At 43.1% G+C, this 58,395-nt stretch overlaps 2 protein-coding genes across 5 annotated transcripts; one reads left to right on the forward strand and one right to left on the reverse strand.

The window, feature by feature from the left end:
- Positions 1–2,246: 2,246 nt before the first annotated feature.
- On the forward strand, positions 2,247–36,396 carry ncoa3 (nuclear receptor coactivator 3). Of its 4 annotated transcripts, none has more exons than XM_053315690.1 (23): positions 2,247–2,315; positions 22,131–22,198; positions 24,395–24,499; positions 24,803–24,963; positions 26,209–26,309; positions 26,526–26,700; positions 26,833–27,024; positions 27,158–27,244; positions 27,623–27,766; positions 28,360–28,507; positions 28,610–29,175; positions 29,298–30,283; positions 30,400–30,523; positions 30,659–30,898; positions 31,141–31,353; positions 31,918–32,035; positions 32,209–32,380; positions 32,817–33,185; positions 33,349–33,471; positions 33,600–33,846; positions 33,942–34,134; positions 34,275–34,497; positions 34,594–36,396. In XM_053315690.1, exons 3-23 carry the CDS (start codon positions 24,414–24,416, stop codon positions 34,603–34,605), a joined length of 4,680 nt encoding a protein of 1,559 aa, XP_053171665.1. In that variant the 5' UTR covers positions 2,247–2,315; positions 22,131–22,198; positions 24,395–24,413; the 3' UTR covers positions 34,606–36,396. The 4 variants fall into 4 exon arrangements, with proteins under 4 accessions (XP_053171665.1, XP_053171668.1, XP_053171667.1 ...); XM_053315693.1 differs by having other exon boundaries at positions 33,600–33,837; XM_053315692.1 differs by lacking the exons at positions 2,247–2,315; positions 22,131–22,198 and adding an exon at positions 23,652–24,088.
- A 3,640-nt stretch (positions 36,397–40,036) lies between these two features.
- On the reverse strand, positions 40,037–41,302 carry id1 (inhibitor of DNA binding 1, HLH protein). Its single transcript, XM_053316307.1, has 2 exons — positions 40,818–41,302; positions 40,037–40,604 (listed from the first exon to the last, which is right to left on the reverse strand). Exons 1-2 carry the CDS (start codon positions 41,298–41,300, stop codon positions 40,569–40,571), a joined length of 519 nt encoding a protein of 172 aa, XP_053172282.1. The 5' UTR covers positions 41,301–41,302; the 3' UTR covers positions 40,037–40,568.
- Positions 41,303–58,395: the final 17,093 nt, after the last annotated feature.

Here is a 58,395-nt window from a genome sequence, read left to right on the forward strand (position 1 = left end):
TTTGAATTCATTTAGGCTACTTTGTCTACTTTTCACCAATTGTTGCCATGAGAAGTATCTGAACTTTCATCAAAAGGGTCTTATAAAGTGTTAACTTTAAGAAAACTTGTTACCAGCCAGTAAAAGTAATGTAAAACAAATTGCTGCTTGACATTTATACTCTTTGTATCTCTTTTGAATTGTTAATCATTGAGCATTGTGGTTAACAGGGACACAATGTTGAAAACTATTTCAGACACATTATCTTTATGTTGTAATTTAGATTTTTAAAGAAAATGGTCAGCTTTTCAGAACAGTTTATTAGTTAGGTTACACTCAAACTATGTGTTTGCATTGTGTTTTCTTACTGCAAATTATTCTAACATTTATTCTATACTGCTTTCCTGAACTTTACCAGAAATAACAAAGTTACACTAAGAACTGATGAGGCATCAGTTCTTTATTGAACTTTATTGAACTTATTAACTTATTTAATTTCAGTAAATCTGTCCACAGTTTTAGACACATAATATCATGGAATCATGCAGTTTGTTTAGCTGCATGTTATTAAATGTGAGTGAGAATTTATGATGCCTGGAAATGAGATCTAAAAACATAGCTTTTTTCACTCTTTATTGTTCAACATGTTCAGTTATAATAGTGTTATAGCTGGTAATAGATTGGTGAGATCTTGGTCTTGAGGTTTCATTGGATCTGCATAGTGTTGAGAAGTTGGGGGAAGGGAATGGGTCTGGAGCAAAGAAAGGCATGCTGTTAGCTGTTTGCAGGTAAACCAATCTGAATACATTAATGATTATGGGGCTATCTCCTGTCCTTTCAAACTGTTATCTCCTGTCCTTTCAAAGTAGAGAGGCCGAATGGGGAGGGGGGATGGAATAAAGTATCTCACACTCACTGAGGGGGGAGGTCAGTTTTCCATGTTTTGTGGGGGATGGGGCACAAACAGAGGGCCACGGGGCCCCTCTTTGGGTCTCCGTGGAATGTAATTGAGGTTCCCTCACCCAGGCAGATATACAAACAGACCAAAAAGCACACACAACAAAAAAGCACAAAGCTTTATACTTGAGGGGATTTTTTTGTTTTACTTATGGTGATTTGATCATGTAATGAATCATTAACATTGGCAAACAAATCTGCATACACATGGATTAATCTATATGCAATCATGTATGCTTCAAGTCACACATAAGATGTTATTGTGAATAATTATGTAAACAACTTAATTCATATTTACTACTAACATGTCAGGAAATCATGTATGTCTTGCCAACAATACTTAAGTCTCAGTACATATTGTGACTGGATAATGGTAATGAACTTCATTGCCAAAATCAAAATCAGCATCATTGCTTTGAAACAACCTTTTCAAACGGTTTAGTTAAATAAACTGTATGTAGATTTCCACCATACCACTGCCTTTTTCCACCTTCAAGCTTCAGACAGAATTATGTCCAGACAGAGTAAGTGCAGGGCTAATTACCCAGTACTTACAACTGCCTCTTCTTCACTCCCCTCACCCCCCATCCTGCTGCTCTCCCTCCATCTTTGGCCTTCATTCCCTTCTTAGTAGTAAAATTTGAAGAGTAGTGTGCCTAAGAGATCACCACTGAGACTACTCATTGCACATAACATATTGGCATATTTATATGTGCCTTTATAAGGTTCAAAAGGGCCAAGTGTTGTCTAATGGAGAATATAGAGCACATAAATCATCATTGGGAATTAATATTTGGAAGCTATATTTAAATCTACTTCATTCAAATTAGGTTACACATCAGACTGTATCCAGTCAAATTGTCTGATGGTTCGTAATGTCACAGAGAAACAATATTAACCCTGCACTGCATCAGAAGTTGAAAAAAAACACCTTATTTGAATGCCCTATTGTGTTTCCTTGAATATTTAAAAACAATCTTTGGTTATTGTGAAAAAAATATTTATTGTAATTATGAATATACTGGATAACATAATAATGTGATACTCTACGGGGATAAGTCATTTGCATAAAGCTGCTTCTCTGCCAGCCTATAAATAAATGTTTAAATCTCTCCCCTAATAATATCAGTGACTCCTGTTCATATCACCTATGGGTATTGTGTACGTGTAGTTCATTCTCAGTACGTGTCGTTCACTCTAAATGCGGCTGGTGAGGGAAAACAACTACATTACCCAGAGCGCCTTTCGGTCATCTACAAGCTGGCTCCCTCCGCTCTGGGAGTGTTTCCCATTTAAACAAACACGGTCGTGCCGAAGATGGCGGAGAGTTTGTAGAGGCGTTAAAGAAACTGCTCTAGTCAATGAAAGCGTCGAAGCCGGTGAGTTTTCTGCAATTGGTTTATGATTCTGTTATAAGCAAGTTTTGAACAACGATGCTAGCGTGTGTTTGAAGGCGCAAATTTGTCACAGAGGCAGTTGGTGTTGCTCCGCTTCCGAGCAGGCTGTGGTTTTTAAGCTGCCGTGATACAACGAGCCACCTTACCACTATCTATTTGTTAGGGAATGTTTGTTATGATATTGTTTAGCTTTAACCGTGAATACGATGGTGATTCGCGATACACACGGCTCGATATCCTGCCATTACTATCGACCGTGGTGTTTGTTGGTGTTTTCATTATCCGCTAGCTGCAAACTTTACGAGATACAGCCTTTCTGATTCGCTGCTGTGCGATAGCCTCGCTGTTAATACTCAGCACTGCTTATGTGTGAAGTCGTGTTTCGGTAAAATAAATGTTAACTTTGTCGCGCCACTAGGCTGTGTTCATTGTCCACAACACAGCCGAAGAGCTTTGGGCACTATATTTTTGACCAGACAGTCCGACTTGCCTCACAGTGTCGGCTCAAACAGGACTGCAGGAACTGTCTGTGTCCACAGCCAGCTACAGCACAGTAGTTCAAACACAAAATGAAAATAAAAATGCTTTATTGCTGGTTTGTTACGGTTGCCTAGCCTACGACATGAAGATAAAGGAGGGTTAACTTAAATTCAGCGTATTCGTGGTTTGTTTGTGGAATTTTGTTATACTGTTTAACATACTGAACTAAATACAGCAGCACTTATTTTAAAAAAAGTGTGACTCTTAAATCAAAATAACACAAATTACCCTTTTAAAAGGGGAAAAACGTGTGTGTTTTTTTTAGTTAAGCTACAGATCATAATCAACCATCCCTGTGTTCACCAGCACATCACTGATCCTCATTGCTGACAACCAAACTTGAACTGACTAGCTGAGCGTGGCTACTATTGAGAATCCATCTGTTATTTATTCGCATGGCTATAGTGAGATTACATATCCCTGATTGTAATGGCGAATATAATGGCCCATCACACTATGATAAATGTTGGTTTTCAGTGCCAATAAATCATATTCAGCTGCATGTGTATGTGAGCTGGGGACGGACAGACTGGCAGAGGGAGATGGATGGGTTTCGGTGGAGGAGGAGGAGGGGGATAAACGCTCACTGGGTTCAGGTAGAGTCCAGGTATGCTATCTCTGCGCAGGAAGAGCTTTATGCTGAGCACACAGTCTTTGAGCTGGTAAGAGGACATTCTTGGAGAGCGTGTTCATGTGTAGTCAGACAGCGAGGAGGCAGGTTAGTCATTCCACTGAAACCGTTGAGGTCTAGGTGTACTGTCACTGTCTTTGCTTGGGGCCATCCCTGCCAATACTTGCAGGCATTTGCACACGTGCTTATTTGCACACGAGAGTCTCTGAAACATGTAGGTGTTATCTATACATTGTGACAAAATTAAAGGAAAAGCCATCATAAAGTATCTCAAGCTGGGCTCAGACCTAATGTGTTTTAAAATCCTAATCAATTTTGAAATCATGGTTGCCTCATGCACATGAGGAGAAACTTCACAGATGTTCTTCTCTCTAATCTCAAACATGCACACAAAAAATAATGGCGCATCAGACACTACAGGATATTATTAAGATTATCGTGCCAGAGGGAGCAATGCACCACCTCATGTGATCTCACGTGATCTTGTGGGGAAGCAGATGTAAGCAAAATGCTTTGCAATGTGAAAAAAACAAAAGCACAAGGCTAATTGAGTCTGGGTGAAAAAATGGTCGGGGGGATGCGGTCAACACACGCCACTCCTCAGCGAGAGCTGGAGGTGAGATTTTAACTGTCAGTTTTAATATCTGTCAACAGTAAGATGCTAGCTAATGTGAGCCTCAAAAGCTAGAATGTTTAATGTTACTTGGTAACACCGTCACCTCTCTCTCACTGGCTATTGTGGTCCGGCTCTGAAATTAGTGATTAGATTTAACTCCTGTTTGAATGACATGTTTGATCAAAGTGTAAGGGTAAGTCTGTTAGGAATTCTAGAGGGTTAAGATTGGATCAAGTGAAACAGGGATACATTGGCCCATAGTCACGGCCCATTTTTAGCGAGTTGTTGAACCACCAGAACAGCTTAAGTGCACCATATTATTGATTCTACAGTCTTTGAACTCTACTGGAGGATGAACACCATTCTTCCTAAGGATGTTTTGATGATGGTGGTGGCGAGTGATATTTAACACGTCAGTCCAAAATCTCCCATAGGTCTTCAATCAGGTGGAGATGTGGTGACTGTGAAGGCCACAGCAAATGATTCACATCATTTTCATACTAAACAAACCATTCATTGACCCCTTGATGGGGGCATAGACATCCTGGAAGAGACCACTCCTGGATAGAAATGCTTCATCATAGGATAAAGGTGATCACTCATAACAACTTTGTATTGATTTGCAGTGACTATTCACTCTAAGGGGACACGTGGACCTAAAACATACAAGCAAAATCCTCCCACAGCATTATAGAGCCCATGGAGGCCCTCACTGAAGGGGTCAACTATTTAGACCTGTAGGGAAGAACGGGGTTGGTAGTCACACTTTTTACTTTCCTTTGAATTCCTCATAAACTGAATAGATTCCCTTTTAATTTGTAATGAAAGCCTAAAGTGTCAGGTAGGAACAGAGTGGTCTTACTCTCCTTCAGCTGATTCTGTTCAAAAGATAAACATGAAAAATCATTCCTTTAAGTGCCTTTTTTGTCCTTACATGACAATATTGTTAATTTTCACCTCTCTGACTGCTCTGAGCATCATATCTGGAGGAGTCTGACCCTTGTTTGTCTTCCTGACAAAGTTCCTGATCATTTTGCGATCTTAAAAGAAAGACAGAACTAGATATATAACACCATATATGTATATACCAACATGTGACAACCAACCCTGAAGTGAATGTGACAAGCATCCCCAACTGGGAGTTTTTGCTACCAGCAAAGCTAACAACCACATGTTTTGGCGTAGCTCAAAGGAAAACCTACCTAACTATCGCTCTCTCTTCATATTTTTTAATGGTAACTATTGTTTTATTATAAACTCATTGTGTAAAAGCCCAGACGAGAAACACTGAAGAGTTGGATATCCCTACTGTTCTGTATGCCACACATCCACTTGCCCACTTGATGAGAAAAAGGTGAAAGATCATATCACCATATTTCACACATCTCTGCAGACAGGTATTTGTGGTTTTTGCACCACTGAACTATCAAATGAGCATTCAATGTGTAATGAGGGGTTTATAGGGCTGGGCGATAAAACAATAGCAATATATATTGCGATAGACACGTAATCAATATCAATAAAAAATATGTTCGGTAGAAAGTTTGATAATTTCACTGAAGTACAAAAAAAAAGGCAAAGCAATGTTGGTTGCATGAACAAACTCACTCACTCCCTGGTAACCTAGCAACGTATAACTGTAAAGATAATGATGCGAGCGTCCACAGTATTTCAGTATTTACATACCAAACTGAGAAGTGCGACTCGGGTGCAGTAGTCTATTTGTGCACAGCGACCGCTCTGATGAAGAGTTTTTGGGACTCAGTGAGCACACAGCTACAGACTATATTAAATATGTAAAGTTACTGTGTACTGCTTTAATTGAAACTCAGCCTAACGCGAACACAGTCTGAGTTAATATACTGGTCCAGTTCAGTTAAATAATTACCGGACCATTAACCCCACACACTGTTTCAGGTGTAATCTGTGTGTTTTAATTGTCTTTCTAATAAAAGTAAATTGAGAAAGTTTTGGAGTATAAACACATGTGTTTATAAATGAATAACTACTGGTGCATTCAAATGAACCAGTCTTTAATAGAAAAGCATTTTTCCAGCATGACACCCCCCAAAATGAACTATGACAGTGGTTTTTACAGTATGTGTACATTTATTTATGTTTTCAGCCATATCGCCCAGCCCTAGTTTATGCACAGCCACCCTGCTATAATACCACTTTCTATGTAATTGTTGATAGATTGGTGTTGCTGACAGTCTGATCACGTCCTGTGTTGACATTCTGAATCACCTGATGCTCTTCTGTTTTTCCTGACATATCGCACTAAAGCACAAACATCACAGTCATCAAGCGTGTGTTGTTGACCACAGTTACTCACCTTATTAACTGATGTCTTTCCCATAGATCTAAATGCAGATGTCACTTTGGTCACTTCCTGTTTGAAACAGCAGCCAGTTGACTAGTATTTGTGACCGAAGCTCCTGCCTCTTTTAAACTCACTTAGATCTTTTTTCCATCTTGATACATCAAGATCAGCTGGGTCTGCTCAACATTTTTATGTCACAGAACATGATTGGATGATAATTGCTTAATTGTTCCAGGCAGTGCACCTGTTTGAAAGCATCTGCATTCGTTATCTTTTCTGCACTCATTAAATTTGTCACCTGTCTGTACCTGCATGATATTGCAAGATTGTCGCCCACTGATAAACATTTTTGCTTAATATAAACCGGTGCAGGCCGATCATTAAGAAGGCTGCAATATCTCAGTAATGTGGCCATTTGAATGACTGAGAAATGAACAAGTGAGAATGGTGCCACTGGCAGTCGTCCACCGTCAGATGAGCCAACATGTCTTTATTTTGAGTCTGATGGAATGCCATTACTCAAGCCCACGTATGTGGTATTTTTGTAAGTGGTAGAATGACCATTGTGGGAACCTGTCCAACGAACCGCTTCTGCTCATATTCTTGGCAAATGGAGCCGCCTGTCCCCCCCATTCTCCGTCCCTTTATCTACCACTCTCTTTCTCCCCTCACACAGGGTGTCAGGCTGCGTTAACAATGAATCAATCTTTGGGGGGGATTCTTTGACTGCAGATGGGGTGAAGAAGTGACTGGGATGCATGGCTTTCGCTCTTTGTCTGTCGGCCCCTGCGCTCTCAATAATTCATTAACTTATCACTTTTTCTCATGGGACTGGGAGAAGTCCCTCTGCGGTGGCACATTCTGTGGTTACATGAGGTCACCAGATTGATGCTTAAATTTTAGTTGCTGAAAAGGAGCTAATACTGATATATGTCTCCTTTTTTTTATTTGTGTTTCATTATTTAAGAGTCTTGTCATCACCACATTAAAATGTTAACTATTTTTTGGGAAATAGTTACTAATTAGACTTTTTGAACGGATAATAAATCTATGTGAAAATAAACTGGGTTGTTTTGAAGGCAATTTAACTATAGGGTTGGTTAATGTTGAGACTTTGTTGATTATGATTAGGCGTATTGATTCCTGTTCTCCCACTGAGCTCTTACTCTTGCCCCACTGTATATAGTTAAAAGATACATATGTGTAACCAAAGTATAGATGGAAGGACAACAGGTTTACTGTACTATCTGGTGTCAGTCTGAATTGAAATGAATGTTTCTTTGTTAATAAATTGTATTTGTGTTAATGTTTTAAATGCTTTAGGATGAACATTTTTCCTCAGGATGATCTCGGGTAAACATTTCTACTATGGCAGCTTTAGCTTCTAAATACTGGCTGGAAAAATGAGTGGACAGCTTGCCACTTTGTATGGCAGAGGCACTTTTTGATAACAGTCTCTAATCTGTCTTTGTCAAGCTGCATTTTTTGCATCACTGATGTCTGAATAGATGGCATTCTTTTGGACTTTCGTCACTCTGTGCGCCTTTCAGAGAGGCAGAGATAATAAGTTTCGTTTCGACTAGCTGCCAATCAGTCATGTGGTACGTGTTACATTTAAGATTAATAGCTGTATAGATGAGCAGAGCTTCTGAGAGGACTCTCGATGTCAACACAGAGCCGAAAGGAAAGCCTGGTTGTTTCCCCCTAATTGAAACATGACTCCTTGGTCCTAGTAGCTTTTTGTCAGATAGCAGCACAGGGAGTGCTGGGTTAGTCAAGGAAAACAACAGAGTGGCTGTCTGTGACTCATACCTCGCACCAAGTACCTGTCATTCAGAAAACATGCATCTTTAAACTTTCTGTAATCACTGTGATAAGTCAGGTTCCAGTAATTCTCAAATCATTTAGAACTTGTGCAGGATTGTCTGAAACATCACTCTATAGCAGGTAGACTTTGACTTGTAATCGGAGGCTGTTTTATAACCAAGGTTTAAGAATACAAACATTTCCTGTGGTCACTTGAAGCTGTGTAAAACATCCTGTATAACCCCCCCCACACACACACACACACACATCTCAAGGTCTACAGTGACAGTGATCTGTATTTGTGTTTGTTAAAGCGCAGTGTGTGTGTGTGTGTGTGTGTGTGTGTGTGTGTGTGTGGTAGGACTCAACAGGTAGGTTTGCTTTTTCTCTGCCTACCTCTGTCGATCTAAATATAGAAGACTCTGCTCAACAAGACAGGCGTGTTTCCACTGCTGAAATATTTACAGCTACTTCGCCCAAACAAGTGAGAGTATGAGACGAGAGCCACTGAAACCCGATTGTTGTTCACTATTCAGTTTTTTTCTTTTTTTTAAAGAAGCCAAACAGCCGGTTCTAAGTCAAGCGGCACAGTTTGCACTCTGCCTCTATTTGAAGTCACATCTCATTCATCCCCTCGGTCCCCTCTTCTTCAACTCTGAGGTAATACCCAAGTGTTACGCTAGCCGAGCCATATGTGAGCCATGCACACTTCTAAAAAGCCTAACAGGCAGCCTGAAGCAATCATTGCACCCAATTCCAGTTTATAACCAGCAAGGATTTGGAACAGTTCACCCTCTGTAGTCTTCGTTGATTGGACGAAGGCAAGAGTTTATTAGGGAAGGGGGTGCCAAGAGCTTTGTCCCCCCCTCCTCCTCCTCCTCCTCTCCTTGCCCTTCCTCTTTAACTTCAACTCCCCCTTTAACTTTCTCTCCCCCAGCTGAAGAATGCTCGTAAAACGGGTTCACCTGAACAAGCCAGTGGGAGGGTAGCTCCCCGGCCTAGTTTTGTTACCATTGTAAAATGTTAGCAAGACCTTGTTTGTGTTTTGTTTAGGGCCCCCTTTTATAAAAAAAAAAAAAAAAAACTGCTATGGGGGGAGAGACAGCAAGGGTGAAAAAAAGTTTGGTTTGTGAGATAACTGCTACCAGATGCTCTCTTTCTGTCTGTTAGGCAGTGTAAAGAGAGGGAGAGAGAAAGAGGCTCGAGAAGAGAGACTGTCATTTCTGGATGAACTTCTCAACTGCTGCATGGACACACTCCATCTACTTCCTGCCTGAAATGTTCCTGTCCTCATTAGTGTGGCCGGCATACTGATAAAAAAAAAAGGTATTGCAATATGATATAATGCCATTGAAAAACAGTGATCTGCCCCTCTTTTATTACCCTTTATTAGTACCGCTTCTTTAAGAATGACAGTGTTTTAATAAGAGCCGTGTTTCCTATGAGTTGTGTTGATTTGCGACAGCGGGGCAGTGTGTGTGTGTGTGCGTGTGTGTGTGTGTGTATGTGTATAAGTGTGTACACTCTGCTTTCACTCCCTGCAGGCATAGTGGGCGTGCCAACCTTCTTTTTTTCCCTCTCACATGCACGCCGCAGCTTTCATGGTGACTGAACGAGAGGCACGGCTCATGAGCGCTCTCGCCGACCGTCCGCAGCTTGTTGACAAAGCAGGCGCTCAGAGCGAATATTGCATTGTTTCGCTTACGTAGCTGAGAGTCAGGTCCAAGCCCACGCACACCACGAAGCCCATCTGTTAAAGATGTTTTAAACCCACCCCAGATCAAGAGAGCTAGCATGTCCAACTCAGCGAAGCATCTCGCCAACCTGTTCTGCAATTTAGCAAATATAAGTCTGTTACTTTTCCTTATGTTTTAGATTTTCTTTTCTGATGTATCATTTCAGTTTGTACAGCGAGATATTTAGGCAGGTATCAAACTCATGATTTTGGTATTGTAACACTAGTCCTCATTTATACTTTCATGCCCCGCACAGACAAAATAGTTTGCAGCCCAAACACCAAGTGACTTCACCAGTAGAAGTTGGTTGCACTTATGTCCTTTCATTAACATAGTGTATCTCCTTCTCTCTGTACACATCCAGGATCAAACAGTTTGATGATTATGTGGCACACTGGTTCAGTTTCTGGGCATTTCTGGATTGAGAGGAAGCCCGGGCTGCCGTGGTGCTCCATGCTCCAGTTGTAAGAAGATATGCGCACGTATGTGACCACGCAAGCAGGGACACTGAGCGTCTCCCATCTCTTAGTTCACCTGCAATTAAAAAAAAAAAGCCCCTTTCATTTAAGGAAATTACCACAAGTTGCAGTCAGCACGTAGACATTTGCTCACAGCACTGTGCGAGACAGCATTTTGATTTTCCACAAGTGCGATTTCTCCTTTTTATTGCAGCTTAAAGTTCAAAGGGGAGTCGAGCCATGAATGACAGAGTTCCACGCCATCGTTAAGGGCTCCAGACTTACTACAGCATGTCAACACTGGCAAGGCATGTGTCAGATGATTTATTATTATCCTTCTTTGTACAACACTCGTGCTTCTTAATTGGGCTGATTTTTAAATTTTTTTTTTTATTTCTTTCCCCTCCTCTCCTTTGGAAAATGTTCCTTTCACCATTACAGCTCTTCACTCTGCCTGGTGACGTCACTCCTGTTTATGTGGCTTGTCGTTAAGGCAACACTCCAATCAAAAGGTTGCTGCTCTGGAGCTTACCGTTGTCCCCAGAATAGCCGAGCCAACACTTTGCCTCCTGACATTGCCACATCACTTTGCACAAGTTTATATATCAAACAACACATACACAGGAAATACTGAGAATTGCCCATTTGTCCAATCTAGTGTGTTGTACGGACGCGTTTCTGCTTTTGGCCACCGATCACCATGTTTCGACTAAAATAGTAGTAAAGATCCCCGTTCAATTAGCAGCGACCTACCACTCTGATATTATCCTGTTCCATGCGGCCACCCTTGACATTGAACGAAGGCAAAACATCATTTAAGGCCTTTTATGAGTGTGGTTTACAGTAGAAATGGAGTTTTGACTGTTGTGGGCCAGAGACAAAGTCAGTGGGTCAGGGCACCACGTATGTGTGTGTTGGCACAATGTGGGTGAAGTCAGGTCGTAAAAGCTAGCAAGCCACAATAAATTTCTTTTTGACAGACGAGCAAGGATAGTAATCACAAATAGCGTAATGATACACAGGGTTCAGTTCGCTGCCCACTGTTTTTTAACAATGTTTGGATAAAAACAGACTTGCTCAAAGATTCCTTATTAGCAAAAACGTGCAATAGGGTTGTCTTGTAAAAAAAAATAGGATCAGTGCCTGTTGTAGTGCATGTTTCAGGATATAGCTCTCATGTAAAGTTGTTTTTCAATCCTATATAATCATCAGTAAGAAGTCTATCATCATGGTCAAATTTCACACATTAGTTTGCATGTAGATAAGACACAATCTGATGGGGCCGCTGTAATCATTTTACCTTGGTAGATGCAGGTTTGGTGTAAATATGAAGTTTTCTTCCTCCTGCAGTAAAGATTTTGTTTTCATGGATTCAGTTTAAATGAACCATAAGAAGTGAGGTAATTCTACTACAGATACTCGATGGAAAATGCGTTCATAGTTCCAAGGCAATGCTACAGACGTGTGCTGACATGTTGCTGTGAAGCTTTTCTACTCAGACATGGACACGTCTAACAGGGACCAGGTCTGACTTCTTCTGACTGGGAGATGAGAGAGCTGCAGTCAAAAGTTCTACAAATGCTGCACAGTTAGTTGTGTTGTAATTGAACTTGATCCACAGAGTTCATTTCCCACACACACACATACACACATACACATACAGAGCGAGGACTTCCTGTGATTTCTGGTCATCTGGTTATTCTGGTGAAAAGCTTAAAAACACAAAATTATATATGAGAGTTCATATGAGAAAAGGGCTTAGGCTTGATGACATGCAGCGTGGATGCATGTTCAGGTTCAAACACATTTTCACCCCAAATTTGAAGAATAATGATGATAGTGAAAATCTTAATCCTGCACAAAATAACTGTGATAAATGATCTCATTAGAAACAGCTGTACACATGCTGAGCTGCCAAAAAGTTGACAGTAATGCAGCGTTATCAAGATACTCAAAGCGTTTCAGGCAAAATCCAATAGAACTTGTCCTTCAAAGCCCAAGAACGACTCAGCAGGACTTCTTCATTCTGTTGCTGGTCCGGATGTTCAAGATTATGGTGCCGCTTATCGATATTGATACTTATTGGTAGTCTCTCTGCTGGGTTTTGGCAGAGACAGTACACGTCTGTAAGGGTTTGTTGCCGCTTTACTGTAAATAAATGAAATCTTAATGAGAATATAGAAGAGCTATAGTCACTAGGATTCAAACAACAGCAGATACAAAACATTGACCTGGCTCCGGACCGCCACCATTTAGGTGTGTTTTTTGACTATGTGGGGGTCTCAACACCAACTGTGACACAGATTAACCTTGACCACACAGAGAACCTCTGATTTGAAGTTCAACACACACAGCTCACAGACTCCATTATAAAGACTTAATTTTATGAATGAAAAAGGAGTGCACTGGCTTTTTTCTGTTCGGTTGAGGGCTGAACATTTAACAACATTTTTATTGAAATTGCAATATGCCCTATTGCAAAATTTCAAAAGGCAGAATGCACAATATTTGTTGAAGGTAAAATGTGTCTCAAAGTACCATTCTCGATGAAATATTGTTGTACTGCAGATGTTCTGGCTTGCACACCATATTCTATAGACTTTTAAAACATCTGTGTTTAGTAGGGATCCCTGCAAAAACACATTTTAATGTTTGTCAATGAAAATAAGATCATTGATGTAAAAATTCAATCATTCCTTGTAATATTGCAGAAATGCCATAGCAAATTTAATATCAACCAAAATATTCCCAGTTAGCCTAGATATTTAATGAAAATCTGTCTTATTAGTTCTGTTGTGTTTGACAGTTAGTTTCATTTCATGTCTGACTGTGCGTCTGTGTGAATGCTAGAGCGTTGACCCTGAAATTTTTTCTTGGTGTGTGTGTGAAAAAAACCCCCCAAAAAACAATATGAAGCGGAGATCGTGTCACGTGTCAGCTACATCAGCATGTGTGTCGTCCTTCGCCTGCTCCCTTACAGTGTCAGGGACTTGATTAGCAGTGCAGGCTTAATCACTCAGCAGATGGGAACAGAGTGCAGTGTCACCAAGACAAAAACAAACCCACAGTTGGATTATGCCTCAGCCTGTGTGTACGTGTGTGTGTGTGTCCTGTCAGACTGAGCAACTATGAATTGGATTTAAATCCTGAACAGATTCTTGATTGTTGTGATACAAAATCCAGCAAAGCGCTTCCTTTCTTTTTTTTTCCCATTTTCCCCCCATTTGCTTTATTTCAACACTTGGTCCTTGTGACCTCTGTATGCAGCTTTTTACACACACGCCTCAGTGTTTCCTCTCTAATTGTTTTGTAGCAGCGGTGGCACGGAGTAATATTTGGTATTTGTTCCCTGTCTAGTCTATAGGTGGTTACAGCACTAATATTGTTCATATTTAGCTTCTTAATGACGATTTAAAGGGCTATTCTGTATCATATTGCTCTGAGTGTAAAAGGATCCTCATGTGACTCTCCAATTTTTAGGTAAATTGTGTTACTGTATTTTATTTTATTTTTAAAACTTTGCCAAACTTAGAAGTTCATTACCCAGGGAGATAAAAAAAAAAAAAAAAAAAGAGTATTGATAGTCTTGCATCCCTGTGAGGATTTAAAAAAACAAAAAAAGACTTCTTCTTCAGCTCTCTCTGTTACCCCTCGTACCTCATTTCTGGAATCTTTTTCACCTAGGCTCTGTCAACACATGAAACTGGCCAGTTGAAAGAAAGGAAAGGGAGATGGGAGGGGGGGGGCAGTTGTGAAACTGGCGTCAGACCATCTTTTGAGAGGAATTCTTTGCAGGGGTCAGAGTTCAGGCGCTGCAGTGTGGTGCTGTGATTGGCTGAGGAAAGGTGAAATGAAAACCACAGTAAACTTTTGACCCCAGCGCAGGAGCTCTGCAGGAACGCCCAGCCCCAGCTCTGGCGTGGTGGAACAGAGCCCGCTCTCTTCCTGTGTTTACTCCACCAATCCAACAGGGACGGTGGGGAGAGGAGGAGGAGGGAGAGAGAGAGAGGGAAGAAGGGAGGGAGGGAGGGGGAGGGAGCACAGAGAGGGAGGAGAGAAAGACACAAGAGCGAACGAACGAGCGAGCGAGAGGAGGGAGGAAGGGAAGAGGGAATCGTCAGTACTGCGCTGCGGTCTGAAAATGAATATCTGCTTTTTTCCGGAGTGGCACAGTTGAAACGTGTACACAAACACACACACACACACACACACACATACACACACACACACACACACACACACACACACACACGCACAGCTTCTGTAAAGCACAGCTGAACGTAAGCACAGTCTTTCTGTATCGACATCAGGTCATTTAAAAATACTGCCAAAAGTAATTATAATGGTTGACATGCCTTCACACTGAATTATCTACGGCTTCACGAGATTCACATCCTCTCACTGCATCTGCATCAGTTGCCTGTGTGTGTGTGTGTGTGTGTGTGTTATCGGAGCGGACAGCATGGAGGCTGATCAGGCCCCAGTGTTCTGGCTCTCCAGATAAAAGGCTGTTTAGCTATTGATTAATGAACTAATTTCCATAATATTAGCCGTGTGCGATCACAGCAGCCCACATTTTGTTTGGTCACTGTGGTTCCCTTTTGAACGCCGCCACGTCCTTGTCCTTATCACGTCTCCTATATAAACCAACATGTCAAGCTTGTAGAAATTGAAGGGACTTGGTAGAGCGTTACAGTGGTGCTATGCGATGGGTTAGCCGGTCGAATCGGCGGCTGCGTGGGTCCTTTTCCGTTCCTTTCTGCTCTTTGTCCTTATTAATGATGGATAGTTGTAGGAGATGCATGGGTGATACACACACACACACACACACACACACACACACACACACACACACACACATAGTGGAAACTGCCATCTCTTTGTTTCCACCTTCATTTATTTTCCCTGGTTTTTCTACACGTTGCAGTTTGTGTGAGAAAAATGGGGAGATGCACACACACACACACACACACATACACACACACACATAGCCCGCCTGAGCTCTGTGTGTGTTGTGAGCGCCGGGCGAGGGTGGGGGATGTTTTTTCTAGGGGAAAAAACACTCCTATGAAGGCAGTTTTCTTCTGCTTTGAAATACCTTCTCTCCCTCACCACCTTCATCTGTGGACTTCATGTACACTGCGAGTGTGAGGGAAGAGCAACCGGGACAAAAGCAGTTTTTTTTTTTTGTGTTTTTCTATCATTGAATGTTGTTAATGTGCACTTGTGAATTTCTTTTTATGGGGACATTTCTAATATAATGTACGCAGTGTGTTTTGTTTTCTTGCAGTCAGCGTAAATGAGTTGCAGATGGGTTAAGAAGGGTTTAATTTATTGATAATTCAGCCCACATTTATTTTCAATTGCAAAATTTGTGTCTGACTTAGATTATTGGGTTTGGGAACTGTTCAAATATATAGTGTAGCTGACTTTTCTTACACATCTGTGTTTTTTTTCTACCCCCTTTAAGACTTCATTTGGTAAATCAAATTCAAGAAAAAGTCTGAGGCTTCATTTTTTTACTGAAGCTTTCTGGAACACATCTCAAACTCCAATAAGCTTGTGTAAAGGTGCATTTCTGTCTGCTTTCCACACATTTGCGTCACCGCCGCAGTTTTGAAAGGTGCACTTTATTCCTCTGTGAACAGGTCTTTGTGCAACTTTAATATTAACTCCAAATTGGCGCGTTTTGTCACGCTTGTTGCAGCTTGTCTGTGTGAGTGACTTTGATAAACAGCAACCAAACAGATTTAGCTTTGTATTTGTTTTTATTTTTGGCAGTGTCTGCTCACAACCCAGATCATGAGCACGCTTTGAATGGACCTACACATCAAAAAGTACGCAGCAGGGACATCTCGATCCACCAGCAGCCACACTACAGACAAAAGAAAATGACTTTGCTTCCAGTCTGGTTTTTTTTTTTTTTTTTTTTTTTTTAGACTTGCTGGAATTTCACAGCTGCCTCTGCACTTAAATGGAGGCTTTCTCTGAACAATTTACAGCTTCACTTTTTTTTTCTAAAATCCGCACTTGTACACACATGCTTGACATATGTCCTCCTCATCCTGGTCCGTGAATCTCATTGTGTGGCAGCATTCTCCATCTTGCCATTAAACCCTCTGGCTCCAGTTTAGTCCCACTATGTTTCATTAAAATCATGTGTAATGTCAGCTCCAAAACAGCTAATAAGCAATATCCACCAACACACAGGGGTGCATTGGACTTAGTGAAAAAATTTTGCCTCTGGAAGACATCTTCCCTCGAAATTAGGTGGGGAATCCCCGAAACGTCGGGATGATAGATTGCCGCTTAACAAAGTGACATTCAGTTCTAAATTATATGAAGCAAGAGCGGTAATGTTTTCCCTCGCTCCCTTGGTTTTGCTGCTCTGTAGCAAGGGTCACTTTTGTGCCACTCCATGCTTTGATTCACTCCAAGTAAAGTTTATAACGGCAACTTTTTTCTTTTAATATGATGGCCGTTTGATTTCAGCATAATTCGATTCCTTGTCCTCGATCGCTTGCTGAGGAACAGAAGGGCGTCCTTTTGGTTCGTCAGTAGAGGGCTCACAGAGTTGATGACATCAAGCAGGAACATTGCAGGAACATTTCTGTGTCATTAAATCAATTTGCTTAACTTTTTTCTGTGAAGCTTTCTGTGAGTTGTCAAGTCAAACCCAAACTCTCTTAGCTGCACAAGCTTGTCGTAAATCACGCGTTTTCATGAAGTCAATGCTAGCATGCCTGGCTAACTACCTTACTGTTTACCCTACTTAACCTACTGTACTACCAAGGACAAAGACTAGCATAATATTACCATGTCACAGAATCTCATTTCCAAAATAGTCCAACGTGCATTTGGTAAAATAGCATCAAGTGTCCCATGAGTGCAGACTTTCCTCTACAGACTTTGATGCAGTGTGCGAAGGCCCAAAGTTGTACATTGCTACCAATTAATTAACATTAGGTTAAATTGGATTAGTTATTGAGTAGCCAACAAATTCCACAAGGTTCACCTTTTTAACTGGACTTTCTGTTGTGGACAGTTTTTTATTTAATGCAAAATTATAACAGTTGGGTCAAAAGAGACAAGACAGTCCAGTCTGTTACACATCAAATGAGTTATATATGAGAGCTCACCTGTACCTCACATTACACTGTACACCAAAAAACATTTCAGTTCTCCCAGTTTCACCTGACAGAACCTGTGCAAAGCTGATGAAATTCAGTGACATTAACGCTTAAACACTCAGCGATCCACCTTTTTAGAATTTAACTTGTTTCCTTTTTAAAGGAAGGACAAATCACACTAGAGATGCAAAAAGTATACTTCAAACATCTCTGTGTTATAAAATATTTATAATGTCATCTTTTTATCATTCTTGTTTTCATCAGTGACTGCAAGCAGTGAGGGTGAAGTTTGACATTTGGATTCAGCAAAACCTGATTTTTAAAAATGACCCATAAAGACAATGTAAAGTCTGGAGTTGGTGTGAGATCCAGTCGCACCAAACCCAGTGTATAGCTGGTTGTATGCTTGGCAGGAGGTGGAAAAGTCCTTTGAAGAAAAACAGGAAGTCATTCTGTCCTTTTGTTTCCTTTTTGCACTTGATGTCCTAAACTCTGGAGGACACCTTTTGTTGCTTTATTACCTCGCCTCTGTGGTGTGTCTGTTGTCTGTGTGCGTATATGTTTTAATGATGCTAAATGCTTCTCGTAACCTGTATATCTGCCTTAGTTTTAAAAAAAGGACACAAAATAATATCTTTACAGTCATTTTCTTCTCAGTCTTGGAGCTTTTTTCTTTGGGCACATGTGTGTTTGGGTGTGTTTTTTTTGTGGGGGCTGTAACTCTGTATGTGTGCCCCAGTTTGTCTGATCTTTGTTTTGGGTGGGTCAGTGTTTATTGTTGGGCCTGCTAGTCATTAGTCTCTTTTACCCATGCACCGCAAACCCTGAACTTATCTAGACATCAGCCGGAGGAGCTGTATGTGAGGACACAAATGTCTGAATCAGTTGGACTTTAAATGGACTTTAACCTACCAGCTCTCTAGTACAGTACGGTGTGTGAATACAGCACATCATTGTCTGGAGTTTCTACCATGCAACTACCATGAAACTTGAAGAATACAAAGGGTCAGTTACACAAAGACGCAGGCAAAAATGTCAAGCTGGAGATATTCCAGAATTCAGGATCTTCTGTCATGTCCTAGGTGCCACCCTTCACCCAAACCAAATGTATTTCCAGTAGGTGAGAACATGACAAACATGTGAGAGGGCAACTCTAAACAATGTACCTGATTCTCTGGACATTGTCTGTGTTCACATGAGAAAACGTCTATTGTCTTAGGGAGCTCAGATTGCAGGCTTTATTTCAGGCTGAGCAGGAATGTCCTCCTTACTATTCTGGTCCCGACCGACCGACTGACTGACTGACTGACACTTCTGCTGTTCTGACCTTTTAGTCAAGCTGCTGTGTATCAAAATCATGTGTTTTTATGATACTGGCTACAAGTCCATAAGGGTGGTTGGCTTTCTAGGTTTTTACCTGGTAGGCAAGCAGGAAAAAAACTGGAACAAGCAGAGAGTTGTGATCACAAAAAGACCACCGAGTCGTCATAGCCAGCCATTAGCTAACAATGGATGCCTTGAATGTTTGTATAACTCCCTAATCACTTACTAGTCTGCAGAGTTTGTGAAACGATTCAAATTAGATCACTCTCTGGCAGAACACGAAAAACCCAAGCTGCTCAACATGCTCCCATTATCTACTCAGTACAAATGGAGTTACCCGGTGGCTTCGAGGGGTCCAACGCTTGTGAGATAATCACGCCACTGATAATGTTTAAATACTTGTTTCGTAACACATGATTGGCAACGGGAGTGGTTGTAAAGCTGGCGGGTTGTTCTGATTTAAGATATGAATAAGGGAAACTCCTGACAGTCAGACAGGTTTGGAGTACAAGAAATTGTCCTTCCACTGGCCACAACCAAAACTCACTGTGAAGACGCGTTAACTCCCCACTTGAAAGAATTGCTACTGTTCATTTCAACTCACTTTAAAGTCCCTCCATACTTTAATATTTCACCAGAGAAACAAAAACTTTTGATCACACATAAAACCTACAAGTCCATTCATCTATATCTTATTAACTTAATTACAGTCGGTCTTTCAGTGCACAGCGCCAACCTCAAAACTTTCTGTGAGCAGTGTGATAATATTAACCATTTTACCGCATTGAGACCAACTTTTTTTTTTTTAGGTCAATTATGTGTTTATGTTACAACACTGATTTAATCTACTGGAGACTCATCTGCTGTAAATGTGCTACTTTTGAACATTTAGCAGTAAGGTCGGTTGGAAAGCCTAATGTACCAAACACTACACTGCATACACTCAGCTAACAGATACCAGCTAGCCTTGCAGCTGTGTGTGTGTGTGTGTGTGTGTGTGTGTGTGTGTGTGTGTGTGTGTGTGTGTGTGTGTGTGTGTGTGTGTGTGTGTGTGTGTGTGTGTGTGTGTGTGTGTGTGTGTGTGTGTGTGTGTGTGTGTGCCCCTCTGCAAAGTATTTGACTACCAAAGACTGTTCCTTGTGCTCCAGCTAGATACAACAGGTAGCATTACACACACACACACACACACACACACACACACACACACAGCTTTCTGTTTAATACTAACCTATTTGAACATTTAATTCCCCCCCCCCTTTTTTGAATTCCAATTGTGTTATAAGTGACACTATTGAAACTGAGAACTTACAGTTTTTGTTTGCCAGATTTTCTGTTTTAAAATAAGGAAATGAAATGAAACAAGTATCATTTAGTAAAGCACTAACAGGTCTCAAAGTCTGACCTTTTTCTTTTCTTTTTTTTTAAAATAACTCCCCAGCACTTCTTAGCTCAGTTTCTTCTGTCTTCCCCTCCCCCGCCCTGTCCCCACACCTCCTCCCCCTCTTTATTCTACTCAGTCTGCCCTGACTCCTCCTCCTCCCCCTCCTCCTGCAGTCCACATTCATGCAGTTGCTTACTTTCCCTGGTCTAAATTACATTTGGCTTCAAGTTTGTCGTGCGTGCCTGCTTTGTTTACTGTAACAGGTACAAACACACAAAGACAGAAAGCAGAGGAATAAACACAGTTTAACAAAGTGAACATTAGTAAGAATTGAGGATTTAAGGCTCTAAACCACTTCAACATGAGAAGAAGATGCTCCAAAAAAACTTGACATGTTGTTCTCTTGCTTTGGTTTCAATGAAACTGTGTTTTGGTGTCGGTCAAAGTTGATTCAGAATTATTAAACGGTGTTTGGACAGTTGACAGAAGGAGAGCGCTTTTCTCTCTTACTCTGTGTTAAATAATTCAGCTGCAGCATTAGCTCAGCAGAAGCCCCACGTTTAGGACTGATGTGATCAGTGATCTGTGGCGAAGGATCTCGCATACACGCACACACATTCACACACTGGGCTGTAGGTAGCAGACTGGTATACTGCCTGTGTGAAACTCATTGTGATGGTAATTGTGAGTCATATCCTATATTAATATAACTCATAATACATTTTCTTTCTGTTTCAGTATTTGAAAAATGTATTAAATTGGAAGTTTTCCATGAAATCAGTCATTTTTACTCAGTATGTCCTCAGTCATACTGCCAGCTGTGCAGAAGTTTTTAGTCTTAATTTAATTACTACTAAAGTCACACTCTTTTGTAGCCGTATTGTGATGAATTTGTGTTGAGAGCAGTATAAGTATTATTAGATTTCATAAAGGAAAGAACATCCGATAGGCTTATCTGCGGCAGTGGGATGATGGTGCTAAAGGTCAGCGGTTTTGGGAGCAATTTGTACCCAAACACTGCAGACCGAGGCCTCTTAGTATTTGGGTCAGGAGCCTATGACGGGTCCCTTGATATTAAAATTTGTCTCAAAAAAATCTTCCGCAAACTAAAAAGTTATTAAATGAGTGTAAACTATTTTGAAATAGCACAACTGTACACAGACATCAGTCGCTTGTTCAAGAGCGATTCATTTCTGTTGCTTTGATGAAAGATTATCCAACTGCTATGAGGAAAGGGCACAAAATCCCAGAGGTCCTTCTTTACTATGATTATGAATATGAAAGTGTTGGTAAGTACTGAAGGCTAGGGGAACTTTGACAGAATACTCACCAGCACATGTGAAGTGTCTAAAAACTTCTCTGAGGGTAGTGAAAACATTGTATGTATCCCCTTTGACCAATCAGAGTCTCAGCTCAGTGTGAGCCACCGTGTGAGTAACACGTGCAGGAATTTTCTGACTGTCTTGGTGCCTTTGTGCTGAGTTAGCTAAGCTCGTGATGGCCAGAAGCAATCATACAAGGTGCGAGTAGAAACCAGAACGACAGGGAAGCAGCCTGATAAACAGAATATGTAAATAGGGTGGATGAGTGGCCACATTTCCAGGAAAGGGAAGTGATGACGCAGTGGAACAGGCTGAGGGAGGACGCAAACAGGATGCAATCTACTGTGGCTTCCTGTGCAATTTTAGAAATCAGTTTTTCCCATGAATTTTTGGCGAAAGCAAAACATACAAAGAGCTCATGCTACTCTCATAGTAAAGTGCGAGAGTGGCATTACATTGAGTCATTCTGAGACATCCAGACATTCAGAGAGCACAGTTCATGACCTCTTTGTTCTCTCTTTCTGCTTTCAGGAGATGTTAAGACATTGAAGCGACAGTAGACCCTGAATGGAGCTTGACTGGGGCTTGTTCTGGCCAAGGTGAGCTTGTGGTGTCTATGTAGAAAAACACACACACACACACACACACACACACACACACACACGGTCACACCAACGCACACACACCACAGGTGGGCAACCCATAAAAGGTTGAGAGCATTTTATTTTTAACTGTTTAACTATGAGATGTTGTATTTCTCACGCTGGCAGCTGCTGTGCAACTTATCATGTCCTGTCCCTGAGCAAGTTTCACATAGTCAAATGAAGCTGATTCAGATCAGTGGCATACTGCCAGGCCTGTTAAAACTCATCTGTGGTTTGGTGGGCTGCCGTTCATAATCTCTCACTCTGCACTAGAGGTGTTGTCTGCTTGGGTTTTTCTTGTTTTCAGCTCGACAGATTTTCAGAATGAACTAATGGAGCCTACTATAGTGAACACAGAAAGCATTGTGTGTTGCAGTTATCTCAATCCCCTTTTTGTTAAAGTTACATCTATAAGAAAGATCCAGAAGTTTGAGACAATTGCATTTCCGTGTTAAAACTTGTTTACATTCACTCAAGTTTTTAGCATCAGCCTCCTCATAACCAGAATAGAAACGGTTCCACCCTGCTATGTATTCCCTGTTCTCAGAAAGGGTCCCAGCAGCCCCCCAAAGCTCTACTGTTTGTCTGTTTCAGGATGTGAGACTGGCTGAGGGCTGATGTCATCTTTCTCCACTGCTGCAGAGGTGAGCCTTAGGACAGAAACCAGGGAGGAAGGAAGGAAGAACGAGAGCAGGGAGTGCAGTGACAGGCACAGACTCACAGCAGGAGCAGGACAGGCAGATTTAGAGAAGGCTGCTGAAAGGTAGACAGACGAGAAGCATGCGATGCAGATTTATAGCGCCGAGTGCGCATCTGAGACCGCGCGCTCTTCTAGTAGTCGTAGTAGTTGGTGGGTGACTGAGCTACATGTCCTAGCCTGCAGTTTCGGAGCTAGAGTTGCATAATGGTTCCCATCCGTTCTACACTTTTCCACTCTGGAATGAGCTCACTCTTCTGTGTTTTAAGACCGCTTGTGTGTGTCAGCGTTCGTTCACACTCTCTCACACACACACACACACACACACACAGACACAAAGTGGAGGACAGCCTTGTAGTTGTACAGCAGCTTTGTGTGTGTTTCTGGGTGGGAATAGGAAAGAGCAGTGACCTTAGAGGCTGGCTACAGAAGGTTTCCTCCATGGTGAACTCTGAGGGGGTCAGACACAGGGCAATGCCAGAGCAAGAAAACAAGGGCAGGGTCCCCAGCCTAGAGCAGCTACACCCAGGGAGGAAGGGAGAGAAAGGGAGGGGTCTTTTTGAGGATGGTATTGGGTGGGTGGGGTGAGGGGGGGGGGGCAGTTAAAACCTATTGGAAGAAAGAACGGCTATAACCCAGTATGGAGAATGCAGAGTAAAGGGAATGCGGAAGAGGGAGAATTCTTACTAGTCCCTGGAATACAGTGTAGAGCCTCGCCTGGATTGTTTTCTAGGCTTCACAAGCTTGAGCAGTATGTGTTTTTTTGGGGGGGTTTTTGCTAATGCAGTTCCAGGCAGTCAGACAAAGGGGCAGGCTGGTGAATATGCGCCTTGCTGGGACAGTACAGTAGCTGCTAGCGCTCCTCATCTCCTTTACCAACTGTGCCGGGACATGCCTGAGCATGTAAGTGTACTGAAAAACGGTTTGTATATGCAGTGTGTACGGGTGTTACGGCTGCTAGCAAGAGTGGTATGGTTCGAGCGGGCAGGCTGGCTGAACGCAGGATGACCCATCTCCCCCGAGGCTCCAAATCACTACATCATCATCAGTCGCTCCTCACAGTGGAACAGATGAGATTTCACTCCCATCAAACACTAAGCAGGAACCAAGGCTGCTTTACTAACTGGATAGTTTTCCCTCATAAATCTGTAGGAATCTACAATCTACTCTTCCTCTAGATGTCACTTCATTTATAACCCCAACTGCTTGGGGGATTTAGTTGATTTTTATTTTTCCATAACTTGACACTAAGCTTTTAAGGTTTGCCTCAATTTGGTGTAATTTTTGGCAGACAGTTGAGGGCATTTTCCTATCCACACTTATCCTTTGATTAGATTGCACTGCACACATATGAGCGTATAAAAACCACACTCTCAGTTCATTCCTGCTGATCATGTTGCACTGTTTGTATGTGTGTGTACATGTATATATGACATGTGGGCGTGTGGTTCCAGGTGCTGATATGCGCTGAAGATGAGTGGCGTAGGAGACAACTCGCTGGAGCCGCTGTGCCCCGACCGCAAACGTAAACTGTCCACCTGTGACACGCCAGGCTTAGGGTGAGTACTGGAACTTGTGTTAAATGTAAATCAAATCTCAGTTCACTGTGTCTACTGCTGTTTTTTGGGTGTGAATGTCAGCAAGTGCATGAGGTCACCTCCTTCTTCTTGGCCTCACTTCACGTCAACACCCATACACCCCCCCCCAATCCTCATCCCCACGCCCCCTGGTTCAAACGTGTGTCTGCTGCTAGCAACCATCTAAAGCATCTGAGCCCCGGCCGTATGGCCTGCATACGGAGGGGGGCATGCGGAGGTGAGGTTGTCATGGCAACATGTCTAATCCCCTTGGCGCCCCGGCAGGTGTGACAAGCGTCGGAGGGAACAGGAGAGCAAGTACATCGAAGAGCTGGCTGAGCTCATCTCTGCCAACCTCTCCAACATCGACAGCTTCAACGTCAAGCCTGACAAATGTGCCATCCTCAAGGAGACCGTCAGGCAGATCAGACAAATCAAAGAGCAAGGTACCACCTCTGTGCAAATTTACACACATACACTCCACATACAAGAGGATCTCATTTATCTTTCCCTTATTTGTATCTGGGGAGTAAACAGTGAATAAAGTTAGAGCAGATCTTGTCAAGTACCCTGCTGCAGGACAGATGATGCCAGTGATGAAGTGGTGCGTTTGGTTCATGGCCAGGGTGCCGCAGACCGACAGGCAGTTTGGCTGTTTGTATCGCTAGGGGTAAATGAACACCAGTAATTGAGACCAATCCTTGGTGGTCATGGCTCAAGGCTGTCAGTGACAGTGTGTATCTGTTAGTGCCAAAGCCCGCTTCGCTCTGGGAGACTAATATCACCGGTGACTCAGAAATCAGACCTTATAGAGAGTCGCTCCTATCCGTAGGCCATTTTCCAATCATTCTGCAGATTTGACATGATTGGATAGGCAAAGTAGGATATTTCCTTCCACCTGTTTTAGCTCGGTTGAGATTAGATCTGCAAGGTTAAGTGGGTAAGGAAGAGAGAGAGAGAGCAATCATATTGGAATCTACCCAGAGGGTCACAGCTGGCTACTGCTGGCCCCGGCGTTGTGCAGCCAGGTTGCCATAGTTACAGGATGGGAATGATGGAGGGCCTCTCTTTTATTCTTCTCTTTTCTGTCTGTTGAGCATTTATCACACCTTTCCCCTCCCCAGTTTACACATCTTTTCTTTTTATGCAATCAGTTTTATCAAGTGTCTATCCATTTTTGTCTGTCACTGCCATGTCTAATCTGTTAGCTCGTACTGCTAGCTTGGTTTAAAATGGCATTAATTCCAGTGTCATACTATTTGTCGTCTTGCTTAGTGTCCACACCACAGATAACCCTGCTATATAGAGTGGTATCTAACAAAGCCTCAGACACATGCTGATTTTAAAAATAGAAAGGCATGCTAACCATGCATCCATGCCTCCTGCTGCCACCTGGTGACTAGAAGAAGTATTTTATTTCATTGTGTTAAAGAAGCAGCTCTCACAGCTAGATGGAAGTCACAGAATGGTTGCCTTGAAAATTAACTGTGGTCAAAAAACACTGTTCATGTGCATTTAAAATTCTTGCATGTTTCCTTTTGATAATAAGAGCTAGTTGAGACACATAATGGAAATAATTTGCAGTATGTACAGAACTGAATAAAAAAATACAGATGCATTGATAGCTTTTGTAAAATGACACTTTTCACGTTCTTCATCAGTAGTGTGTGATGTTCTTCATCTGTCCTCAGGAAAAAGCTCTTGCAGTGCTGACGATGTCCAGAAGGCAGATGTGTCCTCTACTGGTCAAGGGGTCATTGACAAGGACCATCTGGGACCGCTGCTCCTACAGGTCAGCTTGGGGACAATCACTCAGGGGCAAAAGACCAACACCTATTAGCTCCCTGTCCATATGCTGGACCGGTCATTGCTTACATGTTGTTGATAGAAAAGTGTCAGGTGGTTTCCAGAGGGGCAAAATTGTAACCAAATTAGGTGTATATAATTAAGTTATTTGTATTGATATCTCTCTCTTAACTCAAGTCTCCATTTATCTGCTGGTTTTTAGGCCCTGGACGGGTTTCTGTTTGTGGTGAACCGAGAGGGCAGCATTGTATTTGTGTCAGATAATGTGACACAGTACCTGCAGTACAAGCAGGAGGAGCTGATTAACACCAGTGTGTACAACATCATCCACGATGAGGACAGGGAGGAGTTTCACAAGAATCTGCCCAAGTCCAACGGTGAGACATTGGTTCATAAATGCACCTAAATCTACTTTTAAACATGGTCACATACTCACACACACACACACACACACCTGTCTAAAGAATGACTGAACATCTCCACATCTGAACATTTGTTTTTCTTTGTAGCACCAAATGGGCCATCGTGGGGTGGGGAGGCACCTCGGCAAAAGAGCCACACGTTCAACTGTCGTATGCTGGTGAACTTTGTCCATGGTCAAAGTCATGGGATGTCAGAAGAGAGGCCCGGGGTCCAGCGCTATGAGACCATGCAGTGTTTCGCCCTCACTCAGCCCCGGGCCATGATGGAGGAGGGAGAAGGTAAAAGTCCTAGATAGCAGTTTTAAATGGATCTTTTTCACATCAGAAATACATAATCTATATATGAAGTATTATGAAGTCTTTAACACTGTCTTCAAATAAAGACTTAACATTGTGTTGTATCTTTGCTCAGATTTGCAGTCATGTATGATCTGTGTGGCACGACGCATCACTGCAGTGGAGAGGACGGAGAGGTTTAGCACTCGCCATGAACTGTCTGGTAAGCTCCCACCTCCACCGAATAGATTCCACTACTTTCTAAGGGTGTATTAATTTTGCATACATGTGAAATTACCTTTTTAGAAATATTTATAGGCCCAGTACTTCAGAAAGACCTTGCTCAAACAAGCTATGGTTGTAAATGCTGTGTTATGTGGCATTGGTAGATACTGTTTACCTGTGCCTTTTAAAAAGATAACAAACATAACTTTTCACACCAAAAAAAATATTTGTACTGAGGTCTGTTATATACAGATGTACACATATGACACAGACTTTATATTCTTAATACACTTATTTCCTGGTTGACATGAACACACCCCTTCATCACCACTAGCCATTTGTCTATATAATCCTAACTTTGCATCTTCTGTTGTAGGTAAACTTATTGAAATTGAACAGCAGGGCTCTCTTCACACCACCATGCGCCCCGGTTGGGAGGACCTGGTGAGGCGCTGCATGCAGATGTTCCTCAATCGAAGCGAGGGACAACCCTGGTCTTACAAACGCCATTATCAAGACGGTGTGTAGTTTTGTGTCTTCCTACATGCTAACCTTCCTTGTGACCTTCATTTAGTGACTACCAGCATTTGACATTTGCATCTAGTAGTACATTAACAGGTGTATGTATTTGCAATGTTGTTACCCCACTCATTTTGCATTTGAATTGATTACTTATAAGTGAAACATTGTCACATACAGTGTGAAAAACATGATACATTATTATGGGTATCCGTGAGGCAGGTTTGATCTTTGCCAAGAAGGTGTCAATCACAAAAGTCACAAGTCACACACACTCACAAGTTGCTTCATCAAAACATTTGCTATGTGGATCAGAATGATGGTTAGATTGAGCTAGTGGCTCAAACTTTAATGAGTAATCTCCAACACAACAGGAGACATTACCACATTTGTAAGACACAACGAATAACTCTAGTAACCCTTTCAATTTAAATATGGACATGTCAGCATAATTTCAACATGGACATAAAAAACATAAACCTTTCCTTAAATGGCCTACTTGCCTATAGTACTCTGACATGCTGATGGTGTGCATGTTTTGCCCCTTAATGTCTCTTAATCAGTGACACTTGTTCTCCTGTTTTTCCGCTCCAGCTTTCCATAATGGCCATGCAGAGACCCCACTATACCGCTTCTCGCTCTCAGATGGCACCCCAGTCACAGCCCAGACCAGGAGTGACCTCTGCAGGAATCCCAACACCAATGAACCGCACTCTTTTCTCTCCACACACTTGCTTCAAAGGTGCAAATGCATTCAACAACTAGGAGAATACGCTTTCCCCAAAATTAGATGATTTACTGATTACTTAAACTTTGTTCTGTTCTTATTTTTATCTTTTTCTAGAGAACAGAATGGTTACCGTGGCAACCAAGGTGGAGGCATAAGACCCCAAAGCATGGGTGTGAACAACCCCAACCAGCAGATGAACATGGGCCCGGGAGGGGGCATGGGCATGAACAGGGGCTACGGCATGCCTGAGCAGGGAAACATGGCACAAAGAGGCGTGCCTCCTTATGCTGGGGGTAACCGCATGAATCCAATGAACCAGATGAATCAAATGAACCCCATGCACCAGATGAATCAGATGAATCAAATGAATTCCATGCATCAGATGAACAACATGGGTCAAATGAATTCCATGCATCCGATGAACTCCATGAACCAAATGGGGCCCATGAATCAGATGAATCAGATGAGCCACCATGGCATGCATCAACAGCAGCACCAGCATCAGCAAATGGGTCAGTTCCACGGAGGTGGAGGTGGACCTGGAGGCGGAGGGTACGGGATGGGAATGACCAGTCCACCGCAGGCAAGTCCGGGAATGAATGGCCCCCCACACAATGTCATGGGCTCACCCCGAGTCCGAGGAAGCCCTAAGATGGGTGCCAGCCCCTTCTCTCCAGGCGGTATGAACTAATTCTTATTAATTCCGTGTAGAAAATCACAACGTCTTAAATTACATGTATTCTGATAATTGTTTTATTAACTTCATGAATTGCTCACATGCCTGTGGTTGTGTTCTTTGCAGGTATGAACTCTCCAATGAGCTCCAGTCACCCCGGTAATTCTGGAGGTGGAGGAGGGACCACCACCTTCTCCAGCAGTTCTTTGAATGCCCTCCAAGCCATCAGCGAGGGAGTAGGCAATCCAATGCCCTCCCCACTTACTTCTCCTCCTGCACACAAGCCCGACAGCTCACCAAGCATCAACTCCACCAACCCGGCAGCAGGAGGACCCTGTAAACCAGGCCTCCCAGTCCACTGTGACTCCAAGAGCCCAGGCAGCTCATTGGGGCCTGGAGGAGAGCAGCAGCCTCAGCAGCATCCACACACCCCCACCAGCGAGGGCCCTCCTGACAAGCCAGACAGCCAGGCCAGCAGAGAGGCGGGCCCGGCTGGGGGAGAATCCAACCGACGAGTCCCTGACAACAAGTCCCACAAAAAGCTTCTGCAGCTCCTCACCTCCCCTACAGATGAGCTGGTGCCACCTAATCACACACCAAGCTCCGGGCCCAGCTCAACGCCTGAGGCTAAAGATGGAACAGCAGGCGTCACCAGCCCCTCCTCATCGACAGGAGTGTCTTCCTCGACAGGTGGGAGTCACGGTGGAGTGTCCTCCTCTGGTGCTGCAGGACATTTCACAAGTCAGTCACTACAGGAGAAGCACAAGATCCTCCACAAGCTCCTGCAGAATGGGAACACTCCCGACGAGGTGGCTCGCATCACAGCTGAGGCCACTGGGAAGAGCAGCATGGAGTCAGGGGGACCAGAGGCTGGGCCTGCAGCTACTGGAGGGGTTAGGGGATCAGATACAAAGCAGGAGCAGCACAGCCCTAAGAAGGAGAAACCCCATGCACTCCTCCACTACCTCCTCAATAAGGATGACTCTAAAGAGGCCGGTGATATCAAGCCAAAGCTGGAGGAGATCGAGGCGAGGGGATCTCAGGGGGCAGGGGTCACTAGCTCTGAGTCCCACCCCATGGATGGCAAGGTCAAGTTGGAGCCATCTGATGAGGTTAGGGGTTTACCAAAATGATGAAACATCTTCTTTTGTAAGCAAGTTGTTAGAGGTAGTTAAAAATACACCGCAGAACATTGTTTACTAATCATTGTTGTGTCTCAATGTTTTAGACGGAGACCCTGGAGACCATTCTGGGTGTTCCCAGGAACAGCGCTGGCTTCTATCCTGAACCAGACTCCAGAGCAGGGAAGGAAGTGGGAAACAAACAGGGAAATATGCCTGACAGTTTACACGGTAAGTCAGTCAGTCTATTTAGGGCAATATCATCTTGTTACCATTCTCTTGTTCTTCTACAATGTACATTCTTAATCTTAGAACCTAAATAAGTCGGGGTACGTAACCTAACTTTGTCTGTTTCATGTGTTTCAGATGCGGAGAGAGGCCCCATGCCTCCAGCTCAGCGAGGCGCGTATCAAAGAGCTTTGTCCATGGATGCCAAGCCCATGGGTGGAGAGGGAGCAGTGGGAGGCGGGCTAGCTGGGAGAAGGAACGTCCCCTGTCCCACACTTATCAAACAGGAGAACATGGATGCTCCAATCCGACCTGGGGGCGTACCCAATGGCTTTCCTGGAGGCATGGGTGTGTGTCCACCGCGAGGCAATCCAACAAGTAATTTAACTACTTATTTATTAGCATGCACCAAGCTTCAGCAGGCATCAGTCAGCCTGACTTTCTATGACAATCTGGGTCCCACTCAATAAATAGTTTAGAGATATTTGTTCCCACAATATGTCTTTCTTTCAAATTTTCAGTTAAACCTGTCTTTGAATATACAGAGGCTTATGAGCCAGTATTTGTTATGTTGTTAAGCTTGATTATTAAACACTATTTATGGTCTTTGTGTTGAGCAGGAGGCATGGGCAGAGGAATGGGAATGCCCCAGCGCCCTCCAATGGCAGGGCCAGGGGACTGGGGGATGCCAAGATCCAATGCTGGCCCTGTGGCCGGACCAGGCCACCCCAGTATGGGACGCTCTGGCCCAATGGGAGGACCCATGATCAACCGCTCCAACAGTGTGCCTGCTAACACCAGGTCTATGCTGCAGCAGCAGCTCATGGATATGGGTATGTCACATGTCTCAATTGTAGATGCATGATTGCATGTGCTTGTGGTTAAATAATAAATATTATAGTGTTTACATAATGTCAATTGCTAGTTAAATGCTAGTTAACACAGATGCATTACTGAAGAAGTAAAGATAACAAAAATGCATTTAGTCCTTCTGTTATCAAACTTCTTTAATCCAAACCCTCTCAATGAATCCTCAATGAATCAATCAAATCTTGTAGTGATAGTTTTTATAATTTTAATTAATTATTTTCATTAGCAGTTTATATCATATTAATATTATAATGCGGTTTAAATTATTTATTCAGATGTTAGCAGAGCATATAGCGCTTAATTAAAACTATTTAACTAAAACTAAGAGTCTTCATCCATACATTAAATAGAGAAAATCATGTCCTACATATTTGTGAAGCTGTAACAGGTGATTGTTCTGTATTTTTACTTAATAAGAGTAATGTGATAAAGTGTCAGTTACAACCATTTCCAGTTATTTGATTGATAATTTGATTAATTGTTTCTGCTCTGTTTTTATCTCATGCCACCTACTATCTCTTCTTTAGGTGCCAATGAAGGCAGTATGAGTATGAGCCCATTTGGTGGACATGGACCCCCACCTCAGTCACCCTCTTGGGCAGAATCTGCCATGGTAATGGACAGACCAAGGCCTAATACAAACAGGTAAAACTTTGCACTGGTCCCAACTGTCTGTCTTTTCTCGGTTGACCTAAGGCTGAATTCACAAGCTGACATTAATAGTGTGATTGCAGTGAGCTTTTCTTCACTTCTTAGCTTCAATAATGTATGAAAGTAACACACATGACCTAACACCTCTTGTGTCGTTTGTGTGTTAGGGAGCAGTTTGGGCATCCCCTGGATGAGCTCCTAGGGCCCCTGACCAACAGTGATGGCCCGGGTGATGAACGGGCACTTCTGGACCAGCTGGACTCTCTGCTCAACACAGCTGATGTCATTGCTCTGCAGGAGATAGACCGAGCCCTAGGCATCCCTGAAATTGTAGGCCAGGTACAGGACACCATCCTTGCTACATTAAGTATTGCTTGCACTAATTTTGTTAATGATCATGTATAACGTAATAACATCAAAGACAAGTTCAGTTTGAAAATGGTTATACAGAGATTGTGTTGACACTCAAGGGAGCATTAAGGGACCCAAATGAACTTCTGAATGAAGTTCTACTATTGTAATTAGACAGTTGTGAAGGCATGTGAATGTGACATCTTTGTAGATCATCAACTTGAATGTTTACTTACAGAAAATATTGCACACTCCTTCAGTATTTTCTAAGTTCATGTACTGCGGAGGGTCTGTAAACCTGTGATACTCGTTGTTCTCTTGCTGTTTTGTGTCTTTATGTGTTTCATGTCTTTGTATCGAGTGCACTTTCATGAAAAAACTGTTATCCATCTTTGTGTTGATAATGAACTTCTCTGTACTCCAGACCCACGGACCTGAGGGCCACCAGCAGGGTCAGGATCAAGGCCAAGGTCAGTGCCCGCCATCAGAGTCGTTCCCAGGCCCGGACTCCTCCATAGGCATGGACCAAAAACCCATGTATGGCCAAGGCTACCCTGGGCCTCCAGGGCCCCCCTCCATGGGCATGCAGCCTGGTTATGGTGGCAACACCATGCAGGGCCAGTCTCCTGCAGGATTCAACCCTATGATGAATCAAATGGGCCAGACAGGGGGCTTCCCTGGCATGGCAGGCATGGGCAGCATGGGCAACCCCCGGGCAAACATAAGACCTCGCATGATGACTGCCACCAAGCCTCTCAGACTGCAGCTACAGCAGAGACTGCAAGGACAACAGGTGATCTAACACACAGATAATGTTCATCCTAACGGCGACCTTCCATATCATTATGTTGATAATATAGCAGGCCAACTTGTTCTGAAGAGTGGGCGGCTTTTTGGATGCTAAGTTAATATTGAACATCAAAATGAACACGTCTTTTTCTTCTCTCATCTGGCAGTTTATGAACCAGACTCGACAAGGCATCAAGATGGAAAACGCCCCTGGAGGAAACCCTGCCATGCGTCCAGGCATGCAACCTGGTATGCAGCCTGGCATGCAGCCTACAGGCATGGGTGGTCAGGTGTGTAATCAGCACTTCCTCATATCCAAAGTAGTGTGCATTCACTTGCCACTTATTACTTACATTTATTTCTGTCAAGTCACCAATTGTACAAGAATTGAGGTCAAAGAATTGATGTTTGTCTGCAGTCTGGTTTCCTGAACGCCCAGATGATGGCTCAGAGGAGCAGGGAGATGATGACCATGCAGATGAGGAGGCAGCGGATGATGATGCTGATGCAACAGCAGCAGCAACAGCAGCAGCAAGCGCAGGGAGCAGCAGGAGGCTTCAGCCCTCCCCCAAATGTCACCGCTCCAGGGGGCATGGATAGCACTATGGGAGCCCCCCCCATGAACCAGCCTGGACAGCAGGGCTTCAACTATGGAGGTAACTATGGTGAGTTGACTGAACCAGAGCTGGTTGTCTGTACCATTTCCTTCCTGGGTTTGAAATTTTCACTCATGACTGCTCTCTTGTTGTTGCACTTGCAGGGATGAACCAGCAGGGGGACCCATCATTCATGGCTCCAGGTAGCAGCCCATCAGGAAACATGATGTCAGGGCGAATGGGAGTTCCTCCTCAGAGCAACATGATGCCAGCGATGCAAGGAAATCCACAGGGAGGGCCCATGTATGCGTCAGGAGAAATGAAGGGCTGGCCACAGGGCGGGATGCCACGTAACAAGTAATCAAGCTTCCTAGAGCTAATTTATTTAGATATACATTTTATTATTATTTAGCAGTTATTTAAGTCAACATGTAATTATCATTATTTTAACACCATACTCAAAAGAGGCTTAATCCCTATTTTTGTTGGTCTTCCAGTGCATACCCTCAGCAACAGTTCCCCCAGCAGGCCAGCCAGGGCCAGTTTGGACCCATGATGATGAACAACTCTATGGGCAGACCCGGGCCAGTCAGCGGAGCTGGTGCAGGCCAGATGGGCCAAATGCCAGGACAGATGCAAGGCCAGATGCAGGGCCAGATGCAAGGCCAGATGGGCATGAACCCCATGGGAATGGGCAGGATGCCAATGGGACCTGATCAGGTAGATAATACTGACACACAGAGGTTAAGTACTCTTACATGTGTTTCAGCTGATGTTTGATAAGACAGCTCATTGGTTTTTTTTCTGTCTCTGCAGAAGTATTGCTGATAACCTGTAGCTGACAGCAGAATCTGGAGCAGTCTAGGCCCTGAGAAAAGCTGTACCCACACACACATACACAGAGTTCTCCAGCACAACACACTGCTCATCCAGGAGGAAGTGGGCTATAAGGACAAACTTGCGGCGGGTTTCTTCTCCACCCAAACCCTCACATACTGTAACCCTGTTTAGGTGACACGCAAATACAAACATGTCAGTGTGCCTGTGCTTGTTTGTGTGTGTTCACGTGAACGACCTGGAACTGTCAAGCAGTATTCAGCATCACAGTCAGGCTGCAGAACGGGACTACGGTACAACTGGCTGTGGCTGCACTTTACCTGGAGGCTTCTGTATGGAAAAAGAAAGGATTGATGCAATATTTCCTCATCATTACAGCCTTACTAGAAATTCAATGCCTTTCACAACAATGGGTTTCTCTTTTCTTTTCTTATCCGTTGGATGCGCCTCATTCTTTAAAGTCATTGGAAGCTATAAGCACACAGTTTACTATGTTATGCAGATTGGAGCAATAACTCTTGCCTCTATGCTTTAGACTGTAACTGAGCATCGTAACCCCTGTTAAAAGCAAATGAATGGTACTGCAGTATTAGATGTCTCAAATGTCCTCTGTGAATATGAATTGTAAATATTCTACAAATTATATCAAACATGCTTTTTAAAGGCCCATATTGCACAAAGTATGAGACCTGGTTGTATTTTTGTGTCCAGTAGGTCAATACTGATTTGGTTGATTTGCTTCTTTTTTTTTTAAATGCCTTTATAAATATTGCAAGTGTGTTTGGGTTTTCCTTCCCTTGTTTGCCATTTTCTGAATGCTGTATTTTCTTTCTTTTTTCCCCCCCGAACAGTCATGTATTTCATGTTTTTAGCGAGGCACTTTTACTTGTGACAAGGATCTGATGAGTTGAAGGTTTGAGCTTTCACACAAAGTTTTATGGCAAGGCGGCGGAAGCGACTTCTGTCAGGACAGTTGATTTACAGAAGATTATTTTATTGGTTTGTGTGTGAGGTGGGCTGTGTGTGTATGTGTGCGTGCGCGCATGTGTGTGTTTGTGTCTCGCTGCAGTACAATGAAGACACACACTCCTCAGTTCACCAACAGGCCTGGTCCTCACAGTGTTCTCCCGCCCCTCGCACCAGCTCTGTCTGTCCAGTGTATTTTTTATTCACACCATCTTCTTTTGACTGTTATTCTCAACTCGCTGAATCTACCTTTTCAACATGCGCAATCCAAAGATATTTTTCCACATCTTTGTATAGTTTCTGAGGTTCTGGTGTACATTTTTTATGATATGCGTTATATTATTCTGATGGTAAATGGGTACATATCATGGATCTATAGAAGCATATGATGGTTATGTACTGTACACATAAGGCCATGGGGCTACGTTGTTCAACAGTGACAAGCTACCAGTGCAGTGCGTCAAGGACTGGAAACTCTCAAACCCCCCCACAGCAAGTTTTTACATCCAGGAAAAAAAAAAGATAGCGAAGCATGTTTGCTGTGAGAGAAATACCAATGGAATGATATCCATTTCAAGACATATCAATATCTCTTCTATTCTCTTCAGGAAACAACTTCATTTTATGTCCAGATTTTGTTACTTCAGGAAAAAGGAACTTTGTAGAGTTTGAATGAAGTGCAAAAAGAGGCAAGAGATCATTTGGTTGTTTTTTGTTTTTCTTTGTTTGGAGGTAAAATAAGCTGTCATTTTACAGGATGTATATTACAGATTTTTTCTGTTGATGTTGATATCAATGTAAATACAAATTTCTATTTAAACACTCTCGACTCTGGCTCTGTGATTATCAGCAAGTATACATCCACGAAATGTACTTGTTTCTGGCTATGGTAATGGTAATATCAGTCAATATATTGCATTGATAAAAATGAATTTAATTTTTTTCTCATTTTCACAGCCTATACTTTAAAGGATAGCCCCACAGTTTTTTCCTGTCTACATTAAAGCAATATTAACATTCTCAAATGTTTATTGAAAAGGGTTTTTGGTTGTTTTAATTGTTACTTCTGTCCTAAATGGCCGCAGGCAGATCGATCACCTTCTGTAGTAATCACTATGTAAATTATGGAAACCAACATTTGCTAAAATGCATTCTAAAGTTGAAGCAACATTCGTCATTATTAGTATGAATGTATCTCTTTGTGCTTCTTCAGACTGTATTTTCTTGCTCAGAGGCAGCAGATGAGTAATCACAATGTGGTAATTATGTACTAAAAAGACTAACTTTTGTAACTTTGGAAAATATCAATTTGAACTGCTGCAGCCTCATATGAGCTCAGCTCAACTTAAATGCATTTTTGCACAAGTAATGTTGGTTTTGTCCCCCATCACTTACGATGAAATTGCTTTAAGAAGGGATTTTTGCAGCCATAATAGACTAAAAGAAACAAACGTAAAGCAAAGCAGTAACTACTTTGGATATGTAAGAATTGCTTTAAAATTTAAAAAAAGAAAACTGTGAACCTATTCTTTAAAGCCCCCTTGAAGATGACTTTTAAGACAAAAATACTGTGCTTTTAATAATGATTTCTGTCCAATGTTTTATTCTGTCCTTACAGATATGTTGTAGTGCACTTATGCATTTAATGGACAGCTGAAATAGACAAGAAAACGAGAAGATAGAAGGCAATGACAACAAGGTTCCTGGCCTGAGTCGAGATGTTGCAGTTATGTGGTAACAAGGATGCTTTGTGTCTCAAATCCTTAAAATTCCATTTACTCACTCATTGAAAAATACAGAATATACAAATATGTAAACTGTTTCATTTCAAAAGTTAAACTGCTGAACTCAAAATGTCTCCAACTTAAGGTCCATTCTCAGTGTATGTGCACTAAAGGCTAAAGTTTCCACATCACTCTTGTGTAAACTGAATTCTGGACCACGATTGGTTTCAAAATAGACATGAACATATGATGCGTATATGTTCACGCTATAAAACTCAGGTTTAAGGTGAGCACAGAGACACTTTGCTCAGCAGAAAAAAGTGAAAACATTCTTCTAGTGTCAAACTTTGTATACATCATTCTGCAGCATGAAACTCAAACATACACAAACAATAACAAGCTAAACACATTTTAAAGTGGAAGGAGTTTTTTTTAAATCAGTAGTATTAATACTACAACATTTAAAATTAAATTTAAGTAAATGTACAGGTATTATCTAGAACATGTACACAATGTCAGTGTTATGTTACCATGTAACCTACATTATTACATATTTGTGTAAGCAGCATTTTAATGCAGTAGATGGCCATGATTAAAATAACCTTATCTACTTTATATGGTTGCTATGGATAGTTTAATTTACAGCCATGCATTATATTTTTTAAAAGATCACATCTTTTTAAAGAAAATCTGCAAAAATAACTATTGCTGTCATCCAAATGACCCCCACCCCACCCCACTCCCTCCAAAATGTATGTAGGAGGTTTTTAAGCCATCATTTAAAAAGTCTATATATAAAAGGGATAGAATTAACCAGAATATTACTCTACTACATTATTAGGAATAATCAGGCCATAAATAAACTTAAAAAGAAAACTGAAGTTAAAAAAGCAAATTAAACATTTTAAATGATCATTTGAAAATGTAAAGTTACAATGAAAAAGTGAAATTTAAAATAATGTATATTGATTCACTTTTCATTTTGTGTTAATTTTAATTAGAACCCAAAATATGCTCTATAGAAATGAAGTAGAGAATAGCACGATAACGTTGACTATTTTCAAGAACTGTATTTCCAGCAGGGGGAGCTGTTGTCTATTAAAATCACCAGCAAGCCATACCATGCACACAGTGAAATAGGCTGCATTAGACTGCAAGTCAAGGCAGGGTCGCTAGAGGGCGCTGATTACAAGAAAGAGTTGGAAGCAGGGACATTGGGTTTGATTCATGTTTACAAATTGACGGATTAAAATAAGAATAATCATAATAATTAAGAATGAAGCAAATCTAAAATCCACCATACAGACCTAATTTGATTTAATGGTAATAAAACACTGTACAGACTTATTATGGACGCCACAACAGCCTGGTCTTCACTCCTCCACAGCTCTACCAGATTACATAAAAGGGATTTGTATCTGCCATGTAGATAATTATATGTGATTAGAAATTCACACAGTAAATACATTAAATAATTTATCAGGACCATATCAAAGAAAACATTAAAGAATTTGTACGTGTTAAACAAATCTATTGAGCTACTAATGATCACCTCTCTTACAGCTCACAGTATATGTTTCTAAAAAAAAAAAATGACGTGTATATATTAATAGCAGACTTATAACATACGAGTGTACTGTGGGAATCTCTACCCGAGAACGCGCCTCTCTCTCTCTCTCTCTCTGAGTGTTGGCGTGGTTCCCGGCCCATCTGCGGCCTGGCCCGTGGATTACTGTTTGTTAATGTTTCAATCAGCTGTGTGTTGAGGAATGTGGAGCTATTTAACCTGAACTTCCCCAGGTGTGCCGAGGCGCCGCTCAGTCTGGGCCCCGCCGCCCTCCCCTGCCCTTGGCACAAAGCTATCACACAAACACAATCACACACTGGCCACGCCGGGGCTGCAGCTGTGCGCATCGCACCGCAGGGAAATGGGAAAAACATTGCACATGGGAGACAGAATAAATCTTATAACGAATCGCCTAGCCAAAGCCATTTTAACCCCTGCCGTGCCGAGAGAGACTCAAAATGCTGATTTACACAAGAACATATTGAAACACCATTTTTAAATGGATGTTTTATGAAGTGAAACTAACTTTTTTAAATGAATATATCCTTTTTTTTTAACTAATGCATCTTACATCACTTTATTTTGGTGGCTAATTGTTACATAGACGTTGAAAAAAAGTTTAATTATGTTGAAAAAAATATTGTTTAATTTCTTTCATTTTCTCTTCAGATGTGTCTCTCAGATTTTACCTCTTATTTGTCAAGACCTTTAGACTTGACGATTTAAAGTGAGACTTCCTCTTGTAATGTGATACGTTAATGACCCATACAGAGGCAAATTACCAATTTAACTGGCTATAAGCCATTATGTTGACCACCAGCTTTGGTTTTATGTTACCAGAGGCAACAGTGAATGACTTAACAGCTTCTCCTACGTGTAGCACTTTTTTTCCTGTTTCTTTTCTTTTTTTACTGGCAAACCACTTTAAACTCCCCCAAGTGCTCAGCAGCAAGATAAGCTATTCAGATGAATGTGTCGGCCTGCGATGAATCACAGTGATAATAAGGTTTTAACAGCCCATAATAACCACCCATGTGTTATTTTTCACGTCAGCTATTGACTTTATAAAGAATTCAATACTGAAAACCCCCCAGGTGTATGATGTAAAACTGCACTTCAGCTTCTCTCTCTCTCTCTCTCACACACAAACACAGTGACAAAGATGTTTTCTTGTTCAAAAATAATTGTCTTGTTTTAATAAAAACACCAATAAGGTACATTGTAAGAAAACAATATTTTCACATAATGTGGCATTGTAATATACAATACAGTTTGTCGCTCAGGAATCTGAGAAATTTACTTTTTTTCTTTTACAAAATGTTGAATTCTCTATATGGTTTACAGAAGATACAAGAGCGTAACAGAAACATTAGCTTTCTTTAGAAACTCTACAAGCAACAAGCGATGCTGGTTGCACTGAACTTTTCTTGGTCCCCCGGCTAACCCAGTCTATATCTGGACATCGCCGGTCTTCTTCTTCTCTCAGGGCCCTCTGATGAATCGAGAGCCTTGAGTGACAGAGATCCTCAGTGCCGGAGGATGTCCACGCAACGTTATTTTTCTAGCATTGGGAGTTTGAAACGTCCCTACACAGTTCAAGGTTTTGTCACTGGTGTGGTCGAGAAGTCACATCAGGTAGCCTTGTTCGTTCTTTGCGGTGCTCGCTGTGGGGTGATGGGGCGATGCTCCACGAGCTCTTAACGGCACATAATCCTATCGTCTGAGCATCCATTCTGTGAGGAGAGAGAAAAGGGAGGTTGATTAGTACATCTGTTTGTAAGGCTATAAAGCAGTCACGAGCAAACAGCTGCGCAATATGGAACTTTTACGCACTGACTAGTCAAACTTTACGCATGCACTCTGACACTCAAAACAGTTTCAAGCGATGGTGCAAGCGACTTAAGTACACACTGAATTGGACTTTAAGACTGTAACTAGATATTTACCTCAACTGCGATGCTGGCGAGCTCTGCGTTCAGGGTGGTCAGCGGTGTGCGCTGTACGCTGCCTGCGGAGTGCTGGCGGCTCTTCTCTGGCTCATCCAGCTCAACCTGCAGGTCCCAGATGTAGTCGATGACGTGCTGCAGGATCTCCACTTTGCTGGCTTTCTTGTTGGTGGGCAGGGTGGGCACGAGCTCCTTCAGCTTGCTGTAGCAGCTGTTCATGTCCTGAAGGAAGACGCTCATCTGCTCGTCCAGCAGCGGGATCTTGCATTTGGAGATGGTCAGGCTCTGATCGGACAGACAGCGAACCACATCGTCGCTGCCGACCTTGCTCTTCAGGGCGCAGGTAGATCCGACAACCTTCATGTTGATTAATGTAGTTTCCAAAGTTGACGAGGGGGAAAAAAGATAAAGTAGTTCGGCAATGAGGCTTCTCCTCCTCTTAGATGATAGCAAGGCAATGTTGACAGTTTGCAACATCCACATGGGCAAACCTCCTCGGCTTTATAGCAGAGCAGGAGCTGGGGGCGTACCCGAGTTGTGCTGTTTGAAGGCGGTGAGCCAATCAGGCGGCTGCGCTTGTATTGATGGGTCGGTTCACAACCGCACTCTCAGCCAATGACTGCGCTCGCCTGGTTATCGGGATTTACAATCTGTTTGAGGGATGGCGTTACAAATGGAAACAAATGTGTGTCTTTTATGGGTAATATGTGGGAATCCAGCTGTCCATAGCTTGGGGACTCTGCAGGTGTAGATTGCCTGGGGACAGTCAAGGGGTGGTGAATGCCTGTGTATGTACGGTGAGAATGTGTGTGGGATGGGACAGGATGAATGGGATGAATGGCTAATGATAATTAGGCTACCACAGTGCCCTAGATTTGCCTCTCACTATTGTTGATGGGGCTGCAGATGTGGATGACAATAGTACAGTGAAGTAACAGAATACATTACATAGAGTGGGCCAAAAATTCTGGGGAAAAAAAGGTTTACTTTTATAAAAAAAATTGAATTCGTTTAAGATGATGTTGCTTAGAGTAAAGTTTTGAGTAAAGTTTGTAAACTGTGTAAAATGTGGTGACTAAACAGATTTATCGGAATATTAGTTCAGTAACATTGCTATTAAAGGGCAGATTGTTGAATGTTGCAGAAAATATGCTGAGCAGTCATTCCCACACCACTGCTCCCTGGAAAACATGTCTCCTTTTTAGAAACTCAAAGCTTTCTTTCTTCTCTCAAACTGCACTTTTCTGGAAGCACAGAGTCTCCTTTTCTTGCCTCTGTGCGGTGAAGAAGGCTCAGTGTGAGCAGCAGCTTCACGGATTCCTTCACATGTTTCTGTAGTGTGTGCTCAGCCTTGTGTGCACACTCAGATCGCATCGCTCTGTTCTGAATCTTCCCCCCAGATTGTCCAAACAAGCCCGAGCAGACTGGCAGGCGCCAGCGCGGTGACGTCACCCATTCATCCGAGCCTTGACGCCTGTCAGCCTGGCGCCGCTCGGGCGGTCTCCATGGAGACGTCAAACAAGAGAGCTCGCACTCCGAACTCCTCCATTCACCTGCGTGGCGCGAGGAGCCCTGAGAACAAACCGGCTCTGGAGCTTTGTCGTTCATTTATCACCTCAAGCAGCGGGATGAGATTACCGCCCAGCGCACCTGCAGAGCCGCCTCTCAGCCGGTTAACAGCATAATGTTGTTAGCGTATTAACACAGAGTGACCGGTGCATTCCTTCACACAGCTTTCACTACTGTACCACTGTGATTCATATACAACTTTTTTCTTTTTCTTTTTTTAAAAAACATTTTTATTTGCAGGAATTCAGTTTATCCCCGTGAATAAAGACAGTTAGTTATGTCAAATAGTGCTGACTACATTATGCATCAAACTCATTTAGGTCAGACTATCCAAAGATAACTTCAGAGATGGTTGTACCCATATTTTTATTTTCCATAATGCTATTACAGCAAATTATTTTTGAGAGACTCTACAGTGCAAAGTATCTTCCTTGTTTTTTTCTTCTACTATTTTATTTAAACTATAATGTTTCCCAGAGCACTGATGTAACATAACACCAGTGGCAGAATAAGTATTTAGACCCTTTACTTAAGAAAAAGTGTCACCATATTATTATTTTTTTAATTCCATTATTAGTACAAGTCCTGCATTCAAATGCTTACCCAAGTGATGAAATACTTTTGGTCAGCAAAATGCACAAACATCAAAAATAAAAGTATTCATTATGCAGCTATTTCTCCTGTCAGTGTTGTTGGATTATCATTCCCCCTGCATTAAGCATGTTGCAGCCGGCCAATGTTTCTCTTACTTTTCATGCAATGCATTATATTTCATAAGATCATACAGTGGAGTATACTTTGTAAAATCAGAATCTGTAAAATAACTAGGAAACATAGCTGTGAAGTAAATGTAATAGTATTAAAAAGCACTAGGCTATCTGACATGCAATGAAGTCTAAAGTAGCTTAAAATAGAAATAATCAAACAAAGCACAAGTGTCTCAAATCAAGAGCATTACTTGAGTAAATGTTCTTAGTTGCATTTAACCACAGCATAATAGCCACATGTTATGCTTCTAAATTAATCTCATTTATTAGACTAGAATCAGCAATATATAATTGTGTTTTGATATGCATTCTTTTGCAAATAAAAGGTTTTGTTCAGACTATTATTGCTAGTATTATTTGCACGGATGGATGCAACACTTTAATCAAGTTTTTAATTAATGTGCAAAGTCTTGAAGGAACTTCACAAACAGCTTGTTCTCTTCTGGTTTCTTGTAGAAAAAAAAAGCTATTTAAAGAGCCACTGCTCGTATCTACACAGATGTTAAACCAGACCAAAGATAACGTCAGTATTGCTTTCTTGTAACAAAGTTAACTACCACCGGGACTGTTTCTTCTAGCTGTTGCAGTAGCCTGTAAAAACTTTTTTTCAAGAACTTTCTTTTTTTTTCCCTTTTCTTTTTTTTTTGCCCTCTGTCCTAGGTCGCAGCTGACAGGGCGAAGGGAGGGCCGGGTGGGCAGAACAATGGGAGTGCGGTGCAGGGATTGTGGGAGAGAATCTAGGCTGGAGCCACAGTGTCTGGAGCGCCCCTCCACTCCCCTCATCCAGCTTTTGTTCAGCTGCAAAAGCTATCAGCACTTCCTACTGACACCAACAATAACTCCACACAGCTGGGCCCTTTTTAGCCTGTTTACAGCACATCAAGGCAAGGGGAGAGAGAAGACAGAGGGAAGAGGCAGAGGAGGGGAAAGAAAAGTGAAACATATTAGCTCCTGATTTTAACTGACAGAATGGCAATGCCCTCTCCCAGCTCCCCACCACCCCCCACCCCCACCCTCTTCATCGCCGACACAGAATTCATTTCCCAGAGGACTCTTTATATGTGAACCTTATTATCACTCAGTATTTTATTTCTGTGACAGGCTACTGTTTGTGTCAGTGCTGTTGCAACATCATACATCCATCAAATAGCAGTAAGGCAACACTTGTCTTTTTTTTTTTCAGAACATTGTGTATCTTGGCTATATTTGTGCCAGCACATAAACTGTTTCCCAGTAGCGTTTTTCAGGATAAATTGTTCCATTTGGTGGAGGGGAAATGTATTAGCTAATACGCCCTCTTTATCGCAACGGCAAATAGATCTACAAAAGCACTCTTAGAGGAAGCCACCAGGGGAAAAGTTGGTGCAGGAATTCATTCAAAGGAAATAGGACATTCCAGCAATGCTTTCACACTTGTGCTCCTGTTATTATTGCTACGGGGACAATATGTATTACTCGTACTACTTCCTGAAACATGAAAGTGACCAAAACCACAATAGTAGCGGATGAGAGCATATGGTTTCTTAGACAGAGGATTTTACTTCAGTATGATTATTGAGATACACTGTTGAAAAGAAGTGGGAAGGAATTTGATTATGAGAGGAGAGCACCACATGTGAGTTTTCAACAATTTTTACTCACTCACTCACTCACTCACTCACTCACACACACACAAACACACACACACACACACATAGGCCATCTCCTCGCAGCTGTGGGATTAGTTTCCAGTTTCCAGTCAGGCTCTTCCTGTTTGCTTGATAATGATCACACCTGTGTGCAGGTGTGTGGAGAAGCTCATATGGGACTGGGAGGGGTGTGTGTATGGTGTCAGATACAAAAACTTTTAACCACACCACAATGTCACATCTTTCCTCGGCTGAGTGATGATTGACTTGTGGCTCATCAGTCAGGTCCAACTAGAGGAAGTCTGTGCTGAATGTGAGAGTTTATAAAACTGTGTGTCACTGCTTCTGTGGGCGTGTATTATGCATTTTTCTGCCTCTGTTTATGCAGTCGCTGGTGTGCCCCGGCGTGGCCTGGCACCTCCTTGGGCAGCCAAGCCTCTGTAATGACTGAGGACCCGTGGTTGGGAGTCACTTCCTGTGGGAGTCCTGGTTCAGAGATGTGTCATCAGCAGTGCAGACCGGCTGGAGCCTCGCCGCCTGTTGGGTGTTTTTTTTTCCTGTATGCATGCAGCAGACTGGGTGGGTGGATGGATGCCCTTTGCTGAGAGCCAGGGGCAGGTTACAGGAACACTATCTCCATCTGATAGCTGTTGTGCGGCAAAGCTTCAGAGATCCTTGAAGCCCAACAGGTGTCCTCTGCTCTGCGTCCTTGGCTTGGGAGGATGGCTGGGCAGTTCGCTTTCTCTCAGCCTAACAGGAACAGCTTGGTCTCTATCTCTGTCTCTCACTTGTGTACATGTGTATGTGTGTGTGCATTCACCGGACCCAAAGCTTACCCCTCCTTTACACCCCTGTGGCCATCTCCCTCCGCCTGGTTCCCACACACACTATCAAAGCTCTTTAATGGCTTCTAATTAGCTCCCCATCTGCTGGTGACAGCGCACTGGTGGCATGCTAAAGCACCCATTGAGAGCATAGGCATTGTGCTCTGGAATACTTTCCACTCCAGTGGCAATTGCCTGGAGAGAGAGCTTTAGTTGGGGGTGTGGGGGGTGCTGGGGTGGGGCTGGGTGAGAAGGAGGAGGAGGAGGGGATGCTGGGTAGTGTTCTCTACGGTCAGGGGCTTGGGGGAGGGCAGGGGTGGAGGGATACACAATGGGAGACAGTGTTACGGCTTGTTGCAAATCTAATAACGCCAAAGTCCCTTTTCCATCCGCTGGTCATTACCCCCCGCCACCGCCAGCAACTTTTTCACAACGCCACCTCACCCCTCCCTCTACCTCTTTCCCTTTAGCAACAGTTTGCTGCTGACATCACACGGTGGATGGTCAAGTGAGTTAACACTGACTTTGTACTGAAGCCACGGTGAAACTGGCAACACAACCTGATGAGGTTCTCCATTGTCCTAAAGAGCCCAATGGCTATAGCTCCCCCGAACAATAGATGCACCTCTATAGAAACTGTAAATGTAGCCTAATGAGGCCTCTTCATTAGCAGAACCTGTCTATGTGTGAATGCTGCCTGTTTGTCAGATCCTTTGCAGGACTTCCAGCAGGGCCCAGGTCCACTGGTAGCAGAAGGGGAGACCAGCTGTTCTCAGCTGGTAGCCAGAAGATGCCTATGGGGGACAGGCCTGATTGCTGCTGGCCAGCTGCCCCCTGCTGTAGGAGGGAGATGGAGAACAAACAAATAACTGCTGCCTCTGCTTCTGGGAAGTCATCAGATCAGCTCCAGTATCATGGACAACAATAATGGAGCTAGTCAGATGAGTCTCTTTTTATTGACATTTATGAATAAATATGCATACTGGAATTTAGGTGACTTATCTAGAGTTACTAGTAAAATTATAAAAAGGTCAAAGGTCAACAACAGATTGCCCTGGTATTATTTCTGTGGTTTGGTCAAACCACTAAGAAGATTAATACAATTAAAAGCTAAAAAGAAACTGGGGGTAAAAATGTACTCTATATTTCTAAATATATATTTCATATATCACACAGGAATATATTCACTTGATTCAACTGAACTAATGTATTCCAGAAAGGAACTTATTCTGGTGTTTTTGAGATTCCATGGCAACTGAATGCACCACTTTGAAATGACAAGACTCTATGTAAAGCCACGTATTTGTGTCTGTGTGTGTGTGAGACGAATGGTCTGTCACCTGACCTCTCTCTCCGTCCCACACACACACACACACACACACACACACACATACACACAAACTCGCACATCCCCACAGCTGCACAGAGGCGTCCAGTCAGCACGGCCAGGGGACATGGGAGCCAAAGCCCAAAGATGGAGCATGGACAGTGGCAGCTGGGGAGCTGACAAAGCCCCATTCAGAGGGCCCAGGCCTGGGGACAATGGCTGGGCCAGGCTGAGCCCTCTCCTCCACTCTTCCACCCAAAGATTAATACTTCAGATGGGCTTCCCAGTGGCAGGCAGGGCTAAAAGGAGAGCCCTCCTGTTTGTCACTGGGCATTGTGCGAGTCGCCTGAGAACCAACCTCTTGGATGGGCTTGACAAATGAGAGCCGCCATTGACAGTGAACAGATTGGGCCTGCCACTTTTGTTTTGATTGTGGAGCGGGTATAATCAAGTTATTTGGGCCTTGGGGAGTTTTTGTTTCTCTCTCCTGATGCTCTTGACACTAAAGTCCCACCTTAACAGTCTCTGCTGGCTCAGCTGTGATCTGCTCAAATTTCTCTTCTCGTTTGTTGTTTCTATTTATCAAAGCTGTATAGAGGGCGCAACAGCAAGAGGAAGTTAATTTACTTGGGTGTGGGAATCTGGATATCTATTCATGCGCCCTACAGAAGGCAGTGCAGGTGCAACAGGTGTAGGTGTGTGTATTCTTGTCATACTCAATAGGGCTAAAGAGCAGAGTTATTGTAATGTTTTCTATGCAGATGTCCCCTGAACACCTGACCTGAATAATGTGTTAAAAGAAGCAGCAGCTCGGGTGTACACCCCCCCCCCCCCCCCACACACACACACACACACACACTCCCTACCCTTTTCTGTAACCCGCTGAGTGCAGCGCAGGTGTTTAGCCCCCAGCAAGGCAGCATTTCAGGTTAAACTGTAGGAACGCTGCCCCACCTTAACACCGGGAACTGGAAGTGGCCACAGAGTACACAGCGTCACACCTGCACACCTGTGCTCCCAGTGTGTGTGTGTGTGTGTGTGTGTTTTGCAACTCTGATCACATGATTTTGGATCAGGAAATATTCTACCACAGAATCTTGTCAGAGAAGAAAACACACATTCAGTCAGCAGAGCGGTATGTAAATGTCCATTTAAGCTCCAAAGATAAACAAAACTGACCAAAAATTCATTTTTCCCCCACCACCCAATCTTTGGCTGATAAAGCAACAAGTGAGAGTTAGACATTTGTTTTCATGTGCTGTAGCTACAGTAAGGGAGACCGGGGGCCATCTGCTCGGTCTGTCCCTGTGTTATTGCTGTGCATCGACCAGCCATTCTCACGATAAAGGAATGTACCCTTCTTGTAAACATCTATCACCCCCCCGTCCTTACCCCCCCAAAGTAAAAGAAGCTTCACTCCATTTCCCTGGTCACTCCCATCCCTCCTCTCACGCCCGACTGTCTCCCAGTTCCCTTGGCTGCCCAGGAAAGTTCCTCCCCTGGTTCCCACGTAGAATTGAGAGACACGCAGCAAAGACAAGCGCCCTGCTTTTCACCCAGGGCCCACTTCCAGGAATCTGCTTGTGTGAAACTTCGATGCAGCAGAAGGTGCCCTACTTTTAAACTTCATTCTTCTCCCTGGGATTGTTTCAGGGGCTTTAACAAAAGGGGAAAGAGCCTGTGTGCGGGTCAGCAGGGGTGTGTGCGTATGTGCATCTAGGTTATACTCGTGTGCATGTGTTTGCGTGCACGCCTGTGTTTATGCGACAGTGTGTATGTGTGTGTGCACGTGAGGGGAGGGCTGAAGGATTATAAAGAGGAAGTGAATGGGAAGTACACACTCAGTGACAAAATAAGAGGGAGACATTCCTTTGCTGCCCCTCCCCTCCTCCTCCCTGCTCCCTCTTTCTCTCCTCTCCCTCCGCTGTGGCAGGGCCCTGGGAAAATCAAACAGGTGGTTTGGGCCTGGCAGGAAAGCTGGCTGGGCCCGGGGTGGGCAGTCCTACAGGCTGCTGGGGGCTATCAAAAGCTCTTAGGCCCAGCTTTAGGCCAGCACTCTGAATGGCCCCGGGCTTCATTATCATGTGAATTCTGGGAACTGCCCCGGGCCCCCAGTAACACCAGTGAGCTGCCCATATGGCGTTCGCTTGGCAACTAGGGAGACCCAGCAACCCCCCCGCTCCCTTCCTGTGCTACTCCTCCATTCCAACACTCCTGATATCAAAGGAGGACAAGGAGGAGAGGGAGGCAGAGGCCCAGAGCCCCCCTAGCCTCGGCCCTCTCCTGGGGGGGCTGGACCACACAGAGCAGTACTGGACAGTCCTTAGGGACCCTGGATAACACCGTTGCCCTACAGGGCACTATAGCTAGCCCTGCTCTGGGTGGATTTAACCATCGAATTAGCATTAAAGACAGATTCTAAAGCTGTCAATTTAGCATCAGAAGCCAAAGCTGCAGCAGATAAAGATGTCGGCAGCCTCTCCACTTCATAAGGGTGCTCCTAATCAGCTGCCGCCCTCCTCCCCTCCCCAGTATTTTCATGGATGAATTCTTTCTGAATGATCACTCTTAAGGTCCGGTCATACCAGAAAGTGGCAGAGAAAAATCCATCCACGTGTATTTGCATAATATTTAGTTTCAGAAGCTCAGTGATGTAGTGACTTATTTCAGGGCTGGTTGGTAAACTGCTGTAGCTGTCTATCATGAAAATGCCAGGGAAAATTATGGAAATAAGTCGAGGACTTTATCGTTCTGTCCTTGACATAGTCTGAAGTGTGTTTTGAAATACAAACGAGTGACAAATTAAAAGGGTACTTAAATGCTTGACCCCTACAGTGAAGGGATCTGGTGGCTCTGTTATGCTGTTGGGGGAATTTGGCTGGCATAGTTTAGGTCCACTTGTCCCCTTAGAGGGAAAGGTCACTGCAAATCAATACAAAGCTCTTCTGAGTGATCACCTTAACCTATGATGAAACATTTCTATCCTGATGGGAGTGGTCTCTTCCAGCATGACAATGTCCCATCCAGAGGGCCACTGAGGGACTGAGAAGGTCACTGAATGGTTTGTTGAGTATGAAAATGATGTGAATCATATGCTATGGCCTTCACAGTCACCAGATTTCAACCCAGTTGAACACCTATGGGAGATTTGGGACCGGTGTGTTAGACATTGCTCTCCACTGCCATCATCAAAACACCAAATGAATAAATATATTTTGGAAGAATGGTGTTCATCCTTGAGTAGAGTTCACAGACTGTAGAATCTGTAGCTGTTCTGGTGGCACATGGAGGCTCAACACCATACTTTGAAACTTTATGTTAGTTTTTCCTTTAATTTGTCACCCATCTGTATATTGCGATGTTGTCAATAAACCTAAACCTGAGCACTAGTCAGTCACAATCGCACTCAAAGAAAATCACTTATTTCTATTTCAATAAAGAGTTATTTATGGGAAATAAAAGCCCTTCTGACTAGCAAGCTTGCTCGGTTCATCAGATAGCTTTTCATCTTGGTTGCTCACAGGACAATATAGTTCACATCGTTTATTCATCATTTATTTTCACCATCAACTCCTGTCTCGTAATTGTCAGCAAACCATTCCTCTTTTGTGGAGCGTTTTATAATCCAACAGATGAGGGTTAAATAAAAGCAAATGTGCAACAAAGCTGATAAGCTACAATAGCTTCCTCCATTTCTGACTCTCCAGCTGTGTTCCCCAAAAGGTCAGCCCTGTCAACAAGGCTTGTGACAGCACAAATTTGTTTGTCAGAATAAACCAAAGTTGAACTCAGTCTGAAAAATGTGTGTAGATTTACTTTGCCCCTGTGAGTGAATCCACTGATCAAGTTAACTGATTTTAACTGATTAAATTTCAGCATTTTAATAGCAGCCAAAATGCTATATTATACTATACTATCTACAATGATCATGCTGTACATTTACAGCCCCCCAAAAAGCTTCCCGTAAGCATTCCTGTTATATTAGCATTCATACAGAAATACAAATGAAAGCCATCTGAGGTAAATAACCTTGTGAGTCATCTGATTTTCCTGGATGAGGATGAGGACACTTCTACAGAGGAGATGTCACTTAACAACAGAGCAAGAATGCTGCTCCGGCTGCTGCAGTTGGACGGCCACCTGCATTACAGTGTAGGAGGAGGAAGTGTGTGAGCGATGTGTGTTATATGTGCCACATGATCTCATGCTGATGAAGAGACGTTGGATGGCTCCGGCATTGTTCATTGTGATTACAGCGGGTGTGTGTGCAGTGTGTGTGTGTGTGTGTGTATGTGTGTGTGTGTGTGTGTGTGTCTGCACGTGTGTGAGATACTTATACAGCACATGTGGATGATCTAGTCAGCTTACTTCACCGCCTGCACCTGTGATGAAGAAGGCGAGGTATGGAAAACAGAAGAGAGCAAAAACAGGGAGGGAGGGAGGGAGGGAGAGAGAGAGGGAGGGAGAGAGAGGGAAGGAGAGAGAGGGAGGGAGAGAGGGGGAGGGAGAGAGGGGGGAGCGTTTGTGTGTGTGCCTGTGTGTGTGTGTGTGTGTGTGTAGAGAGAGAGAGACAGAGAGAAAGAGAGAGAAAGGTAGAGAGCTGGAAGTGTGATCTGACTTCTGAGGAACTCTACTGGTGATTCATGCTGTTACACATGGAGCGATTCACTCCCTCTGCAGCTGTGCGGGCCACATGCGCAATATGATTTCACAACATCTTCCCTGTCCTTGGAAATTCCTCTTTTTCATGCAGCCCTCTCACCCCCTCAACTCCTGTCAATGTGCTGGCGTTGTTATACTGACAGAGAGGCAGGTGCACTTCGATTTAGTCATTCTTCTCTTCCCCGAACTGCTCTGTGCTTCACTGAGTCTTGAGTCAGTTAGGAGGGCCTGACCAAAAATCAGACTCACATGTTTATCATACAGTAGACTTCACAGTGCTGCTGCTGGTGATGGTGTTGTTGTTATCACTCAGCTCATCACCGCTCCCTTTAGATGTCAAACAGCCAGCTGGGAGCAACACAGAGATTTCTCAGCCTGAGCAACTCCAGTGACTCAGCATTTCTAGGTTTCGGTCGCTGCATTTTGCCCTGCAGTGTATGTGTGTGTTTGTTTTTCCTTACAGCATCACGCTCTTTCTAGGATTCGATCTAGTTGTCCAGTTGTGACCCAAGGGAGCATCTTGGGATCCCACCCAGGATGATGTATGTGTGTTGGGGCTGTGATTCATCCCGCAGCTGCCCCCCTAACTAGCAGCAGCTCTGCAGCAGCATAGCCAGCTGAATGTTCAGACTGCTCTGTTTACAACAAACCCCAACCTCATAGCAGCAATAGAGAGTAAAGCTGCTTTCACACTTGGAAGCAGCAATAGCACCATGTTCAATTATCCAGGTAACATGATTATTCCAGATTGATTAGGCTGCAATTGCATGAGACTCGGCATGGTGTTTGCTGTCATTACATGATAAAATCAAACATCATAGAACATTAAAAAGTACATTGCTGTGTTTGTTTTGAGAATTTTCACTCCTGTCTTTACCAGAGAATCCACCCTGATTCCTGTGACCTCCTGACACCAACACTGAAAGCTTCTACAACAACAGGCTGTGATGTGTATGTATGAATAGGGCTAAGCTCTAAACCATGACCTGTTATATAGATGATTGTCACAAACCAGCAAATAGAAATGCACGTGGGTCACATACCCTGACTTTTCCACATCTGGAAAAAAAAGGCGGGTAAATGTGTGATTAGCACGGAGATGACTGACTACAAAGTCCAGCACATGAAAAAATAGTGGCGATAATGGAGCCTGTGATTAGACTTGTTATCGTCGCCTTGATACCCTTTCACACACATTGTGACCATTTTTATTACAAAAAAAAAAAAATAGAACAGATAAAAATTCAACGATAAAAACAAGAGACAAAACTTTGGATATTAAGATACTTGGATATTTACACATGTAGCAGATAGGTTGTAACCCCTTAACGCAATACTCACTGCTCTCAGAAGTAACATGTAAAGTCATGACCGATGCTGGCTGTCCAACGTCAATACTTTGACTGAGTTGTCTGTCAGAGTGTTGAAAGCTAACACTGAATGTTTGTGTTTTCATTAATCAGATAGCTCTTGATTTAAAATAACATATGACTATGTTTGTATTGGTCTGGTCTTGTTACCAGAACTTTTCATATTGGCATTAGATTGAAACATTTCTAGCCATATCGAGCTCTAATCGTGAAATGACTGTCTGACTGACTGACTGATATTTAAGATGATTATGTAAACTATAATGTCTTTTTGTTAACTTCAGTTTACATCTGCAGGGGATTTTTTTGTGGGGCTTGTTAGGATCAAGTATATCTTTATTTTCCCTGAGGGGCAATTTGTTGCACAGCTAGCAGTAAATAGAGGAATGAATAAAAAAGACAATAAACGAAAAATACTATAAAAAAACATTAAACAAAGCAGTGAACAATAAATATCAAGTAACAAATCACACAGAGTTCTTTAAAAGGCCAATTTCAGCAGGAACAAATTATCTTTTAAGTCTACAGATGTTGAATATCTTTATAAAATCTGCTTCACGTATCATGTGCCTGTTACAAACACTTCTGATGACTCAACAGTACCATTCAATAACAATAACAGCTGCATTTTTTTTCTCTGTTAAAAAAATATTATTCAGCAATTTGACCGGACTGATGAATAGAAACAAGTGAAGAGAGATGACAGCAGTCAACTTTGGAACAAAATGTAAAAAATAACAGAAACCACGACTCACATCGATAAACAAGCATCAGAGAGACAGGCTGCAGGAAACTTCTTAGGTGCATCCATTGGACAGGATCAGGTCAGATAAGATTTTGTATGTCAAATATCTTTACTGTGGATCCCATGCTAGTACCACTTAGGCAAGAAAACCCTTTTTTTGGGGGGTTCCGTCAGTTATCTTTAATCATGCATATTTGCCTTCAGTGAAAATAACCTGTTTGGTGTAGATAGTTAGCTTCTCTTAAGAGCTATATTCATTGTTTCATCAGGCATTTCAATTCCTAATCCCCTTCTCCACCCACCCACACACACACACACACATATACACATCTCTTATCCCTACTTCGCGCCAAAAGAGCCAGCAGGAGAAAGTGAAAGAAAAGAGAATGGGCCTTCGAATGGCGAGGAATGAGAGTTGAGTTGAAGAACAAGTGAGTGAGTTAGAGAATGAGAAAATGAGAGGGAGAGACAGCATGGATTCTTTTCTTTGGGGCCTTAAAGACATGTTTCCCTCAGATGTTGGCTCTTCTTCAGATGCTAATGGTTCACTCTTATTCCCAAGCTGGGCCTTAGCATAACAATGCAGTGGAAGTGAAAGAACTAAACCTCTGCTTTCTTTAAGAAGCCAAAGCTGGGCTTTTCTTGTGGACTAATGCCCCTCTCTCTCTTTGTGCTCCCACTGAAAGGCCTGTGGAACGCAAAGGCAAGGTGATCACAGAGTTTACTTGAAAATGAGACTGAAACAACACATGGGCTCAGGCTAAAATTGCGTTGGTGAAGTCATTGAAAGCCAGCAGAAATGACCAAATATAGAGCACTAAGTTAGCTGGCCCTGAGCCAGAGTACTCACTCTCTCGAGTATGATGACAGCAGTCATTTTGAATATTATCAGCTTTTGCTTTTAAAGCTGTGCTGAATTATGTCTGTTGGATGAATCCAACCCAAATGTTATGACTGTATGTCCCGTGCTGACTCCAAGACGCCAGAGTCCCATCTGAAAAGCAGTTGCGAGCCTGAAGGGTTTTTGGATGAACTGTGTTATGACCTTGATGGGGTCCTAGCAGATACTGTTGTAAGGCCCTGATAGCCTCTGATAGCAAACAGAGAACATATGGTTTTCTGCTTTATCATTTATCAGGGAAGAATGAGCAGGATCATTGGTAAAGGACATGCTGGAGGACACAAAGATACTGTACAGGTCAAACTAGCTGCGCCCAGACATGATGGCTTTGACTTATCCGTGTTTGTGTTAAGTCAAACTGTTCCTTCTTATTATATGTCATTCAATTTTCTGCCTTTCTGCAAAAGTGGTTCTTTAGAAATTTGGAGAGTTCTCAAAGGGCGCATTTTGAGATGTGGTTTCAAGGCTGGCTGGCATTTTACGACTGCATGTTTATGGCATAGACGATCATAAAAATACTGTATGCTGAAAATATATGTTACTTCAGACAGAATTCAGAGTTTTAAAGGAAAAATCTACAGTTTTAAACAATTAACATTCTTATGGAAGTATGATAAAAGATAAGATAAACTTAAGTAGGGAAAATGACACTGACGCAATTCAACATAAGAGTTGGGATGATGTGGAGATAAAAGAAATGTTTAGAGAACAAAACACAGTAACTGATATGCTGTAAGATAAAGTGACGTGTGAACTCTAAAAAATCCAAATGAGGCTTTATCCGTTGTCCCTCAGGCCTCACGATGACAATAGTTGACTAAATACCCCCCAATTACCAGGTTTTAACCCATTAACACCTCTGATGTTGCCCCTCTTTCTTTCCGTGCCTGAAGCCCTCCTCCGCTCCCCCCTCTCTTTATGCAGATGAGCAGTGAGTCCAGGTGCAACACAGAGGAAGTTAGCACCTCCTCAGCACAGCGACACAATCTATTTACATGCAAAACGCTGGGCTTAGTCAGTAAATGTGTGAACACAGGTGTGTGTGTGTGAATGGGACGTGGCGGGGTGATGTTGAGCCACTAATCTGTTTGTCCTGACATACTCTGTGTTTGCTCTGATACTGTTGAATCACAGTATTGTGTAAGTAGATGTTTTGTGTTGTAGCAGAAGGATAGAAGCAGCTCAGGGTTGAAAATATGCCTCTTACAAACACAAGCCTGCATTTACTTGTGCTGAATTGAGCTTTTTGTGCTCTTTCATTTGTATATGTGTGTGTAGATTTAGAGGAAGTCGGTGGTAGCACCCAATGTCATTTGAAGCAGAGCGCCTGGCGCCACAGCATCGGGCACATCACTCCCTGGTGCCAGGCTCATTTTTATAAGCGTTCACTAAATGACACACAGCTGGCGGCATGGAGACAGTTGTCAGTGCCGTCACTACGCCCTAATCTGTCTCTCTCTCTCTCTGTGTCTTTCCGTCTCTTTTCCGTCTCTCACACTCTGGTGTTCAGCTGGGCTGCCTCCCTTCCTCCTCCCTCCCTTCAGGGTCCAGACTTCGTGGAGCCGAAGCTGCAAAAAGTCACTTCCTGGAGCTGGTGCTTACTTCCTTTTCTTTTTGTGGGACTTCCTGTCCTGCCTCTGTGATCAGGCCGGTCAGAGCGGACTCTTTGGGAGAGACTTCCTGATGCACAGACAGCTGGGGAGATAATTCTCTCTTTCTGCTTTTGTCAGGAGTTTTTTTCTTTCTCTCTCTCTGTGTCTCCAGAGGTCTTTCTTTTCCCTCTGTAATGTTTTTCCATTTACTCTGCTAAGCTGCAGGTTTATTTTGCTACAACGCAAAGTGAATCTGATCCCCCAGAGATAGATCATCTTCTGAGAGAGTAGACCTATGAAGGACAGCATCACAGGAAAATGAGCCTAACAGATATCATGCAGCTTAACAATATCAGGCTGAGACACAAAGCGCACTTCATACCTGCTGATCTAGAGAGAATATTTTGCAATATCGCACCAGGCTGTCCCATCCATTAGGACTGATGTTCACCTCATCCAGCACCTCGCCCTCCCCTCTGGCTGCAAGTGGAGGAATGTAGTGGGTGTGGGTGTGTGGACCATGGTAGCGAGCAGAGACTGGCTCTAGTAGGTACGCCAAGCCCAGAGCAGGCTCTTGTGATGGGGCAGAGCACAGACAGCCTGCAAAGAGGAGGCCTCCGTGGGTGAGCAAACACAGGCCTGCTCTGAAAAAAGGAGCATGAGTCAAATGTAGGAACTGTAGGAGAAAATATAGTTACATTTTAGACGCCTCTCTGTCTGAGCTCTTGGTGATTCCCGTCCCCCAACACATCCCATGACCTGTGAATGTAATTTTATCACTGCAACATTTTTATCTCTCAAATTGTGTTGCTAAAGTAGGGCAAATAAACCTCTTGTCCTCCACTTCTTTTTTCACCAGCATATGTTCACCTTATGCTGCTCCTCTGCATGTCCATCTGGCCACCTGGTCGATTGGTGACAGCAGGGTGGCAGGTCTGGGGTCAGGCCAGAGGAGAGAGGGCAGCGGGGAGGTGGACTTGCCTGTGGATGGATGGTAGGATCCTGGTGTGCCGGCCAACCTAGCCTGAGGGTAGGCTACGGGCCGATGAGAGCCAGTATGCCACCTTAACGTCCCCCTGTGAGAGTCTCCTTTGAACCGGTGGGATGTGGCTCACACATGGGCTCCTCACAGACAGAGGACGTTGTGTGTCAGCAGGCTCTATGCTTTGTGCGACGGACAAATGGGTTTAGTGTGTTGCTCCTCTGTTTGCACGGCTGCACTCATATGTTTGAGGTGCTCTGAGGGGAACGACCTGGTGGGGGCAATAAATAGTTGGACTGGATAACTAGTGTTGTTTCACCTGAACACTCAATCTGTAGTCAAACAACCCCAAGGGGTACCTATTGAAGTCTTTTGCTGCCAGGGGTTTATATTGCCTCTACACAGATAGTATCAAGATGTCTAGAATCTGAACTATGCAAACAGAGCTGAAAACAGACAAGTCATACCGAACAAGTAAAGGTGCTTTGGAGAGATGGGTGTGTTTTGTAGCAACCTCTGGCAGTTTCACTTTCCTTACTCAACAAAAACAACAACAGGTGTGATACAATCTCATTCTCAATCCATCATAATTAAAGCTGTATAGTTTTTTTGGACTCATCCTCAGGGATGGGGGTGGAGAAGGGCGGGAGAGCCGAGTGCCCAGGATGAGGCCTGTGCTCTGGGCATGTTCTGACGGGATCCCCCTGCTCCGCCTGTGTGCTGGCCCTGGTCCGCCTGGCTCAGACTGGCTGGCAGTTCTGCTGAACGACAGGAGAACACGGCGGCCTCTCTACACGTCCTCTACTTCCTGAGCTACTGCTGGGCTCGGCAGCCCTCGGGAGCTCCGCATGGCAGCAGGCTAAGTACACACACAGGAAGAGCTGACATCTGAAACAGCAAATGCTGCAACAGTTTGTTTGTCATCACTTCAAACTGCAGGGTGAAAGTTTTGAGGGTGTGCATTGTATTCAAGGGCCATCTCATCACACTGAAGCATCTGCCCCGTATAGGAATATCCAACAGCAAAATGCAACACAAATGAACTTTTTAAAATTTTATTTCAATAAACTTAGCAATAACACTTGTGTGAATTTCTGTCTTTTCAGAAATTCTTTGACACAGCACAAGAGAATAGATTGCATTCTTGAAATAATGTGGCATTTCTTAATATAATATAAATTATCACCAGCTGGCCTAATTATCTCAAAAAC

This window comes from Scomber japonicus, chromosome 3, assembly GCF_027409825.1.
Source record: "Scomber japonicus isolate fScoJap1 chromosome 3, fScoJap1.pri, whole genome shotgun sequence".
Taxonomy (NCBI): Eukaryota; Metazoa; Chordata; class Actinopteri; order Scombriformes; family Scombridae; genus Scomber; species Scomber japonicus.

Excerpts from the sequence above, each read along its gene's own strand:
- id1 (XM_053316307.1), bottom strand. The coding sequence starts at position 41,300 with ATGTGGATGTTGCAAACTGTCAACATTGCCTTGCTATCATCTAAGAGG. Across the intron at positions 40,605-40,817 it reads TCGCCAGCATCGCAGTTGAG|AATGGATGCTCAGACGATAG; the intron begins GTAAATATCTAG and ends CTCTCCTCACAG.
- ncoa3 (XM_053315690.1), top strand. The coding sequence starts at position 24,414 with ATGAGTGGCGTAGGAGACAACTCGCTGGAGCCGCTGTGCCCCGACCGC. Across the intron at positions 32,036-32,208 it reads CCAAGGCCTAATACAAACAG|GGAGCAGTTTGGGCATCCCC; the intron begins GTAAAACTTTGC and ends TTTGTGTGTTAG. Across the intron at positions 33,186-33,348 it reads AGAGACTGCAAGGACAACAG|TTTATGAACCAGACTCGACA; the intron begins GTGATCTAACAC and ends CTCATCTGGCAG.